This window comes from Nelumbo lutea, chromosome 2 (assembly GCF_056320005.1).
Source record: "Nelumbo lutea isolate HS-2025 chromosome 2, American lotus-T2T, whole genome shotgun sequence".
NCBI lineage: Eukaryota > Viridiplantae > Streptophyta > Magnoliopsida > Proteales > Nelumbonaceae > Nelumbo > Nelumbo lutea.
Window position 1 is genome coordinate 104,680,879 of NC_142685.1, and position 72,089 is coordinate 104,752,967.

The following is a 72,089-nucleotide window of genomic DNA, read 5'->3' on the forward strand; positions in this document are numbered from 1 at the left end:
TAGTTGGAATCGGAATTGGAAACAAAATCCTTTGGAATCGGAATAGGAATGGTGTATTCCCATAGTCTGTTTGGTTTTAGATAGGAATGAGAATGGGAATTGGAATCAACAGGAATGAGATTTCATTCCCAAGGGAGGGGCAGGGAATGTCATTCCAGCAGGAGTGGGAATGGGATTCCAATTCCACCCAACAAAATAGTTGGAATCGGAATAGTCCATTCTGATTTTGATTCCAAACCCCTATTCATGTGAACCAAACGAGGTCTAAGTAGTTATACAAAAGTAATATCATTCAGTTTTGCTCCAGTTAATCTTTGTTTTATTCAAGGAAACTAAGGGTCTATTTGGTTCGCAGTTGGAATCAGAATCGGAATCGGAATAGAAATCTTTGAGAATCAGAATCGGAATGGTCTATTCTCATAGTTTGTTTGGTTCAGATAGGAATAGAAATGAAATTTAGAATCAGCAAAAATGGGATTTCATTCCCAAGGGAAAGGGAAGGAATGACCATTCTACCAAGAATGAGAATGGGATTCCGGTTCCACCCAACCAAATAGTTGAAATCGGAATAGCCCATTCCGATTCCTATTGGAGACCCCTAGGGCCTAAGATTTTATTTGGTACTGAAGGGTATAAGGTAATTTTTTAACCTGAGTTAAAAAAGCAATGGCATCCGAAAAGACAAACTTAAAATCATGGATTCAGGAATTCTCATTCATCAGTTAAGTCCACATGACTGTTCCTTTCTCCGTATTTCATTCAACACACACCCATTATGTATGTCTTTCAATCTGTACATCGTTTTCAGGGCCTGATTTAACTACAAATACAAGAATTGTCAGTCTAGACAGGAGGTCTCTAGATTCAATTGAAAGTTAGAGGAGCTGAGGACTGAAGCTAGTCATTAGGGTGGTCATGGTCTGGGCTGGGCTTTGCACCTGTTATGAGGGCTACAGCCTGGGCGTGGGCCCAGCCTGGATTCTCTGCCTGAAACATAAGCCGAAGACCAGGCTATGTGTGTGGTGTGTGATGGACCTGAAGTATTGGGCGCAGGCCTGGCCCAAATATATATGGGTCTGATGTGGGTTCAGGCCCTTAGGCCGGGCTGAAAACGATGCTGTAGTCATGCGGCTTTGCATTTAATGAGAAGGAAGTGCTGTTGATTTGGAAATTTGATTGGCAGGAATCCTATCAAGCATATGAACTTTTGTTTTTTTTTTTTTTTTTCAATGTCCATGTCCTAATAGGTCGTTGGCTTTACCGCTTTACTATAAAACTAAGCTAAGAGAAAGGGTCCCCTACTCTGTATGACAGAGCCACTGGTTAATTAATGAATTTAAGTTGGCCTCTTTCTGGGTGGGCAAGTAAAAGGTAAAGAAATGGCTTAGGCTGCGTTTGGAAATAATGCAAATAAGTATGAATGCAGATATATAAAGTGTGATACGGTTCATATAAATTGTAAAGTTGAGTTAGTTTTGTACCGATAGATTTATCTTCTTACCAAACAGACTTTAATTGTAATGGATGCAAACACGAATTCCAATAAAACATGTCTTTTTTTATAAAAAGTCCACTTGAATGTAAATTTACTTCTTTTTTATTTATGTACTTTTACATCTTATTAGTTATTATCAATGTAAATATCCATTGGAAAATGTGTTTTCTATCATTTATCAATGAATAAATGTAATATTATCAAATACAAGCGAAAATAAACAGAGTGCAAATTTACCCTGAACTAGGATTTATACTCCATTTGCATTGTTTCCAAAAACAGTCTTAAAAATCATTAATTAATGAATGTAATTGGAATTTGGGATTTGAGCTTTGAGATTTGGAAATCTTAATCCACATTAAGTTGAAAGTTGCAGGCGTAGATTTGAAGACTGTGGCTTTGCTTTGTATACGCAAAGGGGTATTCTAGCAATTAATTTCGGTTTTTCTTTTTTCTTTTTAAAGGCCCTCACACCAATTCGGACTGATGGAGTGATAATGAGTGTGCCTTCATTGGCTACAAACTATGCATTTCTTGTTCATCTAATACATTGTTAGGCCTTTCAGGAAATAAAATATGGGCTAAATAGGCTCTATTTGGACTTTGGATAAGCTTTTGGATTTTGATTGGGCTATTGAAAACAAAAATGAGCCCAAGTAGTACTTTGAGCATTTGGTAAGTTGTTTTTGTAAATATAATCATCTAGGCTCCGTTTGGTAGTGCTTTTCCGATGATTTTGGGGTTTCGAGTTGGACTGTATACTGAAATTTCTGAACCTGTGCTTCATGGAAAGTCCCAAAAAAAAGCATCCCAAAAGAGTAAAGTTGATGTTAAGCCCCAAAGCGCAGAGCCTAAAAGTGGGATTTCGTGCTTCTGGTTTTGGGCTTTGAAAGCAGAAATCATGAAATCCTGAAAAAAAGGAAACTTTAATTCAAATTGAAAATATCTATGGAGTGAGATAGGTCACAATTTAATTAGTTCTATGATATTGTCTCCAGATTCAGATCAGAAAGCTGAGCTCATATTCTTTTATGACAAATCAAATTTATTTTATTTTGCCAAAGCAAATAGAAAACGAAAACCAACACAATTCAAGCCTAGTTCAGTCTCTTATATTAAATAAAGAATCTAACCTAAATGGTTCAAGAGTCATTAGGTGGATACAACATTGCAATTTGGGCCGCCAATGGATTCCAAAAAAACCAATACCCAATTTGACTCTTAATCCAATTATTCTGAATTTTGGATGTAAAATCTTGCATCCCATTAATAATTGTATCGAATATAGATATAATTCCATCCGATTTAATTAAAATATGAGTATGATAAAAATTATTATTTTATGTATATATATAGATATTATTTGTAATTATATAAAGTTTATAATTGATAAATTTAATATTTTATATTTAAAAATAATTAAATTTGTAACAAAATTTTTAAAAAATTTTGTTCATTTTAAACATAATATTGTTGCAGACTAAATCCAAATCCAATCTAAAATTCAACATAAAAATAGGATGCAGATGCAAATCTAGAGGTTTCATAATTGGATATAGATGTAGATGCAACTGAATTCAATCCAAATTGGACCCATTTACAGCCTTGCAGTACCATGTCATTAGCTAATTGAATAAAAATATAAAACCAATGTTTTAAAAACTGACCAAAAGGCAAAACCATTTTTGCCTCCACGTTGTGGGTCATCGGTTTGACCGGATGGGTTGAACGGTTAAGACCGTGTCACATCAATGCACATATGCATTAAGTATACATGCATACATACATACATATATGTGTGTGTGTGTGTATAAATATATGTATATTTATATTTGTATATTAAAATATTTTGTTAATTCAGTTTTTTACTTTTTTATTTATAAAAAATTAAAAATTATAATTTGAGGCTAAAAAAGGTTTTTTTTTTTTTTTTGCAAAAATAGCGAGGTAATGTGCCTACGGTCCCTTGACATAAATAGATCTCGACAAGTTACCCAAAAAAAAAAAAATCACCCCAATCGAACATTAGAGTGCAAAGTTATGACTTTTGAAAATTTGCATGTAATTAATGTATAACCCACAACCCGATCACCAGGTTGAATTGGCCGAATCAAACGGTTTTTGACCAAGTCAATGATTGTTAACCATTTGATGGTCTTGACTGAACTGGATCCGAAACCTTGACTGGGTGACGGTTCGAACGATTTGATCGACCAGTCAGTGATGAATTGGAAAGAAAATTTTGGCGCTCTCATTGAACCATCGTGCCTGGCATAGGTCTAGAGGTAACTGATCCACATTGTAGCTTCCTTGGTATCCCATCCTAGCTGAGATTATATGACAGGAATGCTCTCACATGGATAGCGTATAAGTTATGGAATAATTTATGTGGAACATTTCAAAACAGTTGAATCAGCTTCGGCCGATACATATTGTATCATAAGCTTTTTGATACGTCACTACAGAAAGTGTGTATAGGAGTTTTGAAGCTTGATGTTAACACACAAGTCATTGACTTACACGGCAAGGAAGAGCTTGATTTCCCCCAAGTAATCTGGAAGTCGTTGGACCGAATGGCTTATTGTTTTGTAGTGGATAAATTAATACTTCAGCTATTAACAAGAGTTGGGGCCATTACTTCCGTATAATAATAAAATCTCGGATATACAGCATGAAAATGTGAGTTAGAGACTGAGGGCGGCCACACCTTGTGCAAGAAAAATGTCAAAGCTTTTTCAAAGAAAAAATAAAAAAGGCAAAGCGCGCTTAGGACCGTGCCCAGTCTATACCTCCCAAGCCAAGACAAGAGATAATTGTGACAAACATCGGATGAAAAATTTATGATACCAGACAGCGATCAAAACATCTTATTTTATGAAAAATTTATGATACCAGACAGCGATCAAAACATCTTTATGAATTTTTTATGAAAACCATCTCATTGCTTATCTCTTTTAGGATATTTAATTGGCTGTAACCATTTTTTAAACCTTTTTAATAATTTATTCACTAAATTATAGAATCAGGACACCTAGGGATGCAAACGGATTGGATGAGATCCGAATTTGGGTATATTCGGATCTCATCCAACACCATTCATGTCAAATCCGATCGTATATTCCGATCTGATAGAACTTGATATGAATTTAAATCGTATTGATAAGTCAGATCTTTGGATCTGATCCCATCTGATTTGTTTCCTTTAAAAATTAATAAATTATTAAAAAAATAAAATATACTAGTTTAAATAAAGTAAAAACAAAAAATACAAGTATTTTTTAATTATTTTCATCATATATATGCATATTTTTATACAAAATAAATAATATAACAATTTTATAAAAGTATAATATAAAAAATATTTTTATAAATAAATAAGTAACATATATATTTATACATATACCGGATCTTCTCAAATCGGATAAGGGTGCTCTGGATCCAATACGATTTCTGATTAGATCCTATTATTCCATTCGATCCGATCCAAAAATCCAAACAGAAGCAATCCAAATTTGACTAAATAGGATCGGATCACGGATCAGATCATGATCCAATCCATTTAAACCCCTAAGGACACCTTACTCCTCCAAAATAAATAAAATAAATCTAAAAGCTTAAATATTGTAAACAATCAGCCATATATTCAGACTTTTATGTAGAGGATGGGGTGCTGGGCCTTACTGAATAAGTGAATATTTATTTTGGGGTGGGAGATCGATGAGGGGTTGAAAGCATGACAAAACAGAAGAGGATTCCTCACAGAGATTAGTTTTTTTTTTTTTTTTTTTTCTAAAAAGCCAACCCAATGTTGGTTTGAGCAATGTTTTCATGTTTGTCAGCAGAGATTTTAATTAGGTAAATTTCTCTTGTGTTATGAAAATTGACCTAAAATAACTCTGAATAAAAAAAAAAAAAAAAAAAGAAAACAAATATAAAAAACTCCACCCTGAAAGCCGGCATATAACGGTGGTGAAACAATCAAAATCATCCAAGGACCTGTCAGAGAAGTGTTTCTTTCAGTTTTATTCATACTTAATGTAAAACATCAAAATTTGAATCCACCCAGTTCTATTTTCCACCGACCACTGAACCGGCGCCAACTTTTTCATCAGTGTAAAATTAAATTTACACCTAAAACAAACACAGCCTAAGGAGTCAAGGTGGTCTCAATTTCCATATTGCAGTCATGCATCCATGCCCTTTGGCTTATTTGAGATTTCTCTTTTGGTGGATCAAAGGCTCAAAGTTTGACTTAAGGATTGGGAAACCATGATATTGGACACAAAAGCCTGCATACATGCAATCACCATATGGGTTAAACCACCTATTCTCAAAGCTATGATAACTTAGGACTTCCAGAAAATTTGGGCTAGGTTAAGCCTGGTTTGGGGCCTTTTAACTTTTATGTATAAAATATAATTAGTGAGGACCTATGCAACACACAGTCTTTATTTATAAGAAAAATTAAAGATGGAGTTCTATTACGTTTCCATTTAAATGGTGTCTATCTAAGTTTCATTCAAGTACTATTTTTTGGGGTTATGTCTAGTGTATCCAATCACAATCTAACTTGTGCTTTAGTGAGAGTGACCAATTTCCTATTCTCTATATAAATTTGTATTATTTTTTGTATCTTAAATCTATTTTTATTATTTTTTGAAAAAGAATATTTCAATAATGTTTATTATTTTTAGGTAAAATTATAAGAAAACATCCTCTTATAAGAATTCCATAAACCACCTTTGTGCTTTAACTCTAACAAAGGCCTCCCTTACAGTTTTGAGAAAAAGTGCAAATACCTCATTTCCCTTGGCTTTTCGGTAACAAAGACATTGAAGTTACCAAAATATCCTTATCATTGTTAATGCTTTATCAAATATAATTTAAAGTTTTAACTTTACCCTTCACTAATTTATTTTGTCAGACAACTTTCAAAGAATAATTCTCTTTACTCTTCTTAGACAAAGTAAGATAAAAAGGCCAAAGTGAAGTAAAATTAATGCATTACATCAACATTTTTTATTTGGAATTTTGACAAAAGGAAGGTATTTGTACCTTTTTTTTTCAAAACAATAGGAAAGGATTTTGTCAAGGACAAAACATTGGGGAGTTTCATAAGATGTTAGAAACCCAACGAGGTTTTTATAAATTTTCTTATTTTTAAATGGAATTTAGATTGATTTTGAAATAATTAAAGTACATTTAACATTAATACTTTCTATTAATTTTTGAAATTAGTAAAAATTGAATTTATAAAAGTATATTAAGTTTTATTAAATTTAAATTCCTTATAAAATTTAATTAGCTATATAATTTTTTATTTTTAAATGGAACTTAAGTTGGTTTTAAACTAATACAATTTAATTATAAAAATAATAATTGTTTGATAATTTTGTATTAGTTTTACATTAATTTTAAATTGATATTAGTTTTTAATTTATGTTATTCCTTTTATTAATTAAATTATTTTTATTATATTAATAAAAATATTTTATCAATAACAATAATTAATAATTATTTTTATTTTATTTAAGTAGCTTAATACTTTTTTTTTTGTTTTCAAATGGAACATAAATGGATTATAATTTTAATTGGAAGTAGATTATTTAGCACAATGATATATCATTGGATATCTCAATTTCAATATAATTAATCTTTACTAATAATTATAGTTTATTGCAAAAATATATAATATATATAAGATTATAGTTAAATTGAAATGGATATATATATAGATAAAGTTAATGTATTTTATGAAATTGAATAGAGTAATGGAGATGAGAGAATTAGTGGCATGGGTTATTGAAGGAGAGTTAAATGGCATAATTAATGAGAGATTATTAAAAGAGTTAATAGAAACAAGAGGAGAGAGAGAGAGAGAGAGAGAGAGAGAGAGAGAGAGAGAGAGAGCTAATGGTGTATTAATTAGGAGTGTTAAAAACCTTAAAGGTGATTTGGTCACTTGAGTTATTTTGTTCAATTTTTTAAATTAGAAAATTCAAAAAAAGTACAAAAAAAAATATAGATGTCTTTGAGAATAAACCAAAAAAAAGATAAGTGACTTTGAGAATAAACCACAAAAAAATTTCAATAATTATTGGAGATTAAACTACTCATATTTAAAATTTTAGATTTAGTTTATTACATTTTTGTTATAAATTTAATTTTAGTAATTATGTATTTTTGTTATAAATTAATATTTATTAGAGATTAAACTATTTATTGACTAATTTAATATATATTCAGTATTTATTATATTTTTATTAGTTCTTTATTATATTTTCATTATAAATTTATTTTCAATAATTGTGTACTTTTGCTATAAATTTTTAATAATTATTGGAGATTAAACTATTATAATTTATTAGAGATTAGACTTTTAATTTATCTGAAATTAGGAGTGTTCACGGGTTTGTTCGGTTTGGTTGTAGGTTGTCTGGCCAACCAAATCAACCTCTTCAGGTTGGGGGGTTGGTCACCCGAAATTGAATGACCATTAGTGAAAATTGGCCAACTCGGGTTATATTGGTTTGGGACAATTTTTAGTTTGGTCCATCGGTTCAAAATATTTAAACTTGAAAAATTATAATGGTATTATTAAAAATTAAATTTATGATATAAAATATTTTAGACTAAGAAACATGGGAAATTCCCTCTTTTGCATATGCTTTTTTATTTTTATTTTTTTATCAAAAGCCCACTTGAATGCAAATTTACTTATTTTTTAATGATGTACTTTTACATCTTATTATCAATGTAAATTTGCATTTGTCTGTAATATGTCAATGTACAAATGTAATGTTGCCAAACACAGGCAATAGTAAATCAGAGTGCAAATTTACCTTGAACCAAGATTTACACTCCATTTGCATTGTTTCCAAATGCAACCTAAGTGATTCTAATTTATAGGAGGTGCTGCATTTCAGAGCTGATATATTATCTGATATGTAAGAAAATATGTAAAGATCATCATCATCATCATCATCATCATCATCATCATCATCATCATCATCATCTATGCCTTGTCCCAACTATATAAAGGTGGTTACATGAATCCTGTTATGACCATTTCAAATCGATTGTTAATTTTGTATGCTTAAATCATTTTTATTACTTCTATTTAGAATCTTTTTGATTTATCACCATTTGATGATTCTTCTAATCCCTTCAACTTGTAATAGATTACTTTTTCTAACATATATGCCTACCTTGGATTAATTGAATTGGGTTAGAATTTGTTCTTTCACCTTTGTTCCGAATACCTTGCGTCCATAACATGATTTTGACCCAAGATGTGATACAAATAGGTGGGTTTGTGGTTTCAAATCAAGAATCTATTCTTGTACAACCACAATACAAAAATATACTCCAAATATCCGATATTTCTCTGTGCTTCTTCTATTTAATAATTCTTTTAAGCTTTTATTTTTTAAATAATCTGAGTAGTTTATGGAGGATAAGGGCAGTAAATCTTTTTTTTCTCTCTCTTTTAATTCAAAGGAAAACCTACAGTACGAAACTATCCACTTTGGGGAGAGTTTGGATCATTGCTTTCAAAACTGGACTAGACCGGATGGTTGGACCGAAAAATCGGAAACCAGTCCTTTCACCCCAAAACTGTTTTTTTGGCCAAAAACCATTGATTTGGTCAATGAACCGCTGACCCGACCAGTTGAACTGTCAATCCAAAACAACGTTTTTGACCATTTTTTTGTTTTTTAATTTTTTTGTCAGAGCGGATGATTCGTTTGGACTAGATGATTGAACCATTCAACCCAAGAATCAGACCCCAAAACAGTTCTTTGTCCGATCCAGTTTTAAAAACATTGGTTTGGATCCTTTATGTAAATGCTATTCAGAAGATGAGAAGGGAAATGATACAGTTCAGACCAATCATTCTAAGCAAATTTCCCTATTAGTTCTAATCAAAGGAATCAATGAGAAATAACAAGAATAGTAAATGCAAGCTAGACAGCCACAAGTGAAGATCCTTCTTGGAATAGAATCACAGAATTTGTCCTCTTTCTTTCTTTATTGGAAAGCCACAGTTTGTCCTCCTCCAGAACTTGGCCTAGGATCTCCCTCGGCACCCCCTTCAAATAGGAGTAGGCATGAGATCAAATAGGCAGTGGCACACACTGCCCGGCAGCACATTGCCGCGTAGTCATAGGCAGTGGCACACACAGTAGTCGCCGCACAGCAACACGCACCGCCCGGCAAGCGCACAGCATGCACTGCCGCACCGCACGACAGCAGCACTAGGCAGTAGCACGCACCGCACGATAGCAGCACTAGCAGCATGCACCTCACGGCAGCAGCACGCACCACACGACAGCAGCACTGTGAGACGCACACACCACCGGTAGCAGCAGTAGGGGGCCCACACAACATCTCATCAGGGGCCCACTTACCTTGCCACTCTAGCTAACTCGTCGCCAGTTGTATTATCCCTCATCCATTATCCTTACCTTATCTTATCTTTTTAAGAGTTCGATTTGCCACTAGAAATAGGAGTTATGTTATCATTAGGAGTAGGTAATTAGGAGTTTGAGTTTAAGTTGGATTACCCTATCCTAGCCGAATCCAACAAGAAGTTTCCCTTTGTAATCTCTTATTTAAGGAGATACGAATTGAAGTAAACCATTCAGTTTTCCAGTCAAGAAAAGAGTAAGGAGAGTCCAGGTGGTCTCTTGGACAAATCACATATTAGGAGAGCTCGGGTGGTCTCTTGGACAAATCACCCATTCGTTTTCCACAATAGGTTCTGCACACAAGGGAAGGCGCAAGGGAAAGTAGGACTTTCTCCCCGTGGACTGACCCGTGACGAAATCCTACGCGCGGGCCCATAACACTGTTGTGGCCAATGGGCTTCATGGGCACCTTACTCTATCCCACCTTCACTGGCTAAAATTGTATTTGTTTTAATCATGGTTTTTGAACAGTCCTTGACTCAGATGGTCGAACTCCAGACAATTGATTTCATTTTACCTTTAACCCGTTCTTCGGTAAAAAATCATTGGGGTTATTTGTTCAAATCAGATGATCAAACTGCTGACCTAAAAACCGGTGGTCAAAGCAATTTTGGTTCCAAGTCGGTTTTTAAAATATTGTATTTGATATAATTCTATGAAATGTTTTAGATTGATCAATAGAAATTGATAAATTATCCAATTCACATAACTAAAAACGATTGGTAATCACAAATTCCTATTTTTATTTGAAATGTCAAATTTGACGTTTCAACTTTCCTCACATGCATTTTTTCGGTTGAAATGACTCCTTTCACATAACGATTCATATTTCTCACTAATTTATATTGTATTTTATGTAAAAACAGCAATGATACCCAACACAGCCTAACTTATTCGCATTTATACAAACTGCCCCTCTCTCTCCCCATTGTGAATCACAATTCACATTTAGCGTTTATGGTTAGGGGTATCAATGAATTGAGTTTGAATTGGACCCATCGAATCAAAATCAATTTGAATGGATCGGACCTAATCCATATTTGTGATGGATATATGTTGGACTGGGTCAGATTGAACCAATATCCGTCCCATTTACAGTCATGATGAGTGCTCTGTATAAAAGCCAGAGCCCAATGCAACGTAGAATCACCCAATTGAGACTCTCACTGGATCGTTGCTATTTCTAAAACATGAAATTGCGAACTCCAATAACGGTGGGACAGAAGGTCTTATGGACTCCAGGTAGGGTGTCCACTTTATTCTGTCCTTTCACCAAGATGGAGGGTCCAAGGTTTTTATCCTCTCACTCTCATTAACTTGGCCAGGTCAAAATATATTTTGGTAAAGGTCAACCTGTAACCTGTCATTAAGAAAAAGAAAAAAACATTAACATTGACTTAGTCAACAATTTAGAACAGTTGAATGATCAACCTGTCTCACCCATTTAATGGGTTACTGGTTTTCTGTTTTTTCTTTGACTTTTCGTTTTATTGTTATGATTATGATGTTCCTTGTTGATTCATTGACTTGAATGATTAAACCATTGACCCAAGGGGACAAAGTAGGAAAAAAATTAAAGAAAAAGGGTTTGAGCACAACCTATTTTTGACAAAGGGGTATAAATTCTAATTAATATTTTAAAAGATAAAAGTAATGTATTTATATGAAAAATATATAGGATGTGTCCAAATGACAAGTTTGGTATGTTCGAGGAGATCAAGGAGAAAGGATGATGAAAATTTAAGGAATTGGCAATTCCCCTTCAACTCTAGTGGTTGGTTAAACATTAGGACCGCTTTGGGGGACTCAAAATGTTGTAAGTTTTAGGGTGAATGACGGTTCAGCCCAGGGTCGGAATTCTTAGGCCCAAAGTACAGTTGGGGTAGGTGTCAGTTCGGAATCGATGTCAATTCACGGGTGGGCATTAGTGTATAGTGGGGGTATTTGACATTTTGACTGTTTATAGATCTGTAGTGAGATTCAGAAATCTGCAATGAGCCTCTCTCCTTGGTGTAACTTTCAATCTTTCAGAGATGTAGTTCTTTCTACCCAGCTCACATGGAGTGCATGTGTATCAGATGTATGTCTCCTCCTTTTTAAGAGGAAATCTGACTATCCGAGCTTCTTCTTTTTAAATTAAGTGTCTGTTTGGGAGGGCTTTTCATGGAATTCAGATTTGATCTTCGCAAAATTGTCTTTACATCGTTCTTACAGTCTTTTACAACCATGTATTGGAAACATCTTTGTACTTGTACATTTTTATTCATGAGAAGATATTTCCAATGCATGACTGCAAAGAACTGCGAGGAGCAAATCCAAACTCTTTTTTATGGTGCTTTAATTTTGTCTTTTTAAGACACGGGATGGGGGCGTACCTGGAAAATTTATAAGCAATGTTTGGTGAAAAATCTAAAATGCACAGACCATTTTCCAGCCACTTAATTATATGAATCTTCGAAGCAACTCTGCTGAAACAACTCAACCAAAATTTAAGAGGGGGCTTCACCTTTGATTGAGCCGCTTTGAATAAGTTTTGATAGAACGTATATTCTGGCTTTTCAGGATTTTTACCAAACATGAGATTAAATATTTTAGAAAAGCATCCCGTTGACCTTTAACATTTAACATTGTTGATGGAAATTCAACTTATGAAAAGCATACCCTAACTTCTTTGCACCAAACATAATTTTGGAGCTTTGGAAATTTGTTAAAGCTGAAAAGCAGCCACTTTGGCGCCTGCTTGGTAAGGCAGCTAACCTGGTTCCCAGCTGCTTTGAAGCATTCTGAATAAAATCATTTAAAGATAAAGCTTTGAAAATCAGACCTGAAAAGGAATCGTTTTGGGAACTAATTCCTAGGTTGAACGGTCCGACTGTTCTCTTAGAATGGATGTCCTATTCTGATTTAAAAGATAATTAAAATAAAAGACCAAAAATCATTATTCTGGTCAATAGGTCAACAGTTGGACCATCTGGTTCAGTGGATTGCTAACTAAATCAATAAATTTTTACCCAATAGTAATTTTGAAATGGAACTAATTACCTGACCGATTCCTGGGTCAATCAGTCTGTCTGTCCAGTCTGATCCGATTTTCAAAACCGCTAGAAGGGATAGCCACACTTTAGTGACTGGTGACTTTTTTTTTGACAACCGATAACTGATTAGGTTTTCCCCATTGTTCACCAAACATAGCTTATACTTTAGGCTGACCATATACCACCCACAGCTTATAGGCTGTTGATATGAGACCCACTTCAGAAATCCAGAAGCTGCTGTGGGGACCACCCAAACGGGCCCTCAGAGCCCTGACAAACGGGTATTAAGCTATATTGTGTCGTCTATAGAATGCGTTGCTTCACGTGCACGGGAAGGCCTATGCATATATGAAATCCATTGCATGTGAATCTTTCTCTCATCACGAGCCATAAGCTTTAGCTCAAGATTCCACCTACGCAAGATATCCATCAATAACAGAGAATTGAGGAGAAATTAAAGAAATTGAATTCCTTAGTACAACTCATCTCTCAACTTTATGTTTCTTTCTTTTTTTTTTTTTTCGTCGAACCAAACACAGCCTAAGATAAAACAGTTTCTGCATCGCCATCAGCCCCAAAAAGAACATTTGATGAATGTGCTTAATCTTTTTCCATTTGTCCTTGGATTATTTGACTCTGGCTGCTGCTGCCTCTAACTTTAGCGGCCAAACAGCCCCTTGCTCGTGATGAGGCAGATCTTGAAGCAAGAAAAAGAACAAATTACATACAACCTGTTCAACGTCGTCTTCTACCAGACCCACAAATGTCGGTAGCAAAATCCTGAGTGTACAGAAAGAATGATATTGGGCCCATCTTGACAATTACAAATCCAAACATCTGATAAGAGACCCATACCCCTGCTGCCTACTGAACTCTTCTTCTTCTTGAGTTCTTCCCCCACAGGAAAGCATTTTGGTGTCATTTAGGCTGCGTTTGGTTCTAACATAAATTTCATTTGTACTGGTGTATAAGAGTGTAGAAGGGCTGAACGTAAATGGAGGTAGGAGGATGGTTGTCTGTGTAGAAAAGATATGATGCAAGATGATGTGATCCACACTTTATATAGGAAAGAATTGAAGTAGGATGAAGGTGATACAAATTTGATTTTAATTTTTAAGATGTAAACTTTGTACTATTAATAAGTACAAAAGTGACAAAAGTACAAATTTTATATCAAGTAAAAAAAAAAACAAATCATAATTATAAATAAATTAAAACAAAATTGAACCAAATACAAATTTTACACTCGATCAAGAATTACACTGCAACTAAGTCTTGCTGATAAGTGAAAAGGGTTACACAAAAAAGGAATCTTTTTTACGTAGCAAATTGGTTTGGGTCACCAAAAATCAAAATCACTTCATATATTCCTTTTTCCTATTCCCCATCAATGTGATAAATTTGAGCCCCTCAAACCATCTTCATGTGTCAAGAATAAATCTTTCTTTTCGACACAAATTTAGTATTAAGATATTGAAACCTTCATTGGCCATTATTAGCTATGAAATAATAAAAAGTGGGCCACAGGTTGATGTATACCGAGAGATTGTACACTTGACCAATTTCAAAGGGTCTCCTACATAATGAACTTGGTCAAGCCTCTCCTATAAGTAGGCCCATAATGTAGATGAGGATTGGGGGTGTCAATGAACTGGTTTTGGGTTGGACCCAAAATAAATTTGGATGGATTGGATAGACCAATAAAATATATTGAATTGGACCAATCCAGATTTAGTTTAATGGTTTAAAGTATTTATTAGATTGGATTGGGCCTGGTCCATCTGTAATGGACTTATATTAGATTGTATCGGGTTGAATCAACACCCAGTTCGTTAATAGAAGATAAGAATACATGTGTCAATGGATCAGGTTTGAATTGGAACTAATCTAAATTCAAATCAATTTGAACAGATTGGATTATCAGGAGGTTGAATTGGACCAATCCAAAATGTTCCAAAGTATTCATTGGATTGGATTGGACCTAGACCTTCAGTAATGGACTCGTATTGGACGAGAGCGGATTAAACAAAATCTGGTCCAATTGACACCCCTACATGAGGGGAATAGCCTAATTTTCTCTCTAAATTTATTTGATTAATTTAAATAAAGTGTTAATCATGATTTTTGAACCACCATTGACCTAGATGGTTGGACCCTTCGGCCCGAAATCGTTCAGGCAATTGGTTCAATTTCACCCCTGACTTGGTCCTTGGCCAAAAACCGTCAGCACCCGGCTGACTTGGGCAGTTGAGCCATCGACCCGTTTAACCCAAACAACACTTTTGGCTGTTTTTTCATTTTAATTTGCAGTGATTTGCCCATCCAGACCAGGTGGTTGAACTACTGACCAGAAAACCGTTAGACAAAGAGGTTCTTGTTCCAGGTTGGTATTTAAAACATTGGTGTTGATGGTCGTATTCATGGTGGGAAAGATCTTTCAAACACAGCACAGGTACAGCCTAAAAATGATGTAGGATCTCTACCCACATCTACCTATAACACACTACCCCCATGCATTAAAGACATCTCCCATGTATAATACTATGTAAGAAGATGAGATATTCTCCATATATGTTTATGATATTATGTGGGTAAAAGGAGATTTGGACTCCCTAAAAACAGTCCAACCACAAAGCATGCCGTAGTAACACACACTTACCATATACATAAGCATTGTTTTCAATTCTTACTCGTAGCAAATAAATTAAATTAATATAATTATATAAATTTTATGTTTTTGAAAGAAAGAAAAAGGTTTATAAGCAGGGTTGAAAATGTTAGGATTCATGCATTTAGCCGCGTTATACATTATTCATTCCATTCCAATTGCAATTTGTCATTGGATAAGACAAGTAGATCTATTTGAGAGAGAGAGAGAGAATTTGCCAAATTTAGTTTCTTTTTCTTTTTGATAGGACTGGAAATTGGGTTTGGGGCCATCACAAGTATAACTACTATTGTTGGATTCCACATAATTTGAAAAATGATAATAATAATAATAATAATAATAATAATAATAATAATAATAATAATAATAATAATTGAATGGGATGGGTTGAGATGAGTTAAACAGGTTTGAGATGGAACGGGTTTGTGATCAAGAGTAATTAAACCAGTTTGAAAATGAAAAGAGCAATTTTCATGAATACCCTACCCATTGCCATTCGCTATGAACGCCATTAATGATGAATCCAAGTATCATAGACCAAATGCCATAGGACCCTCCCCGGCCAATCTATCTACCGGGCTGATACTGATAATGGGTCAGTTGTGGTCGAGTCAGGGAATACCCAGGCCCGACCCAAAAAAGAAATAAATGTGAAAAACCAATGAAGTGTTGGGATTTGTATGGTCCTTTGTTGGACTCCGGATCTTCTGTCCACATCTACCTACAATATACTATCTCTCTATGCATTGAGAACATCTTTCCATACATAATACTTTTTAGGAGGATGATATGTGCTCCATGTATGGTTGCGATGATATGTGGGTAGACTTAGCAAGAGATTTGGACTCCCATTGTTAGGCCTTCATTTTTTTCTTTTTCAATGCTTTGTGACATCGTGTACAACATGCATTTAGTCAATAATAATCAATCGATAAAAAATTGATGCAAAATAGATTACGACTCAATTGTAATCTGAGAACATGATGCAACATCAATCCTATATAACTAGGTCACTTTTATCCAGTTTTTTCAAGTCTATTTGATCCATTAATAGTCTTATGTAAGATTTATTTCTAGAGAAATCATTGTTAACTACTAGTATGTATGTGGATTATTCTAAATGATGATAATGATAGTAATAATGTATAAAAAATTTCTATAAATATATATTTTTTATCTTTTGTCTTTTATTATTAATAGATTGCAAAATCCAAATTTGATTACATAAACATCTCATCCAAATATCTGATAATTGGATTGAGTTGTGAAGTTTCAAGTATGATTGACATGCCTACCTATTTGGCTAGATTCTTATTTTTGTAAGATTTAAATAGAGGTAATTGAATGTGAAAAGTAGTAGTTCAATTTACAATTTAAACATCATAATTAAATACGGGTTAAATTCAAAAATGAGTATTTTAGTCAAAAAAAAGCTCCACAATCATATTCATATGTTTAATAGTACTGTAAAAATAGAATTATAGATGTGTTCAATTTTTCTGTAATTTTTATATTTCTGTGCAAAAATAAATCTTATATGTCATACTTACTTTTTGTTTATATGATAATTATATAATATTATACATGTGCCTGAATTCTTTTTGCAAAATTTATGTATTTTTTATTTTTGTATTTATATATTTTATTAATTTTTATTATTTATTTATGACATTAAATGTTAACACATTTGACCCAAAAGCTTAACTATGATCTTTGCCAAACAATAAAAATAATTTCATTTTTAGTCAATTTTAAATTATGCATTTTGTTTTTAATATCAATTAAAATAATTATTATTTATTACACTTTTTTTAATTTGACTAAGAAAAATCATAGACATGTCTATTTTTTCTACATTGTTGTAATTTTCAGTTTATTTTTATTTTAAAAATTTTATACAGAACTATGACTTCATAGGTTGATCAATTTGATTCAGATGGTTGAATTGTTTAGTCACCACTTGGATAAAGAATTGTTTTGTTTTTAATCAATTTTAAAATATATGGGTTTATATTGTTAAAAATATTGACATAGATCTAACTAGTATCATTTATTAGTGAAAAATAACTTAAATATAAGATTAATAAGAGAAAAATGGGAGTTAATACCTTAAGTATAAAATTTAATGAGAATGATTAAATGAGGTGGAAAGTAATAATTGAAATTATATTTTCAACCCTTACAATTAAAGATGAACTAAATAGAGAAATATGAGAATTTTAGTAGCCATCAAAGCTAGCATTAAACAAAGAAATAAATTGTGAATTTAGTTGGCTATTTGAGATTCAATTTCATTTTCAACCCTTTTCTTAAACAAAGAAATAGAGGGTAATTTTAGCCCAATAAAATTTTCACTCTCCATCCGCACTTTTATATATAGTATAGACATAAATCGTGAATTTAGTTGGCCGATAGAGATTTAACCTATCTTTGATAGACTAGAATATGTTCATATTTAAAACACACAATATACCCCTATCAAAATTTTGAAAATTAATATATGAGATTTTTTTAATTTTAAAACTGGTGAGTGACCCTATACTGAGCATGGAAAAATTTGTATGAAGTTTTACTAACTTTAATGAATATTAATTGTTAGTAATTAATAAATGAGTAATTGTTATATATCATTTATGTTTTATTCTAATACAGATTAGAGTATTATTTAGTAATTTACCATTTGTTTAATCATTTTATGAATTGTTTAATTAATTTTTAAATTCATTTGAATTGGCATTTGTCATTAATATTTAATAATGATGAATATTTTTTTGAAATATTATTTATCACGAATCTGTATTAATTTGAACCTTTATAATTTTATTAAAATTTTAATCCATTTTATCAAATATTTTTTATTAATTATTTAACCATTTTGGTGTTTAATTAGGCATCCTTTAATAATATAATCATTTTGAAAATTTTAAACACATATTTTTTAATTTATTCTCATTTTATTCCATTTTTCACTTTAACTTTTTAATCAATGCATGCTTGATTTATTAAATTTTCTATTAATTAGTGAAAAAAACAATAATATACCCCTATTGATAATTTTGGAAATCAATATGTGGGATTTTATTATTTTTAAAATATGACCTTTTCTCTGTTGATTAAGGGTGATCCCCCATTTATCAAAAATTGAGATGTGCGCAATTCAAAGAAATCCAGTGAGCATCTGTGCAATTCTAGATCTTTGAGAGTGAGCAGTAGTGTCCAATCTTACAGGAGCTGTTCATTAGAAGCCTTAACACATTAGTGGGTCAGACGCTTAAGTGATTTCCTTGCACATGGTTAGGAAAATCCTTCCATTTTAGGCCGGAAAATCTAAACCTTGCGTTAATGAATTCAAGAAACAGGCACTATATATCCTACGGTTTAGAAGAACTGCTTAGCATGAGTTTTTGTTGTTGTTGTTTTTTTTATTATTATTATTTGAATCCCTAAGACAATTCCTTTTCAACAACAAAAAAAAAGATTATATCTCAACAAGAATTAAAGATCAAGGTTCAAAATTTCGCAACGTATTAGGGTGTATCAATAGTAAATCATATCGGCCCCACCCTGATATGCTAAATGCGAAATATTTTGTGTTTTTAATATTTTTCAAGTGTATGCCTTGCTGAGACTGTCCGTGTGTAAATTTTTGAAAAAAAAAATAATGTTGTATTTGGCGTTCCTTATTTTAAGGATTTATCTCATTTTTTCAGTTAAAATGCCCTTATGAACAATGACTGACTGATGCAACTTATCCATGGGCGTCCATTCCTCCCACTAGTCGTAAGGGACATAAGTAGTAATAAAGCCCAATCGAGCCCCCAACCCTAGTCCATGCGGGATTCAATCCCAAGCCTTCGCTACAACCAGCACAAGGCCTTACCCACCAACCAGTTGGCACCTCTCTCAATAGGTGTAGGTTTAAACTTATAAAACCAATGAACCTCACATGCACCTCGCTCTACCCCACCCTTTATAATGGCATTTATCAACTTAGGCCCTATTTGAAAGGAGTTAATGAGTTGCTTTTAAACTTTTAAAGAAATCATTTAAGGCTATTAATAAGTATGCATGTGTTTTGCATGTGCCAATTTTTTATGATGATGATGATGATATTAAATAATATATTTTCAATTTTTTTTACAATTTTAACTTTTTTATATTTATATATTTATAAAAATTATTCTTATTTGTCACACTTATTTTTATTTAATATAATGAATTTACGATATTAGAGACAGATCCAAATGTTTTCTACAAATATTATTTTGTACCTTTTATACTTTTGCATGTTTTATTTTTTAATTTTTATTATTATTTAATTATAGCATCTAGGGTTGGCACATTGACCCAAATTGTTTAATTATTGACTTGCCACTAAGCAATCCATTTTTGGGTTGGTTTTTAATTTGTATTTTATTTCTATCATTAATAAAACGAATTATTATTTATCATACTTATTTTTCTTTAATATGGTTAATTAATATAGGATTTAATTAAAGAACGGGGCACCCCATAAGTGCCCCACAGCCTATCAGAACCATGTATTGGGAACATCTCCCAATGACAAGTAAAGGAGATGTTCCTCATGCATGCTAAGATGTTCATGTGGGGCAATTTGATCTCGAAAGAATGGGAATTAATGCTCTGAACATAAGACTTTACAGGAGATTTTTTTTCAGCAACAAGAAAGAATTAAATGAAGAGAAATGTGGTAACTCAATGTCAAAAATAATAATATAGATATGCTTGATTTGATAGAAAACAATAGAAAAACAGGAAGTTGGGAGAGAATTTTCACAAAATTCATAAATAACTTAACCACAACTTTTTGTTTTTTTTTGTTATTTTCTTTCAAAACCTAACACAATGTAAAACAACAACAACAACAACAATAACAAAGAATCAGCTTAGTGGTGGTTTAGGGATGTAAGTGAGTCGGGTTAAATGGTGGATCCCCACTGATCCAATTTATGGTTGGTTTTGAGTTGAGGTTAACCCATGCTTAACCAAACTTGTTGACATTGAAGAATTTGAAATCTTTGTATGCATACGTTTGATTGAGTACAAAGTGTGTTCTATATAAGACGGGTTGGGTTGGATTCGACAAAGCCAGTGCACAGGACTTTGGTGAGCTATAATTATTCACCTGGTGATCCAAATTTCAAACGGTCATGGGTATCAAGAAATCCAGATCATGTGGTGAAATATCTGAAAAGCTAAAAATCTTGGCCCATGAAGACAAGTTTTGTAAATGGGTCCAAGATACCGTAAGTTTCCACTAGTCCCATGTTTCTGGTATCCAATGGGTCCCATCTAGCCAACAATCAACATGTGTGGAAGATTACAACCATATGATTTTCTTGTATTTAATTGGACAGTGTAAACTTTCTTGAAGTTAGAAAAGATGCTCTGCATCCTAGGTCGGAAACTAGATGTCAGAGACCATCTATTGTGTTGATTTTTAGCAAAGCCACTTTAGCATGAAATGAAGAGGGCCAACCTCAAATCTAACCTTGATCTAACCTAGGGTTGTCAATGGGTGGGTTTTATCCATTTGATCGAACTGAACCGATTATCAGCTCGGTCGGGTTTGGCAGATCTGAACTGATTTTTTTTAATAATATATAAATGATTTTTATTTTTTATAATGTTTATTATATTTTATGTATTAAATGATAAATCATATAGATAGTATATAAGATAATTTTAGTTAAAACCACTTGATTTAATATTATGTAAATAATTTATTATTTTATTGTCATTTTAATTAATGTTATATTATCAAAAATAATGTTTTAAGTTATTATTTGTATAAATAATTATAGCTGTCAATATAATCTAGGAATGGCAATAGGGGTTTGGGGAGGGGACCATACTCCCCATCTCGATCCTTGATGTTGATGGATTTCTGTTGGGGATCCTAATCTCCAAAATTTTTAAATTAAAAGTTTTTAGAAAATAGATTTGTTTAAAGTAAAAGATTTTTTTTAAATATAAAAATGTTTTAAATATATTTTGATATATAATACAAATAATATTATAAATGTATATATTTAACATATACAGTTGTGGTCGACAAAGGGTGGGGAATTAACTCCCCACCCTCGTTCTCATCCCTGGTCTAGTTTCACTATCAATCCTTATCCTCGCACCCATCCCGGCCAAGACAATCTCCATTCCTAATCTGGAGGGATCGGGGAAACCGGCTACCCAATGGGAATAAGGAAAATTGCCATCCCTAGCATAATCTGGTCTATTGGGTCAGACCTGAATATCCTAATTATTTAATTAGGATGGTTCTAGGTCTATGATTTTTTCTTTATTTATAATCAGATTGGGACTGAAACACCTTGTCCCGACTCAAACCCGACCCATTGGTAGCCCTATCTATACCTATATTTCAGGGATTTGGATCATTAAAAGCCCAGGTTTTGAATTGAATCTACCAACATGGATTTGAGATTGATATGGATCCATCATACATGTATCTTGCTTTAGAATTGAACCCGAATGCATAAAGGATCAAGTATGAATCCATGCCATTAATAGATCTGATGATTATCATACCCACAAATTCGAAATGAAATCCATTTCCCACTTGGATGAAAGAAGTTGCATTTTGTAATAATGGATTGTATAAGAGCATAGACCTCCATAGATCTGGTTTAAACCACCCCAAGTCAAAACAGAGTCATTCAATTCAAAGATCAACTCGGGACACCAAACAATAAATCAGAGTAGAAAAAAATATCCCTAAATCAAAGGGGAGCGCTGCTGACAATAGGGCACAACCTCTCTTCCTTTTAGGCTTTAGATTTATTGTAGGAACTACAATGGCTTAATCCCTCTCTAGAGAGTACATAGTACAGTCCCTTTAGGGGGTTAAACCATTTTTCAAGCTTCCCCAATCAATTCCTCCTCAGACCTTCAGGCTGACCAATCTCCACTCCCCAATCCTTTTTTAATATTAACCCAAAGTACTATGACACCCCTTATAGTTTGTAACCTATTTACTTAATTTATCTTTAACTAACAATTGTTTGTTTTGGCATCTAAAAATAGTAACATGATCACCTAAACCAAGAGAAAAATATTCAAGGGTATAGGCCTTATCTATGGTTGTTTATTTCAAAAATACCCCTAATACTTTTCTGTAAAAAAAATAAAATAAAATTGACCAAATAGAACTGAATAGAGTAATTCCTTATGTCTTATTAGGGGCACAATTGGCAGTTTCATTTATATTCACTTTTGATTAAATTTATTTGAATAAATGTTAGAGACAAAATCAATTAAGTAAATCATTACAAATTATAGGATAGGTTTTAATAAATCTATAAAATTATGGGGGTGCTTTAGTAAAATGACCCTTAAAATTTTAAACACTATTAAAAACATATACTTTTATAGATTTATGACATTTATAATACCAACCACCTTGCACCGTCACCACATTCATGCTTTAAAAAATTAAAAGTTTATTATTTATTTATTTAAATATTTAAAATTTAAATCTGTTCATCTTGGCCGAATTGTTTTTTTGGATAAATAGGTTGAACTTGAACCGTTGAGGAGATCCAAAAGGAAGTTTCCTAAAAAACCAGCTAACAAAGTCCGGTTTTGCGGTGGGATGGATTGAATAAGACCCAGAGCCAACGTGGAGAAGGGCCAGAGAGGGGCCAGGGGCTTGATTCTTGAATTCTCTCTCTCTCGCTCCCACTTTATATACGTCATGAATGCATTCCGGGTTTCTTCAACTCATTCTAGTCTTCTCCATTCATTCTCCGAATTTCGTTACCAGTTTGAGAGACCAGGTGGTTGGTCTTGGTTTTATCGATTTTTTTGGTTATTGTTTTATAGGAGATACTGTATTGATTTTTAGCTCTACAATATCATAAAACCCAAGCATCCCAACCAGCTTGAAGTGGGATTTAATTCTCTCTCCCTGGTAAGTAGGTACTTCCTTTGCTTTTCTGATTTTTTTTTCTTTGGTTTTGAGAAATCTAGGAACTCTATGTTTGCATTTGTTTGACGTTATTCTCTGTTTCGAAAGTTCGCTGTTTATTTTCTTTCCTTGGCCTTTTTTTTTGTAGGACTGCATTTTCTTGGCCTGTATTATATATGGACATCTGGGTTCCGATTTTCCTTTTGGTTTTCAGTTAATTAGGTTGTTTCGGTTTTTTTGTTTTATGTTCATTTGATGGGATTTAGTCCTTCAATGGATGCTCTTTTCTATTTCTCTATTTGTTTATGTATCCTTCCCTCCCATACAACTTGCGACAGATCCAGGTGAAAAAATGGTATTTCTGTTTCTGATCTTCTGCTATTTCTCTTATGCTTCTGGTTCAGGTTGAAGCTTGAATTAGAGAGCTAGATTTTCCATGGTGAGATTATTTTTTGTTTTTATTTTTATTTTTGAATTTTCTGTGGTTACCTTCTTTTGGCATTTACGAATATGTGACAAAGTAGATGAAAACTGCGACTTTGGAACAAATATGATACCTGGCCATGGTTTTCTTTTCGTAGAAAACTGATCTTTGAGTTTGTTGTAATGGGGTATGCAAGTAGTGGGTATTGATTATCTGAGTTTTGGTAATCAGGGTGAAGCTCAGGAGATCTTCACAGACGACGTTAAACAACATTTTGCCGTTGGTCTTGATTCAGAAGCCAGAGGCTACCAGACATCTACCATCGTAGGAGAAAAGATTGTAAGCAACAAATCTGAGTTGCAAATTAGATCTTCTTTCTGCACATCTTCTCTGTCTTTTGTTCTCGATGAAAAATCCATGCCAGTCATGTTAAAAGTGCCCGTGATTTGTTCAGTTTGTGATTGGGGGAACTGCTGATGTATCAACTTCTTCGTTTGACGTCCGGGTTTTCGACAAATCAACCGGGAGATGGTGAGTTCTTGGTCCTGGCATAAATGCTGTTGAGTTTTGACCTGAGTTGGGATTACAGATTTATGCTAAAATTTGCAGGAGTGTTCCAACAGTATTAGGCACAAAACCCATTCCATCCAAGAGTCACTCAGCGGTTCTTCTAAATAATGAGAGAATATTGATTCTTAAGAGGGACTCCACCCCAGAAAACTGTGCCTGGTTTCTTGAGGTTGGTGTCCTAAGTTTGTCACAGATCCATCCATCTAAAAATTTCAGATATCTAGTTGGTATCCTGCTGCTTTCATTTAAATGTAAGGTCATCTAATCTTTGTGACCCACCAGCCTTAAGTGTTAATCTTTGTTGTATTGCTGGTAGGTGGACACCTCATATGTTAGAGAGCAGAAAAGGATCTTGAGCACTGAGGTGGTTGCTTGGAGTAAAGGGGTTAGAGGTGATGCTCCCAAGCCAATAGTAATCAGTGGTCCCTCTGGAGTTGGGAAGGGCACATTGATAAACAAGCTGATGAAGGATTTCCCATCCATGTTTGGGTTCTCTGTGAGCCACACAACCCGAGCTCCAAGGGACAAAGAAAAGGATGGAGTCCATTATCATTTCACTGAGAGAAGCATCATGGAAAAGGACATACGTGATGGAAAATTCCTAGAATCTGCATCTGTTCATGGGAATCTTTATGGAACAAGTATTGAAGCTGTTGAGGTTGTAGCAGATGCAGGAAAGGTAAAAAAAAAAAAAAGAATATTTTGTTTCTTTAAAAACTCATCATGTATATTATTTCCTGTTGTAGGAGAATATAGAAGTCATGGGCTTATGGCTTTGGTATTCATAGTTTGGAATATTTTATATGCCTTAGATATGCTATAACTGAAACCTAACAATCAACATGAGTCTTAATTTGGAATTTTAGGATAGTGTGGACTTGGATCATAACCTAGAGCCAACTTTGTATTGGAATGGCCCACTTCCGCTTAGATTAACACTTAGCTTTAAGGCCAACCTGCATCATTAAGCGCACACACAGGATGAACACACACGAACAGAACTCTCAGCTCTCCTCTATGTACCATGATATGCTAAGATTAAAATGGTATATATCTATATTTGATATCTTTATATAGTTGGGATAAGGCATAGATGATGATCTATGTTTGATATGTCTTCGGTTCTATTGTAGAGGTGCATACTCGACATAGATGTTCAAGGTGCCAGGTCTGTAAGGGCAAGTTCTCTTGATGCAATTTTCATCTTTATATGTCCACCCTCATTTGAGGAGCTTGAGAAGCGGCTCCGTGCACGGTGAGTCAGAAGCTGGAAGCCCAAGAGATTAAGTTTTTTACTAATCTCTTAGCTAGTCTAATTAAATTCTTGTTTTTTTATAGGGGAACTGAAACGGAAGAGCAGGTCCAAAAACGACTCAAAAATGCAAGAGCAGAGCTTGAACAAGGAAGATCTTCAGGACTTTTTGATCATATCTTGGTAAACGATGACCTCGAAAGGTGCTACAAGAATATTAAGGTGTCTGTTGCTTCTTTCGTAAATTTATGAACCCATCAATTTAGGCTTCAACTTCAATATGGTCAAGCTGACCAGTTGGGGGAGTCCTTTTGGCTTCCAAGCACTTTGGTCTGATAACTAAAGGTAATCTTTGATGTAGAAAATATTGGGCCTTGATGTGAGCATGGAGGCCACTCATCAATCATGTAAGTACCCTTGGCTGCTTAGGAGGTCACATGAGATTATTGTTTCCTTGTTTACCTGTTTGCTCACTCCACATGCTTCCTCTAAACAATTAATTACTGAGGCACTGAAAATTTTATCCAGCTCCAAAGACTGTAGGTGTCCCCTTGGGCCAATCAATATCAGAAATGGATCAGAAGGTCCTGATACAATGCGAAGCATCTGAACTAGGAAAAGCATCAAAAAATTGGTAAGCATATATACTATGCCACCGATAGACTGACTCTGATGTGCATTCAAACTCTCATTCTGTCTATTTGTGTTTGAACAGGTTTGTGCTTGATGTGTCTTCCCTCAAAGGAGGGGCCCCAGGCCGGACAAGAGGGCTGAACATGTATGCCATCAACCCATTTGTGGATGCACAATATGGGATTAAAACAGCTTCATGATACTTAGCAAATTGACCTCTTGAACTAATTAACACTAACAGTGGAGTGCCAGTTTTGGACTTTAACATAAAAATGGGGAATTGGAGATATTGCTTCATTACCATAGTCCAATAAAATTTAAAAGTTCCAATATTAATATGCTCTTGTGCTGATTGATGATGATGATGATGAATGGATCTGGATTCCCCACATTCCTTTTTACCCATCACTAACAGAATTCATGCTCCGAGATTGAGAATTTTGTTTCGCAAATATGGTTGGTGAGGCTGATGGAGCTGCATACTTGTTAATCTTGTATCAAGTGGGTGTTTTAATAATAACAAAAAAAAAAAAAATTGAGTTGACCTAAAGCAAAGGTTTGATCTTGAACGAGCAATTAATAAAGAAAAAGAAATGAAAAGTTAGACTGTGACTGAGCCCACTGCAGATTAATCAGCTCCACCTAATAAACTAGAACTTCATTCCCACGGAAGGGAGTTTCTCGGTTTCTGCCTTTGTGGGGTGAGGGGTTAAACTAAGAGGACGCCATAAATTAATGAAACAACGACATCAGGGTATGGACAGGTTCAATGTCGGTGGTCAGTAGTTGGCTAGGAGCTTTGTTTGGCACCATCAACCATGTGATGTACCATACTACCATTTAAGAGAGTTTCCTTGAACCTGCAAAATCAGGTCAAGAGTCAAAAAGGCAGTGGGGGTTTCTGCAATAGCTCCCAGATCTAGGGCAGTAGGGCCATACGATACCTCCTTCAACCACCTCATCCGCCGCATAGTACTACACCAGCAATGTAGGTATAGCAGCAGCGCCCTCGGAACAGACACTAGGAGTCATACAAAGACGATCATTTCCTTGTAGTGGTGGAGCCGGCTATACGAGTATCCTATCCCTATAGCTAGAGCCGTTTATCTTGGCTGAGGTTAGACCCAGTCGTCCAATTTCGATCGCCAATTGCGTGCATGATATAAGAGAAGATTCATGCAGCTTTGTATTTTCCTCCCACTTGTTAATTTTCTATTCCTTTCTGGGAATAATGCTTCCTGGTAATCAGTGTGAAGTTGGAAATTGTGCTACAAATACAGGAACTACAAGTTGAATTGATCCTCAGCCCTTTCAGAACTAGTGGGTTCAGATATAGAGGGAACCTGAACCTGAACGAGAGGCATCAGCCATCAGGCAAGTGGGATACTGAGAAATCCTTTTCAGCTTCAGTGGATCCCTCCCTGCTTTCTCTGAAGACCAGAACATGGGCCACAGGCCTGGACACCAGTCTCTCAGCGTTTAAACCACCTTCACCTTTCACTTTCACTTTCCGTACCAAGGTACCAAGTACCAACCAATCAAATTCCCATTCCAGGAGAGAGATTTTACAGTTTCATCTATATATCCCTTTCACGACCACCAACAAAAGCATGACAACGAGGTACCAGAGGTGCTGGGTCGCTCGTCTTTCGAGTTGATTGACAAGCATCACAGGATCAATCGAACCATATTTGGCAGGTACCCAATGCCAATAGAACTCTGACGACGCACCATTGCTGTTTCATACAAAAACCGCATCAGAAGGAAGAAGACAGACCCACAACAGCTATTCTGCTATAGTTTGTGTACATATTTCTGTACATACATATACAAACCCGCACATGTACGAAAAGGACAAGCCTGCAACTGTTCAGCATTTATTTGGAGAGATGTAATGCGATAGAAAAGCACTACCCAATAAAGAAAAACAAAAAAGATTAGGGAGAAGGTTTCTCTCTTAAAGAAAGATGCCTTTACAAACCTGCATGATGTTTGATCGTCTGAAATCTCCAGATCACATGGCAAATAGAAAACAAGGAAAAATAAAAAAGAGAGGTCTTAGTTTGTTTTCATCCTTCACATTTACTTCTACTGCGTAACTTTCTTTGTACATGAGATTAGAGGGGGAAAACGCAAGTATGCCGGCAGAGAAGTCACAGAGACCACCACCACCTACATCGTCACTGCCTTCCCCCCCCAGACAAAAGCAAAAATGCAAGCCAAGAATGAATTGCCTGAGAAACACCATCCCTCCCTGGTTAGATGGGGGCCTCAAACCTCCAGCGTTGCTTTCTATTAGCTCTTCCCTGAAACATGACAGGTACACAATAATGCATGGCAGAGCACCAGTAGACCGAGTTACAGAGATGTAGACTGAGTTACAGAGATGGCATCAATAGGACCAACTAAGCAACACTGGAGACCCTTCAACCCAATGCATGGGGCTCTTACTGGATGGTGAGGGCCCTATTTGGGGCCCGATTCACTGGGATGTTTCCCCTCGGATGCCCTGAGCAGTCTCCTTCCTCACCTCTCTCCTCTGACATGGAATGAAATTTTGACAAAGGGAAGGCTTGGTTATGTTGGTAGCAGCTGTTGCCATTGGAATACGTCTGTGGTTGCTGCATAGGATCCTGAGCTGAGGGCCCATTTTCTTGCTGATTATTGGAGGAATCTGCATTTGCGGTAGAGTTGGAAGGCAAGGGTTCAGAGCCTGAGGAGCTTGCTGATTGTGAAGAGGCAGCTGCACAGGAACCTGTGCCCTTCTCAGTTGTGGCATTAGCAGAATTTTCATTAAGCTTCTTTGTGTTAAGAAAACGGCCTCCGCAACCCCTTGCCCTTCTCATAGCATGTTGATGCCGAGATTCATGAAGATAAGGCTGTAGAAAATGTCAATACAACCCACAAATCACATAACGGAAGTTGCATCCAGGATACTAATATTGTAAAATCACACACAACTGAACTCAATAGCACTTCATCCCAATGCTCAACACTAACATCTCAGTATTTCTTTTCTTGATCAATAAACAAACATCTCAAAATTTACTCATGCTACAAGTTGCAAATAATAAATAAGGTATCTTCTCGAGGGAAACTAGTTTTTGTTCTATAAAACCATCATCATTGCAAAATGCCTGAGTTGTTTGAGTTGGTTCGTTGGGTTCTAGATACACTTTTGGTACATTTAGGAGAAGGTAGAAGATCAGAAATTCAATTTTTTCAGACCCAAATAGGGCGATAGTTAGACCAATTGGACCATGGACCAGAAGTTTTATGGTTTTCTAATCTTGGTTATAATATTTGTTTTCTCCAGAACTAGAACACTGTTATTAAACCGGGTGGGTTTCAGCAACTTGACTGGCTTTCAACAAACTGCCTGGTTTTCACCCAGTCAAGGTTATTCTTGCTCAAACCTGGGTCACATCCATGAAGACGAGCAGAGAGACCATCATCAAGTCACAACTCAATTCTAAGTATCACAAGCTAGGTAAACTATATGATCATAATATGTTAAATAAACTATATAAACATCAGCATCATCGAAGTCTTGTCCCAACTATATTGGTTTGGTTACATGAATCCTGTTTTGCCATTCCTTTTATCTATATAAACATAAAAACCAACAAAGGTCACTAGGTTAAGTAAACTAGTTGTCTATTAATGCAACTATAGCTTATAAACATAGCAAACCATACATGAGAACTACTATTATTGAGATATTAGAAATGTGCTGACCCACAATTGCACAGCTATTAATTATTGTTTTATTGCTGTCAATGTTATTGGCGGACAGGGTACTTTTGTAATGTTATTAGCAATGAAGGGTGCACACCAGTCGAGAATGGGGTGGTTAGTTGTTAAGAGCACAAGGTCATCCATAAAGCTCTGCTGCCTATACTCCTCAACAGATGGAGTGACTGAGGAAGAATAGGCGAATACTTGGAGTCTCAAGGAGTATTTCTTTAGCAGCCATATTGCCATTCGATTTTTGGGGGGATGTGGTTCATATAACTATCCATTTGATAAACTGTAAGCCAACTTGGCTGGTTGCTTACAAATCTCCTTTCAGCCCTATTCCACTAAGCGCGTTTGTTTGTACATGTCATAAGAACAAAGTCTGAACCAAGAGCTATTGAGTGTGTTTTCCTTTGCTACACTGATGTTTTAAAAAGCATTCAAGGCATGCCTACAGGCAGAAGCCAAGAAAATGCTTTGAGGCATACATTTCCACCTTAGAGGCATAGGAGGCATATGCCTCTATTATGCTTTATACAAGAGGTTTATGTGTACCTCCAGTCAAGACACTAGGATAATGCCTGGAGGCGCAGCCTAAAGGATTATGCCTCCTCTATTGTGCTTTATACGCCTCTTGTATTTGCATTTAAGCCACTTTTTATAATAGATCAAGGTGGGGCAACCATTTTATCATGTTCCCAATTATACATTAACATAATGCATAGGATGAAAATCTTCCAAGTTTGTTTATTATATAGTATAATCTAAATGCCCATGTACAGACCCCCAAAACTAATCATACTGCACTATCTATTTACTGACCACATAAGACCAAAACAGAAAAATATAAAACATCTAAACAACACACTTAAACCTCTTTGTGCTCAGAAGGCTTATGCCTCTTCTGCTAACTAGGCATCATGCCTCCACATTTTAAAAAATTGTGTTATGCACATCAACAGGGGCACTTTTGCTTGGAATAAGACCAAAACAGAAAAATATAAAACATCTAAACAACACACTTAAACCTCTTTGTGCTCAGAAGGCTTATGCCTCTTCTGCTAACTAGGCATCATGCCTCCACATTTTAAAAAATTGTGTTATGCACATCAACAGGAGCACTTTTGCTTGGATGTCACCTTTCTTTGAGACAACCATTCTTTCCTGGCAATTCTAGTAAGGAGAATGTTTTAGATAATGGCATTGTTTAATGTTTTACCAAAAAAACAAATAAATGAAGGCTTTTTTGTCACCAAAAAGGTGGTTGGGGAAAGGAACTTGGGACCGAAAGATGGGTGCCCAGAGCAAATAGAGAGAGAACCAAAGGATGAAGTGTGAGGCACATGAGGCGTACACCTCTAGCACACCTCATGGACCTGAGGCATAAGACTCAAATGCATCTCCACTTCCGACATCTGTCTTATGAAAATTTGGGGGCACCTCACATCCTTGAGGCATATGCCTTATGGCATTTACGGGGCACCTTACCTAGAGGCATGACTCCAGGCATATGCCTCCCACACCTTTTAAAACTGAACCTTACTATAATGTAACAAACTCACCAAAAGAAATTTTTTGACCAACATGTCCAAGAAGAAAGCCTTAACTAATGCTTTTTTGGTTGCTTGGTCCCAGAATTTTAAAAAGGTGTTGGAGGCATAGCCCTGGAGGCATGCCTCCAGGTGAGGCACCCCCAAACAACTGATGCATATACCAAAGGTTCAAAGTACACCTTGTGTATCAACTGAGGTGTATCAATACTTCAAACGGTACTCCTTTTATTTTTATTTTTAGTTTTTTTCAACTTTCAGCTTTAAGCATATATTATTTAAAAAAATGGGTTCCCAAAAACACCTGTAAACAGGTATATCAGTGACCAAAAGATACAATACAATACGCCTAATACAGAGCTTATCGTATTGATACTTTGAACCTTGAAGATACCAAAGGCATTGATGCCTCTGAGGCATATGCCTTTTGTATGCGGCATGAGGCATACGTATCATGCAAAAAGGCAAAAAGGCAAAAACGAAAGGAAAGAAAAAAGAAAAAAGAAAAAAGAAAGGGAAGGGAAAGAAAATGAAAAAGAAGGAAAAAAGAGAACAGACACAGAAATCAAAAGAGATTCACTCCTGGTCATATCTTAGGCAAAGCAAATCAAATCAGCAGCTTAGAAGCTTAGGTTCACCTTTAGAGAGGTTGCATCTCGTGCCTTTCCTTGGGTTGCCTATAACTCTTATTTGCTGGATTAATAAAATCTTACTCATTTATCAAAACAAAAAAAAAAAACGGAAGCAAATGGATTGGCAGATGTCCTGGCCAAAAAAGAAGAAGATAGACTTACTTGATTCTGGGTAAACTGTAAACCGTTGTATTATGGGTCATTAAATTGCTGAAACCATAAAAATCCTGTACCTTAATCAATAATTGATGAATTAAAAAAGTTTATTTGCTTATCAAAAAAACAAAAAAAAAAAACAAAGAGAACAGACAGAAAAGTAAAGCCTGGAGTAATTTCATCTAGTATTATGCATCTTCATTCTTCTTGATATAAAACAACATTCACAAAAAGAAGAGAAAAAAGAAAGATGAGATCCCCTCCTTGAACTATGCCTCACACCTCCAGGTAGTGGAATGCCTTGTGTCATGCTTCCATGTTTTAAAATATTGCTTGCTCCTTATATATGTATTTTTAGTTGTTATACCCTCTATTATTTATTGTTTTAAACTTATCTTGATGTAAAATAATTTTAAAAGGATAGTCTGGAATCATTTCTTTTTTTCGTTTTCTTTTTTTTTTTTTTGCATTTTTTATTTGGACAAGCCAAAATGGTTGAACCAAATAGTCAAACAGTTCAACTTGCGACCCAGGCAACATATCCAGTCCAAGTCTAACAACATAGACCTCAACCAAAAGAAGAGAGAAATGATGTTTACTATTAACTCTTACAGGTGAAATAATGACATCTTGGTCTCGATAATATCTAAATTTGCATAGATAGGTTACTTTGGATTTATGAAAATTTGTAAAAGTCATGTGGTGCTCAGTTCATAAAGCTGATATCTGATGGAAAGAAGTTTATTCCTCCTCCCCCCCCAAAAAAAAAATAAAACAAAAGATATATATAAATGGGGATGTCAGCCTATTTCTAAAATGCAGGGGAAGTTTCAGCCCATTTCAGAAGTATAGGGAAAGTTTAAGTAATATTCCCTTCATATACCTTTCATTACCTTTTCAAAAAAAAATTGCAACTGCATCATTATTCTCAAAGGGTGGCCAACCCTATCTTCAATTGATAAATCTTAGAAGAGTGATTGATTTAGAAAATAATATTTGAATTATAACATCAAGAATTAGTATTCCTGATTAAATTCTTACTTCTTTTCTTGATACATTCCATTCTTGTTGGACATCATATCATATCTCACTATATTCTTGAATCTCTTTGAATCCTTCTTAATTTCTTGAAATACTTGCTTGCTGAAATCCCGAAACTTATTTGCTACCTTTCCCTTGATTATTTTCAATTGAAATCCCGAAACTTATTAATTGAAAAAATGTAATTTACATTAGGAAGTGTTGAGCACCCCAAGCATCTCTAACGCGTCAGCTATCAATCCCATTTATATAAAGTTCCCCAAAACACAACCCCGTTGACCCCTTGTTTGGCTAGAGCATCAACCAACAGTTTACATCCCTTTGTGTCCACAGAAATTGAACTCTCGAGTCTCATGCCAACTTAGGGCCTTTCTCGCTAGTCTCAAACTTCCCCATTAGTTAAGATGCAAATGACCTCAGGGACAACGAACTTACCTTAGGAAAGTCCAAGTCTTCTCCAAACCCAAAACTTAATCCTAAAAATCCCATCTCTCTCCCACGCACCATTACTAATGCTTTCTTAAATATGCATTTTAAGTTATAGATTTGATATTGCTTTAATTTCTGTAATGGATAAATAAGACTATTGAATATTAACTATTATGGCAACAAAAGTTGCTCATCTTTATTGGCATCCATGTTCTAATAACATCATACACGATCATCTTAAGTCCTCATCCCACATACAATATAGGTTATGTGATTGCAAATAATATCACACTATTGATACAGCATTTTTTTATCAGTACTATTGCTACAGCATTCACCCTTTGTCACCCCATACTTGGCAGCACAATTAATTAATAAGGACATGAGGTTGGGGAAAGGAAAGAAAGATACTAGTTCTCATCATATGTTATTCATCAACAGCGTAGTTGCAATTTCTATCCAAATCTTATTGTTTATGTCATATCCGAGCTTGTTGCTGAATTACTTTTAATGCCCCCAAATCATATCTATGAAAGTTACCAGTGCTTATAAGAATTCACAAAATCAGCTTTATATCATTCGATTTTTTTGGATATATTTGCTCCTAGGAGCCACACAATGGGGGAGTAGCCCATCCCCTAAACCCATAATCCCCCCCCCCCAACCCAGGTGCAGGCAGGATCCAGTCCCAAGTCTCTGCTACAACCAGCAGGAGACCTTTTTTTTTATAGATAATGATAATGAAAATTTTATTAAATAAAGAACTAAGTATTCATCATACAATTCCCCACAAAGAGGCACGAGCTGCAGCCTCCAAACTACATCATAAAGCTTACAATTGAGCCCAAAAGAGCTGATTCCTATGTACTCCTTGTTTAGCTAGAGGGTCTGCCAGCCCATTTGCCAATCTTCTTTCCCATTGAACTGTGACTGAAATATTTGAAATCAGCCACTTAAATCTTCTCAAAGCCCCCCTGTACAGCCAGGCTGCCATCTCTGGTTCTTTTAGCCATCCAATAACCACTTTGGAATCACCTTCAATCATTAAATGCTCCACTGCCAACTCTCTTGCATATTCTGCTCCTTGTAACACAGCTTGGAGTTCTGCATTTACAGAGTCTCCCCACCCTACAGGACCAGAAAATAGAGCTACAATCTGACCCTCATCATTTCTAAAGACTCCACCTATTCCAAATGGCCCCGGGTTGCCCAAACTACTTCCATCAAAATTTAGTTTAATGACACCTGCATCAGGAGGCTTCCAATCCACCACCGGCTTGCTTCTGATTGTGGAACTTTTAGCTAGTTGTTCCCAATTTCTCCTTATGTCATTGAAAGTATAGGTGGAAAACAGATCCAAGGATTTTACCCAACTTATGGCCCTACATAAGATACTTTCTAACACACATATTTGATCCCTCTCCTTGTCATTAAAGATTCTAGCATTTCGTTCCTCCCACACAATCCACACCAAAGCAGCTCTAACACACCTCCACAAAACTCTTCCTCTTCTCTTTGGCCACCTGAAAGTTGTAGGATCAAAAAGATTGCAAATCTGCACCGGTTCTGTCCACCTGCACCCAAAAAGATGAAAAAGCTTTTCCCAAAGGCCTACAACAAAAGGGCAAGTGATTAGTATATAGTAGCAACTTTCCACATTAGTTTTGCATAGGATGCACCAGTTAGGAGAGATATAAAGACTAGGTCTTCTTTTTCGCAAAACATCCAAAGTGTTGCTTTTCCCGAGGGAGACTTCCCAACAAAGGGCTCCAACTTTAGGAGGGACAGGTTTGGACCAAACTTCCCTGCTATGAAAAGGTTGAGGCAATGGAGAGGAGCACAAGAAAGCAAAGGAGGCACAAGAAAAGGAACCCAAAGGTAAAGGCTTCCAAATACGGGAGTCTACAGAAGGAGGGTCCAAGCAAACAGAATCAATAGTTTTAAGGAGCAAAGCAGCCTGGTCAAGCTCAGAATCTCTCAAATCTCTTCTAAAACCCATATTCCAGTTTACGCCAGAAGAAAATGATGAGGATACAAACCTTTGAATTGGCTCGTTTTTAAAACACGAGATGGAATACAAAGAGGGAAAGAGGTCCTTGAGGGCACAGTCACCAAGCCAAACATCCTCCCAAAACAAAACCCTATCTCCAGTACAACATCATACCTGATCAGGTTCAGGAAAACAAGAAAAATACTGTGAATAGCCTTCCATGGGGATTTCATCATAGCACGCCGAGATACACCAGCATCCCATCCATTGTCTACAACACCATGCACACTCCTTACCACTTTATGCCAAAGTCTCTCCCTTTCTAGAGGCCACCTCCATAATCATTTACCTAGTAATGCTGTATTTTTCTTCCTTAGATTGCCTAATCCCAATCCCCCCTACTCCTTCCTCCTACACACTATTTCTCACCTAACCACATGATCCTTCCTCCCTTCCCCCAACTCCCACAAGAAATCCCTCGTGACTTTCTCTACCTTCAAAATCACCTTTTGTGGCATTCTAAAGGCAGACAAAAGGTAAGATGGCAAGTTCGCAAGAGTAGCTCTAATTAAAGTGATCCGACCCCCAAGGGAAATGTAGTTTCTCTTCCAAACCAGCCAGCTTCTTTGTGCATTTTTCTACGGTCGAATTCCAAAATCTTCCTCCTCTTGGATTATCTCATAGAGGCATACCTAAGTACTTCAAGGGCCAGCTAGATGTAAGTCAACCTAAAGACTCTGCTACCTCACTCCATTCCTCCATCTCCAAATTTACCTCCACTACACAACTCTTTTCAAAATTGACACGCGTTCAAACAACTTTATACTCCTTTCAAGTTTCTAGCCTGAGGGATCTCCATACTCACAAAAAATGATTGTGTCAACTGCAAATTGCAGGTGTGACACCACAATACCCTCTCTTCCTACCCTCCATCCTCTAAACATATCCAACCCATCAGCTCTTGAAATGAGCCTACTAAACACATCGGCTACCAAGGTGAAAAGGAAAGGAGAGAGAGGATCCCCTTGTCTCAACCCTCTAGAGGATGGAAAGAAGTCTCTAACCACTTCGTTAACTAAAATTGAAAAATGGCAAGTTCTTAAACAAGCCTCAATCCAGCCACACCATTTCTCTCCAAACCCAAAGTTCCTCAGGGCTTCCAACAGAAAAGACCAATCGACCATGTCATACGCTTTCTCCAAGTCCAGTTTACATACAAAACCTTTCCTACCCCTTCTCTTGAAGTCCGCCACACATTCATTTACTATCAAAATTTGATCTATGATCTGCCTACCTTGAAGAAAGGCCCCTTGTGATTGGCTTATTAAAGTTGGCAGGGCTGATTTTAACCTTAACGACAACACTTAGGCCAAAATTTTATAAATGCTAGTCACTAGACTGATGGGTCTAAAGTCTTTCGATTGAACAACCTCTCCCTTTTTAGGGATCAAAGCCAAGAAGGTGGAGTTGATCCCTGGACTTATAAAGTGAGTCTCCGCAAACTCCTCAAATACTGCCAACATATCTTACTTGATGATATCCCAACAATCCTGAAAGAAAGACATAGTGAAACCGTCAAGTCCAGGAGCTTTAGATCTATCCATTGAAAACACGACTCCCTTTATTTCATCCAATTCAAACTGATTTGCCACCTCTGAGTCCTATCTAAGCCACTCTAACCCATCAACTCTAAGCCTCACATCCCCTGTCTTTTGTAAACTGCCTTGAAATGATTCGTGAAAAACATTAGCAATCTCCTCTTGATCATCTACTACTTCACCATTGATCTCTAACTTTTCCACGAAGTTTTTTCTCCTTCCATTAGTGATTGCATGGAAAGATTTAGTAATACCATCCCCTTCCTTACCAACCAACAGGAGACCTTACCAACCAACCAATCAGCAGTTGGCACGTTAGCTTTATATCATTCTTGATTAGGCAAATGTTCCTATTGGTTCCATAAGACCATTCTCCATTTGTCCTTCCACCACCACCCCCAAAAATAATAAAAATGTACAAAAAATAGTCAAATGCTTCTTTATAGTCATGTTACTTAAACATGACTTATTATCTTTCCACTTTGTTAGAATGCTCGAGTCAGGGGTATTTTGGTCATTCTGGTTTATCTTCTTGAAAGTGAAAGGTCTATTGTATCTGAGTTTAGGTTTTGTGTCCCATCTTCTATGAGGGACAAAATAGTCTTTCTTGTAACTCTAAGTTTTTTGAATAAATTCAAGTGGGTCGGCTAGGAGGGGTGATTTTACATTCTCTCTTCTAGTTTGGCCGAATACTCTTCTTCTTCTTTCTCTTTTCTTTATTCTTTCTTCTTCTCTACTTTGACCTAGAATCAACTAGGGTTTACTAACATGGTATCGGAGCAATAAGGTCTCGTGTTCTCTCTTCTTGCTGCTGTCCTCTTCCTGGGTTCGCCACCAGCTTCACAGTAGTTTTCATCCTTCAGCCGACCTGATTGAAGATTCGATAAAGGGCTGAAAAAGGAGTTGTCGTTTTGAAGGCCTGAAGGTGAGAATGCCTCTGGCCGGTACTGTGGTGGTCGTTGAAGTGGTACACTAGACCCTCTATTCAACGTCCGAAGAGGGCTGAACGTAGACAGGTATGAACACTGCTGTCGTGTGCTCAAATAATGGACTGTGAAAGCTATTTTGTGCTTCAAAAGTTAGTTGTTGTGGAGCTTGGTGAGACTGATATGCATATCAATCATGTTCTTTTTTTTCTTGCTCATATGTGTGCTGAAAGAAGAGTCAGAGACTACTGAAGTCCACGACAGCAGTGACGTGGTGGTGGTTGTGTCGTGGTGGCTGACATATCTATGATTCTAAATGCTTAAAAGTGAACTCCTAGACCTTGCGTGTAATCAGTTCTGCAGTATGAAGAACAAGTGTTCGATGAAATGACTGAGTGATTTCAGCTTTGGCGTGTTGATGGTAAATGGCCCTGCAGTGTGCAATCAAGGTGTTTGATGTGTTGACTGAATGATTTCAGCCTTAGTGTGTAGTGTGTAATGTGCAATTGAAGAAGTTGGAGTTGGTGGTATCATAAGTGAGATAAGTCTTGTGAGGTGTGTGAGGTTGTGGTGTATATTTGAAGGTGAAATAATTAAGATGACTTCATTTGCAGATGGGAATGACAACAAAACAGAAATCATGCCTTCTCCAGATTATCTAAGTATTCAAATGACATCCATCAAGTTGAATGGTGAGAATTATGTACCATGGGCAAAATCCGTGGAGTTGTTCTTGAAGGCCAAGAGGAAAGTAAAACATGTGAGAGAGGAGAAACCTCCCTCTGATTCCCCCAGGTTCAGTGACTGGGAACAAGAAGATGCACAAATAATGACGTGGCTTTGGAACAGCATGGAACCAAAGATTAGTGTGAAATTCATGTTCCTAGATACAGCCAAAGAAATCTGGGATCATGCTAAGAAGTTGTACTCTGGACAAGACAACACAACTAGGGTATATCAGTTGTACCAAGAATACTTCAATTTGAAGCAAGGGAGTCAAAGCTTAGAAGAGTACTATGCAAGTTTGAGGAACATCTGCAATGAGCTCAATGTGTATCACCCTCTAACATCAGATGTCCAGATCCAACAACAGCAACGTGAACAGATTGATGTGACTAGGTTTCTTGTGGGCTTGAAGGTTATGCATGAGCTTGTCAAAGAACAGATATTGGGGGATCCGCTCTCCCTTCACTTGAAAAAGTTTTTGCTCGTCTTAAGAGGACATCCATTGAGCCAGTAGAACATTCTTCCTTCTCTGATAGATCTGGTTTGGTAGTGAGTAAAGGGAGTGGTCGTGGAAGTAGAAGTGGTGGTGGCAGCAGTGGACCTCCAAGCAACCGTGGTGGATACATGTTTAACCGGGCTAGTGATCGAGCTGGAGGCCGAGAGTCAAGGGGAGGCCGTGGAAAAGGAAGGAGTAATGCTCAGAGAAAGTGTGGCTTAGAGGGGCACATAGTTAATTTCTACTATGATTTGTGCGGTCCACCCAACACTTGGGCTCACCATGCTACGTCTAAGAGTAGTAGCACAATTACTGAAAGCCAGCGAACTGACCCAACCCCCTCCACATCTGCTTGTGCTTCTGGGCAGGAAATGGTGAGTGTAGCACGTGCAGTATATGAGCAGTTCCTTCAAACATCTCAGCAGAACACCGCTACACTTGCCCATTTAGGTATGGCTTGCTTAGCTTCCAAAGCCTCACCCTGGATCATTGACTCCGGAGCCTCGAACCATATGTCTGGGACTCTTGATGTATTTTCTTTCCTTTCTCACTCCTCCACATCTCAAACAGTTACACTTGCTAATGGTTCTACACCTCCAATCTGTGGTGTTGGTGATGTTGATCTCTCCTTGTCTTTAGCATCTGTTTTATATGTTCCTAAGTTCCCTTTTAACCTTATATTTGTTAGCAAATTAACCAAGTCCCTTAATTGTTCTGTAACCTTCTATCCTTCTTCTTGTGTGTTTTAGGATCTCAAGACAGGGAGAAAGATTAGTGGAGGGCATGAAGCAGGTGGTTTGTACTATCTTGATGGTGGTGGCCCCCTAGTGGCTTTTCAGTCATCTCTTACTCCTCTCCAATGGCACTACAGACTTGGTCATCCCTCTCTCAAGGCTTTGAAGCCGATGGTTCCTTCCTTGAGTCATCTTTCATCATTAGATTGTGAGTCATGTCAGTTGGGAAAACATCATCGAGTCTCATTTAGTCGAAGAATTGATAGTTGTATCTCAAGTCCTTTTGCTTTAGTTCATTCTGATGTATGGGGTCCAGTTAAAGTGGTGTCATACAATGGGTATAAGTATTTTGTAATCTTTGTTGATGAATTTTCAATGATGACATGGATCTATCTTATGAAAGACCGTAGTGAATTGTTCTCTATTTTTCAAAAATTTCGTATTGAAATACGCACTCAGTTTGGTGTTCATATGAAAATACTTCGCTCTGATAATGCCAAAGAATACAACTCCTCACCATTTCAGCAAATACCTAGAACATCATGCGATAATTCATCAAACTTCTTGTGCCTACACCCCGCAACAAAACGGTGTAGCTGAACGGAAAAGTAGACATCTTCTTGAAACTGCTCGGTCCTTGATGATCAATATGAATGTCCCAAAGCATTTTTGGAGTAATGCTGTTCTTACATCCTGCTTTCTGATAAATCGGATGCCCATGTCAATCCTTGGAAGTCAATCCCCTTTCTCTGTGTTGTTTCCCACTTTGTCTCCATTTCCTCTCACCCCAAGAGTCTTTGGCTATGTTTATTTTGTTCAACACTTGGGACCTGGAGTAGACAAGCTAGATGCTCGAGCTACGAAGTGTATCTTTCTTGGCTACTCGAGGACTCAAAAAGGGTATAAGTGTTATAACCCAAAATCTCATAAATCGTTTGTGTGCTCTGATGTCACCTTCTTTGAATCAGTTCCTTTTTTCTCAAATGTTGGGGTCTCTTCTTCTCCCTCTGTGGTTCCTGTTCCTGTACCGGTTGTGGACACTCTTCCCGTAGCTCCCATTCCTACTACAGATGCACATCATATGTCTGTTACTACAAAGAGGCCATCAATTACTCAAGTGTATACCCACAGAAGTGCTTCAGCCCCTCCTCCACTTCAGCACCTGTCGACAGATCCTGCTACTGCTCCTTCTCCCTCAGATCTTGATCTCCCTATTGCTCTGCGGAAAGGTAAACGTACTTGTACTTCTCATCCCATTTCAAACTATGTTTCCACTGCTCACCTTTCTACTTCTCATTGCAAGTTTATATCATTACTCTCACTTGTTCCCATTCCCAAGACTGTACAGGACCCTTACCTCCCTAGGGTGGCGGCAAGCCATGGAAGAAGAACTCTCTACTCTACAACATAATTACACGTGGGAACTCACCACTCTTCCTCCTGGTAAGCACACTGTTGGGTGTAAATGGGTCTATACAGTGAAGTATCTTCCTAATGGCAATGTGGAACAATTGAAGGCAAGGCAAGGTTAGTGGCCAAGGGCTATTCTCAATTATATGGGGTGGACTATATGGAGACATTCTCTCCTGTGGCTAAAATTGGTTCAGTTCGGGTGTTGATTTCATTAGATGCTATGTATGATTGGCCTCTCGTACAACTTGACATAAAAAATGCCTTCCTACATGGTGATCTTGTTAAGGAGGTGTATATGGAGCAACCACCAAGGTTTGTTGCTCGGGGGGAGGCTGGTACGGTGTGTAGGCTCAAAAAGGCAATCTATTGACTGAAACAATCTCCACGTGCATGGTTTGGCAGGTTCAGTGAAGTGGTGAAGGCCTTTGGGATGAAACAGTGTCAGGTTGATCATTCTGTGTCCAGCTATAACTCAAGTGACAACAATGGAATTGACAGGCTGAAAATTTCTTACAGGACCACTTCAATATGAAAGATCTGGGGAAACTGAAGTATTTCCTAGGAATAGAGGTTGCGAGGTCAAAACAGATGATCAACCTATGTCAGAGAAAATATATTCTTGATCTACTTGAAGAAACAAGATTGTTAGGTGCTAAACCAACAGAGACTCCTATGGAACTCAATGCCAAGTTGAGTGTAGATGCAGGTGAAGAATTTAATGATCCTGGAAGATACAGAAGGTTGGTGGGAAAGTTGAACTACCTGACCATTACCCGACCAGATATATCATTTGTTGTGTGTGGTGAGTCGGTTTATGCAACATCCCTGGGTTCCTCATTGGGAAGTTGTTCTGAGAATTGTTAGGTACCTAAAGGGTGCTCCAGGTCGTGGTTTGTTATACCAAAATGGAAGAACTCTTGAGATAGTAGGGTACACAAATGCTAACTGGACTGGCTCTATATCAGACAGGAGATAACCACAGGGTATTGTACCTTATTGAGTGGCAATCTTGTAACTTGGAAGAGCAAGAAGCAAACAATGGTGGCAAGAAGTAGTGCAGAAGCATAATACAGGGATATGGCCCATACCATGTGAACTAGTATGGCTGAAGAACTTACTACAGGAGATGGGATTCTCAATTGACAAACCCATGAAACTATACTGTGATAACCAAGTTGCTATTCACATCTCATCCAATCACGTCTTCCATGAAAGAACTAAACATATTGAGGTGGATTGTCACTTTGTGAGAGAGAAAGTGATAAGTGGGGTAATAATTACATTTCATGTGAGCTCAGGAAATCAGTGGGCAGATCTCTTCACAAAGGGATTGCCTCGAGGAAGAATAGATTACATTTGTAACAAGCTGGGACTATATGATATATACTCTCCAGCTTGAGGGGGAATGTTAGAATGCTCAAGTCATGGGTATTTTGGTCATTCTGGTCTATCTTCTTGAAAGTGAAAGGTCTATTGTATCCGAGTTTAAGTTGTGTCCCATCTTCTATGAGGGACAAAATAGTCTTTCTTGTAACTCTAAGTTTTTTGAATAAATTCAAGTGGGTCGACTAGGAGAGGGGTGATTTTACATTCTCTCTTCTAGTCTGACCGAATACTCTTCTTCTTTCTCTTTTCTTTCTTCTTTCTTCTTCTCTACTTTGACCTAGAATCAACTAGGGTTTACTAACACACTTCTGGGTACCACCATGCTTAATCTTATCTCTGTAAGGCCAAATCATGTTATGACACTACAATCTCTATAAAACATATCCACCGTTAAGCCTCAAAAGACCGAATGGATAATTTAAGTAGTACTTCTAGAAAGTGTTCTCCTTGTTATGAAATATTCTTGGAAAATCAAAAAAGACAGAATGTATTAGGGCTCACATTCCATTTCTATGGAAGTCCATGGTATCTTGTACATTTCTAACTATAAAGGTGTTGGAGTTCAAAGAGATCAAAGAAATGGTTCTAAATACACCAAAAAAATGATTCCCTAATTATCCTATCTTACAAAAAACATAAAAGTGAGCATAAGCACCAATTATCTCTCTTCAGAAAGTTAGGTGCATTAGCCAATTAGAAAGTCACCTCCCAACCAAAGATGCCAATTTTAGGGGTCAAAATCATAAATGCTTTTAGAAACAAAATATGATCCACTAAATATTCCTTTAGCTTCTTGAGAAAAGTATCCAAAAATGGTCAATATAAGAAAAATCCCCATACGCAATCAGACATATTGAATGAAGTACAGTTTTATTATCCTCCTTCACCACCTTATTACCAAAAAATAAATCCCTTCCAAAGTAAAGTTTCACCCAAGCAAATCAACCATGTGAATGTGCCTGCACCATGGTGACAACACGATTTCCCAAAAACCTTGCCACTTCTGATGTTGTTCCACAATCCCCAAGTTAATTTGTTATGGAAGGATTTCTTCAAACAAATACCATCAGAATCTACATCTCATACACTTTTCACTTCAACCCCTGATACAAATATGAATCTAAGGCTTTCAAGAAAGTCAAGCATACACTAATATTCCTTTGCAAAAATGGCATCATAAATTAGTAGCAAAAAAAAAAAAGATTCCTATATGTTAGATACCAAACTACATTGCCTTCCCTGGTTTCATAATATTCATCAACTGTGTCGTATCTTGAATACATAATTCCTTTTCATCTCTGGTCAAATGAGTTGTTTTTGTCTTTTCAAAAGTGGCAAAGCTAAGTCATCTCCAATTCCCCATGCTGCAGTGATTCAGGTCACAGGTACCAAGCCAGAAATGATTTCGTGGCTTATAAAACATCATTCAAATGGAATGGTGTACAAGGCGTGGATCGCTTCATTGGAGCTCAATATTGGAGGGAAGGGAGAGGAGAATATGATGACCATGGGATGGCAGATGCTACATGGCATGGAAGGAAAGATGATACAGAAGGACAGAGATACTTTTTAAATCTGGAAGACAAAGAGTTGAGCAGGCCAAAAGACAAGTTAAGTTCTCCATGATTAATGAAACATCTGGGCATCAGGGGTTTTTTCAAAGCAACTCATTTTTGCCATATGCTCAGGCAATTGCACGTGTAACGAGGCAGCCAGTTACACAGAGAGAAATTCAATTTAATATAAATAGGGGGTTATTCAAAGCGACATGACGAATGAATCAGTTCAAACATTCCCGAGGCAGGGTAAAATAAAAATATTAGGGTGTAAAGAGATGTCACGTGGTAAGTGATAACTTAATGAACCACATGATAACACTTACTGGGCATGGGATAGACCATAAGTTGGGTCTATCATCTTACACTTTGATACAGGTCAAAAAATTGCTTTGTGATGTTGGGGTTAACAAAGTAGCGACTAAGCAACAAGTCTGTGAATCAAGATGAGAAGGGGCATGTCTGGTGCATAACAAAGTACATTTACAGGGATAGAGGAGAGAAAGCGGAATCCAAATATTGTGGAAGGGAGATGTGAATGGGGATCAGGTGATGAGTGACCTAGGTCTGAGGTATCACAGAGAAAGAGTTCTTTAGGGCCTTCTGGAATAGGGGGAGTAATAAGGGATGAAGCAGGAAATTTGTTGGCTATGTACTCTAGTCTGATTGGGGTAGGAGACTCTTGAGGGCTGAGATCCTAGGAGCTATTGAAGGGATACAAAGGGCCAAAGAGCTGAATATTAAAAAGTTGATCATAGAAGGTGATTCTGGAATTGTGGTGAATTGGCTAACAGAGGACGGTTCTATGCTCTGGAAATACAGCAATGAAAAGAGGAAGTTCAAGTGGCTCACCAAGGACATGGAAATACATTATACATGGATAAAGAGAACTGCAAATGCATTGGCAGATGGTCTAGCTAAGCAAGGGGTAAACAGGAATACTATGTTCTGGGCTGTTTTGTAAGTGTAATTGTATTTGATTCATGGTCATATTGTACCTTGGGAAGTTGGGAGTTAAGACTATTTAGCTCCCTTCTTTGTAACTCTGATTATCTCAATCTTTATTAGTAAAAGTTCATTGTTATTAATCAAAAAAAAAAAGAAAGAGTTTTTTGTTGACTTGGGAGTAAATTCGGAGTTTGAAAAGCAGTTGCAGGAAGGACTTATGGCCCAAGGGGATGGAAGTGTGTTAAGAAGTGGAACTCAAGAAGAATTGGTAAGGTGGGGTAGCAGAAAGGAGGAAGAGAGGGTGGGGGATTGTGCAGAGGGGAGAAGTGCAACAGAAGGACCTAATGAGGATAGGATGGAAGAGGAAGGGAGAATTAAGGGTGGGAAGGAGACAAGGAGTGCATGGCTGAAGAGGGGATCTTAAGTGGGGGGAATATCGAGGACTCAGAGACGGAGGGATGGTGTTGGAGAGGAGGGACATTCAAGGGAGGTTTTGAGAACTCTTGCTCAAATTTCTGTAGCGAAAGAGGAAATATAGAACTCAGCCATTTGACAAGGTGATTGAGGCTAATTCTGATGAAGAAATCGATTCATGTAAGGGTGATCTTATTCTTAATGAAACTCGTGAACATGAAATTGAAAAATCAATTGGTTTGGAGAAAGTGGTGAACAAAGTGTAAGTAAAATTTTGGGCTCATGCTTTATAGGGGATGGGAGGGGGGAAGATTTGCAAGGTCTTGTAAACCTTCAGAGGGGGAGAATGACAAATTGGATACAATAAAAATTGATTCTAATGCAAGGAATGAAAATGATCAAGATAGGTTGGGGTCTTCTAGAGTTGCAGGGGATATTTTTAAAAAGGGTGTTAAGGTGGTTGCAGAGGAACCTGGTAATATACATCATTTCTATCCCTGCATGTCGGTGACCGATATAATGCAGAACACATGAAGGGGTCTGACACCAAGAATTGAAAGAAAGAGGTCAAACCCTTAGCTTGAAACCAGGTGGAAAGAATGAAGGGTTGGGAAGATGGAAGAAAGAATGAGAGTTTTGCATGCGAGCATGGTAAGCAGAGTTGTGGGAAAGGAGATGGAAGCAGTGTTTTAAAAGTGCAAGGCGCAAAAAAGGCGCAGGGGTCAATTTGCACCTGAGGCGCAAGGCGCAAGGTGAGATGTGTGCCTTTTTAAAGCAAGGCACAAAAATTAAAAAAAATGCTAAAAAACAAAAAAAAAGTCAGAAAATTCAAAAAAATGCCAAAAAAATCAAAAAAATATTAAACATAATATTAATAAAAAATATAAACTAAAATTTTAAAATAATGTTTTGAAAAACCTATTATCTAAAATTAAAATACATAAACATAAGATGTAAAGCATATTCAAATAAGAATTTAAAAATAAAATCAAACATATAAAACATTTTCAAGCATGTAAAACCTCTAATCTCTTTTTTCACTCCATTGCAGTACTTCACATAGCTAATGTAATAAAACATATTATGTTCCTGATTCTATGAGCCGGCTTTGTGCCACGCCCCTCAAGGCAAGCCCAAACAAGTCCACGTTAGGTCTTAAATTCTTAGTTTTCACACAAAAAATAATGATTTTATGGTTTTAACTGCTTTTTAAGAAGACATATTAGGATAATGAATGAACAACATTACCAACTGGAGGTTCTTGGAGCTTCAGTGCACCCCCAGCCCAACTGTTATGTTCAAAAAAAAGCAAAAAAGTGCCAAATTTTCAAAAGGCGCACGCCTAGTGCTGCGCCTAGGACCTAGGTGAGGCGCATTTCAGGTGCCTGTGCGCCTTAAATCACTGGATGGAAGTGGAGAAATTAGAAGCGTGGGCAGTGATGGAATGGAGGAGGGAGAAGGTAATGGGTGTAAGAGAGTTGAATGCAGAACTTCTGTTATTCATGTTTCACAGTAGGCAATATGCAGAGTGCATGCTGGAATCAGAAAAATTGAAGAGAAGAGACTTTAACTTGAGGTTGGATTGATGGTTCCCGGCAGCAAGAGAGATAGTTGCAGATAGAAGATGTGCAGTGTGGATCAGAATGGTAGGCATCCCATTGCAGCTTGGAGCATTCTAACCTTTGAGGAGATTGGCAAGTGCTGCGGCTGATTTCTGAAGTTCAATGACAAATACAGAAGTTGGGAAAACCTTGATATGGCATGAATATTATTTGAAGTCTTGGACGGCTCAGCCATCCCAACTAAGCTGAATCTTGTTTTTGCATGGGTGTGGTACGAGTACATAGTAGTAGTTGAAGAAGCTGACGGGACTGTTGTGAAGGTGGAGGAAGAGGTTGTGAATGAAGAAAGGTCGAAGACGAAGTGTTTGGCGAGGTAGAAGCTGAGACAATGGGGCCTGGAGAACCATCTCGTTTCAGCACAGAAGAGGAGACAGAGGGGGTGGGAAGATGAACTGGAAAGGAGATAATGAGGTGGGTGTCTCTTCATGGAAAGGTGATGACATGGCCAAAGAGGGTAAGAGGGAGTTATGTGAGGAAAGACAGAGAGAGGGTGAAAATGTTGAATTGGTGGAAGTCCAAGGGTCAAGCAAGTGGGAGGGAAGGAGGAAGAAAAGATACAGACATCAGGAGGTAAATTTTAGTTTAAAAATAGCAGCTGGTACCACTACCTTGGGCATTTTTGAAGATAAAAGTCTGAAGCTTAAAGGGGGTGGGGCTCTATACGGCCACAAATAATCAAAGGAAGGAAGGAGAAGCAAAGAATGACTGGGTCTGGGTTGTTTCGAAGTATGAAAATTGAAGGGAAGTTGTGGTTACAGAAGGAGGGGAGATGGGTCTCTCCACCTATCTGTCATCGCTTGGATGAGCTTCAGTGATCAGGAAGTAAGTTTTCTGGAGAAGATGCACAATTAGGACGGAAATGAAGCAAGGTTAAAAACCAAAGGCACCAGAAGCAGATCTCACCACACAAAGGTTTTTCTTCAAATGAGGATCAACCATCACGAGGTTAGCCAAAGTCAAGAAATATGACTTTGGGGAAAAAGAATATTCTAAAAGATATTCAGTGAGTGCAAGTCCGGGGATACCTGGTTTGACGACAGAGTATTGCCAAACAAAACACAAGAGCAAAAACTTTGGAAATTATCACACAACTAAATGGTAAGGTATGCTCGGATTCTCATGGCTTTAGATCTTCTCTATCTTCTTCAAGGGTGGGGGTGGCTCTGTTAGGGAAGAAGCTTTGGGGGGTCGGTGGTATGATGGCGTGGATGGAGGAAGGAGTTTGAAGAGGAAAAGAGCAGAAGACAATCAACAGAGGCTTTACAATAGAAAGAAAAGAATGGTGGTTCAAGGAGACTTGGGGGAAAGGGTTGAAAGGAAAGAATCGAGCATGAGGAGGGTGGAAAGGAAAAGAGGGAGGGGGTGAGGAGATAATGGGGCCTGAAGCTTTTTTTTTTTTTTTGAAAGAGTAATAAAAGAAATTTTATTAAAACAAAAAAAAAATGCAAGGAAGAGGTGACAAGCAGGCACCTCGACAATACGAAACAAATAAAAACCATCAAAAACAAACTTGAAACTACTACGAATCTGAAAAACAAGTATATTCCACTAGATCTCCTCCGAATCTTGATTGCTACTCTGTGCAAACAGTGGGTCACCAGACCCAATCCGAGACAAGATGTCCAACTGAAGCCACCACACCTTAGCAGATTTGAAACACCACCCCTAGCAGGTCATCTTTTTTGGACAAAAGGTTTCTGATCAGGTTCTCACCAAAGATCTCCTGTTTCTCTTCCTCAGTCTTCTCTAGTTCAGCTTAACAACCTCAACCTTCTCCCCTGTACCCAAATCCTTCGAAACTAAGAAATTGACTCTTAACATATCCTCACCTAACACCTCCTCCTCACCCCCCCCCCTTTTTCATCCCACTCTCTTTCTTTGCCTAGTGGAGCCTGAAGTTATAGAGCTTACAAGGGAAGAAAACACTAAGAAGGGAAAGGTGGGTATTGATCAATTGGTGGACAGACAAGTGGCAATTGGGAAGTCTCTTAGCCTATTCTTTCTAGGGGGGAAGGGGTGGTGAGGAAGGCAGGCAATTGGACAATTTGAAAGAAGTAGAAGGGAAGAATATAACAAAAAGAAAGTTGGAGAAGGGGGTGAGATATGGAAGCAAGGAGAAGGGAGGAGGGAGGAAGCATTTGTTGAGGAAGTGTGGAAGGAGGTTAGGGGAGAATTAATAGGGAAGGGGGAGCCTGAAGTTTGAAGAAAAGAAAGATGAAGGATGTCAATTTGGCTACAAGTGTTCTTAGTAGCAATTAGCGAATAGGCAAAGCCTGACAAATAAGCAAGAAGATTGCTGAGGTCAACACTGGGAAGTTAGGGCTCAAATTTGTATTTTGGATAACTTATATTGATTGGTCTATGGGTGAATTGTATTGCTTTAGTTGGTTTGGAGGCATTGGCTTAACACTTGGCTAGTTTGTATCTCTTTTTTCCTTTCCATGAAATTTTCTTTTGCTGTTAAAAGAGTTTAGTACTCGTATGGGTGGGTCTCTTCAAGGGCGTAATGATTATGATTTGTTTAAGGGCTGACCAGATTTTATGTCCAGTGGTTGGTTGGGGTGTTTAGGTTTGGGTGTTTCAGTTGGGACAAGATGTAACCTAAGGATGAGGGAGGCTGTTTTTTCCGGTTCTGTTTGATTTTTCTATTGGATGGGTCATTTCTTATCACCATTTTTGTACTCTTTTTTCTTCTTTCTTAATAATATTTTCTTTTTACTTATCTTCTAAACCATTGGAAGTGCTTTGATTTTCAACCTGTAAGAGATTTATCTTCAAACTACCCTCTTTGAAGTCTAATCTTCAATGGTGATCAAAGTTATTCTACATCATCTTCCAACTTCACAGTATGGACACTTTCCCCATTACATCAATATTAGAAAATGGAAGCTTTATCCATCATTACAAACATATAAAAGCATAAATAAATGTAAAAATAAATCATTCTATAAGAATAGATAGAATTTACATTAACAACCAATGAAACCCAAAGAAGAAAATAAATCCATAAGTGTAGCACAAAAACGTGGACAATCAAGTTCATGACCACAGAATGAAAATTTTCTTCACCAATCAAGTATTATGCTACCTCAAAATACATTCTAGTATTACTCCCAGGTTCCAGCACATAAATACCATACCACAAATAAATAAAATATTAGACTCACAAAAAAGAGGGTCAAAACCCTCTAGGATTCAGGTATGTAAACCAAGAAAACAAAGTCCAAGAGTCCAAGAAGAAACTTGAAAGTAGCTGATCAAAACAAAAAAGAAGAAACTTGAAAATAAAGAGAAAAGGGTGTTGTTGAACCAATCACCCTCCACCCCCATAAGGTGAGATATTTTAAGTTAACAAGGCTTATATACACAATTACAATATTACTCCTATGGGCAAAGAAATAAATTAAATGATACTACTTTACAAGAGCATAATGATAGTATAGGATCTGTTTACCAAAAAAAATAGTATAGGATTTAAATATATACACCTATATCCAGTAACTCTTTTCACAGCAAATAGATTCCTCACACCATCCTTATCAGTCTCATGGCAAATGATAGGTAACATTAAACCAAGTATCTTTCTTATGGAGGAAAGGTTATCCTGGTGAAAAGTGTGTTATCCTCCCTCCCAAATTGTCTGCTGTCCTTGTACCCAATCCCAGCAGAAATGGCTGCTATCATTGAAAAGAAGATGAGGGATTTCCTCTGGAGAGGCTGGAAGGTGCAGAAATACCACTTGGTGAACTGGAACAAGGTATGTCAGCCCAAAGCTGTAGGGGGTCTGGGGGTTAGAAGGGCAAAAAGTATCAATACTGCTCTGCTGGGGAAGTGGTTTTGGAGATTTGGGGAAAGACAAGGAGGGCTGTGGAAAAGGGTGGTGCAGGGCCCAGTATAGTGTTAGAAATATGGGATGGGATCCAGGAACTTCAACTTATTCCTATGGATGCTCGGTTTGGAAAGGTATTGAGAAATCTTACCATTGTTTTGCAAAAGGTGTGAAATCCAAAGTAGGAAATGAGGAGAAAGTCAAATTCCGGAAAGATGTTTGGTATGGGGAGAGACCTTTGAACAAGAGGTTCCCTGTCTTGTTTAAAGTTGCAGCAAACAAGGAAGCTAAGGTTGCTGAAAGTTCGCAAATCCAAGATGATAATGTGGTTTGGATCCCACAATTCAGAAGGAATCTAAATGATTGGGAAGTGGGGGAGTGGATGGAACTTCTGTAACTCCTTTACAGTACTCAAGTGGGGACAACAAGGGCTGATGGTAGAATCTGGAGGAGGGAGAAGACTGGAAAGTTTACAGTCAAATCTTTTTATAAGGCAGTGGACAGTTTTTTTTTTTTTATCAATAACATCATTTTCATTAAATTAAGAGAAGAGAGGGAATAAGTATACAAAGGAGGAGATAAAATAACTTAGCTCCCCAAAAGCAGAAAACACAGGGAATGAAGAGAGGGAACAAGGCAGTGGACAGTTCAGAAGGACTTTCAGTTCCAACTCACATCATTTGGAGTAAAAATGTGTCTTAAAGATTGCCTTTTTTGTATGGACGGCTTACCTCAACAGAATACTTACAAGGGATAACCTCTCTGAGAAAGGTGCTCTGCTGGACTCAAATAGCTGTCCCCTATGCGAAGGACATCTGGAAACAGTGAATCATCTATTAATCCACTGCAAATTTTCTTCAGAGATCTAGAACAGAATCTCACAATTATTTGAAGTGAAAAGTTGCTGCCCAGGTTCAGTACAGGATTTTGTAAAAGGTTGGAGAGTGGAGGGCTTGAGTAAAAGAGGAAGATTAGTTTGGAATTTAACCCCAGCAGTGGTTTTTTGGTGTCTGTGGCAAGAAAGAAACAGTCGGGTTTTCAAAAATAAACAAGTTCTGCTGACTCCATTTTTCAGAAAATTGTGGGAAAGATGTTTTCTTGGTTCTCTGGTAACAGGCTGGTTAGGGGTATAGGTTTTGAGTCCTTTATTGTACATGATAATCTTTTTGTAAAGCAGGGTGGGGTTCAAGTCAAGAGGGAACAGTTTTCTGGTCTCCTTAGGAACTTTATCTTGCTGTATATTTTGTTCATATTTAATATTGATACTTTACTTTTCTCTCAAAACAAAACAAAAAAAAAACAGTAAACCGTAATACTCAATGACATCTATCATGTATCGTCTTGGATATATGGAAAGGTCAATAATATTTGGCCAAACAATCAAGAAAGTACTAAATAACCAAGTTCTATATTGATGAGTCATCCTGAAGTGAGCCAAACAATCAGCTAAGTACCTAGACTCTGACAACTACAAAGATCTTTCCTCTGAATAACTGTACAAAATAACCAAGTTCTATAATGATGATATCATCCTGAAGTGACATTAGTTCCCTTTGCTAACAAAAAGTGTAAACAATCAATGATCCATAAATGTGGACAAGGAATATAAGTGATATCAGTATCTTGACCCAAAAGATCAAGGTACCAATATATACATACCTTCCTAACTTTTATCAGCTTCTTTTCCAGCTCAGCCTTAGCACGTGACTGTCTTCGCCTCAGAATTCCATGATACTGCTTTGCATTCACATACACAGGCTCTTCTGTCATTTCAAGAGGCAAAGGCATTCTAGTGTGGTGCATCCCAAGTAAATGAGGATGTGCCTGAAACAATTTTTTACATGAATCGTTAGACAGCAATACCCATGTTTATAAACAAATCTGGTGCAAACTTTCCTAATATTGCCTTGTGAATAAAATATCCCATTGATAAATACTTCTACCCACTATAACAGCACTGCAATTTATTCACATAATATAGCAAAACACAAAAGAATGTCAATGAAAGTGCACGAAAAAAGATGGATGACCAAAGAGAATGATCTAAGAACTAGAGAAGAACTTAACATTATATTCCACTACTACTACTACTACTAAATTTTGTATTCCATTTTTGTCTTAAATAAAAATAATTTCCATTTTAACAATTATTTTTATTTAATATGATGATTATATAACATAAGAAATGTTCTGAAATATCTTTGACAAAACTCTGTACTTTTTTATCTTTTCTGTTCTATCTTTTTTAAATATTTATTTTTTTATGAATAATAATAAACTTATTAATTCAGAAGTTGATTTAGAGTTGTGAATTCAAACAACATCGGAGGAAGAGGCGCGAGCTGCAGCCCCTTCTTGAATCTTACAAGTAAACTAGGAAAAAAATACAGGAATGACAGCTGAGCCCAAAACAATTCTTACCTATTTACCCCTTGCTTGGCTAACACATCTGACAAAGTATTTGCTGATCTCCCCACCCACCGTACAATAACCAACATATTCCTTGTCAACCAACTGAATTTCTTCATTTCATTCTTTTGTGTTCTATCTTTTCTAAATATTTATTATTCAATCATGACATCATGAATTTCTTTGATAAATTTGATCATTGACCCACAATTTAAATAAGAAAATAGCTTTGCTTTCGAATCAGTTTTAAATTATATATTTCACCTACATTATATACATAATTTTTACTTATCACACTTAATTTTTGTTTGACATAATTAATATATAATTTTTTATATATTCTTTTGATTACTTGTACTTTTTTATTATTTTTAAATATTTATTATTTAACTATTATATCATCGATTAATCCAATTGACCCAAACCACTAACCCACAACCCAAAAAGAAAAATAGTTTGATTTCTAGGTTGACATTAAATTTTGTGTTCCATTTTCATCATTTATAAAAATACTTCTTACATTTCATACATCTTTTTGTTCAGTATGATGAATATACAATATTAATGATATGCTCATTATTTTTATTATTTTGTATTGTATATTTTATTTATTTTTATTTTTATTAATTATAGCATTATTTATTAACGAACTTGACCCCAAATGGTTGAATTGCTTACCCACCACTAAGAGGGAAGAAAATGATTTTGTTTTCAAATTATTTTTCAAAATGTTTATTTTTATATTATTAAAATTAATATTATGGATTTAATTAGTAGAATTTAATGATAAGAAAAATATATCTTAAATATAGGATTTAATAAGAGAATATACCTTAGATATGAGATTTAATGAGAGATAATAGGAAAATAGTTTAACTTCCAATTGGTTTTAAATTTTACATTTCATTTTCACCACTAATAAAAACATTTCTTATTTATAATCAATGTTTTAAACTTGTTGTTGACCTGCCCGATTGAACCATTCGAACCATCACTCGGCCTTGATTCTAGGTTTTGTTTTGTTGAAACTCTCCCTTTTGGTTAAAAACCGTCTAACTTGGGCAGTTCAACCATTGACTTGTTCGGCCCAGTAACCAAGTTGCATGTTGCGCACTTAATTACGTGCAAACTTTTGGAAGCCATAACTTTGCACTCGACTAGGATTATCTTTTTTTTTCTATTTTGACTAACTTTTCAAGATCTATACGTCCCAAGGGCACTATGTGCCTTGCCTTGCTATTTTCGTGAAATAAAAAACCTTTTTTGGTCCCAAATTGCAATTTTTAATATTTTTTATAAATAAAAAATTTAAAACAGAATTAAGAACATAAATAAATGTAACATAATACATATATTATATGTAATATATGTAAAACATAACTATGATGTATGTAAAACATAATTATACCATTTATTGATAAAATATGTATTTTTACACACACACACACATAGTGTTGATGCAAAGCAGTTTGGCTCGTTTGACATTGATAGTCCAATTGGTGACTCGTGACCCAAAGGCAAAAGTGGGTCGGTTTTTAAAACATTGCTTATCATACTTATCATTGTTTAATGGAAAAATCTATGATACGGGAAAGATATGATAGGGAAAGAGTTTTGACCAATCAAAACCCACCCATGAATTTTGATAAATGACACTTGATTCACTACCACGTTTATGATTCCAATTTATTGGTGAATTATTTTTCCGATATCATATCTTTCCATATCATAGTCGAACCCTTGTTTAATATGTCAAATATATGATGTTAAAAACGTTCTCATTTTCTAAATTTCTTTTTTTTTTCATTTTATATATTTTTTAGTTTTATTATTTAATTATGGCAACATGATTGGCCCATTTGACCCAAATGGTTTAATTTCTCACCACCACCTAGATGAAAACACTATTTTTCAGGTAGATTTTAAAGGTATAAGTTTTTATGTTATTGAAATTGTTAATTTATTATGTATGTATTTAATTATAGAACTTAATGATGAGAAGAAACAAAGAAGCCTTAAATATATGATTCAATGAAGGTGAATGCAAATTAATGCCTTAAATGTTGGATTTAATGAGAGATAATTGAATGCATTGAATATCTTAAAATGAACTCTTTTCAACTCATTTAATATCAATAACTAATTACCCTATTTGCCCTCATTTTTTATCATTAAATTTAAATATAGAGGGGTAAGTTTTGTCATCACAAAATTCCAGAAATATTATTGAGGGTATTCGTACCTTTTAAAATAGTATAGATTTTCCAGTTTGTTGGTGTCATATGAATATGTTTAATTGTTAGAGAGCTATGATACCTAGACACCTGCACATGCCTAGCATACCAATGTCGGACAAATACATACCTGATAATAATACCAGATAATAAATGAACACTTGTAGAATATATTTTATAATTTATACCATTAATGCTTTAAAATATATTCAATTATATGTCTTAGCAAATTATAATATAAAAAATTATGAGGTGCTAGAAGCTCAACTAAATTTGCCAAGGTATAGAATTGCACATACCTAGCCAAATGATGCAGAATGAAATAGTTACTTTAGTTCTCAGTTTGGGTTAAAGTAGGAGACAAAGTGTAGTTTTGTTTATCTGAGGCAGATTCAGTACAAGTATAAATACACATTTTAGGAAGATCTTAAATAGTTAGGTTTGGGTTAGCCGGTTAGCTTTACTAAATTATTGGAGTGTTTTTGAAATCAAAAAAGAAAAGTGTTATGAGTTTTGATTTCTGAATTTTCTTATTTTGGTTCTCTCTATATTTGTTCTTGTCATTACTACAGTGGCATGAACAGAACCTAAACTTCAAGAATACTTATTTCAGGTTTGGTTTGCTTCCACATCTTATTATTAGAAGTTCCTACATTTCCAGTTAAATTACCAACGGTGTCCCATTTTTCATCATTACCTCTCCATATTTTAACATATTTTGTTGTATATAAACTGATCCATACTCAACTTCCTTTCTGATCAAATATAAAAGTCTTCAGATTTTTTTTTCCCAAAGGAGTTTTTCTCTTGTTTCATCACATAGTTAACATTCATAGCAAAGAACTTTCAGAAAGTGCCATTTCCCATAAAACAAATATAATCATGGAGTGGCATCTTCAACATAACTCATGGAAAGGGTTTGACAGAATAAACTGGGGATTATAAATTTGAACAACAGAATCTCATTTAGAATATTATTCTTGCATACCATAGCCTGATTTCCATAAGCAGCCATTATTCCCCCATAATATGGATCAGAATATGGATATGGTGCACAAGCCTGTAACAAGTGAAAATAACATTTAGAATCGTTTCATTACTCCTTTATAAGAAATAGCATGCAAAATATGGAATCCATAACATCATGGATTCAAAAATATGAACTCTGAACAACTGCAGCAAGCCAGCAGCTACATAAATTATGAGAGGTAACCAACAAGTCCTAGTTGGGTGTGCTAAAACAAGATATCTTACAATTGAGTGACCAATGAGTTCAAGCTGGGTATGTGGTACAGCACTTTCACCCATTGTTGGAGGTACTGTAGATGTCGGATGCTGCATGCACTGATTTTCTTGTCCATGGTTTCCATCAGAGCCTGAATGAAGTCATGTTAGTACATTATAATGGATCTTATCCATTATGGTGGATAACATAAGTCCTAATAGCTACTATACAAGAAATTATCACAGATATCTCATTAGACAGAATGAATAGCAGATTTGAAGAAGTACCTGAATTTGTTGACCCACCATTCTGTGTTTCTTTACCAACATTAGTTCCCTTTTCCAGGCCACCATTTGCTTGTGTTTGGCCAGCTTTGTTCCCCCCACCACCACTTGGGGGCTCCACTGAAGCAGATTTTGATGCACTCTCACCTAAAACAGCAGGAGGCACAACAGTATACCCAATTGGACGCCACCAAGGTTGAGTGCCAACTGTTGATGAGGGAATGGTTTGTGCATCAGGATCTTTTTGGTTTCCATTGTCAGATTTTGAGTGCATGCTTCCCAACTTTGTTTAGAAAACCTTGAATTCCCTACCCAACAACAAATGAATAATGAATTTAGTCGGTTGATATAGAAAAGAGTAAGCAGAACCAAATGAAACACCTAAACAGAAACAAATTGTATTTGAACCAGTAAGTGATCAACCGATAAAACCAGCAATAATTCATGCAAGATACACAAAGAGAAACACGCGCAGAAAGGTGAGAAAAGCGAAAAAGATATAACGTTGAGGGGAAGCCGTTCCAAGTAAACCGTGAACTTCTCTCCCGCAAAATCGAAATACCTATTTTTCTCAATTAACAGAACAACTAGGAGATGAACATACTAGCAATCTAGTAGTACACAAAATAGGACTTAAAACTAAAACGAAACCTGCAAGGAACCCGAAGCAACGAAAACTCAAACAGGGGTTTAGAAAAACAACGATCAAAAAATAAAAAATACGTGACAGCGAACAAGAATCTATAGAACATGTGAACACTCTAATACCCTAAAAGTTCACAACTTTATTAAACATCAAAGCCTAAAATTTACTCAAAGTCAACACTGAATTCTAAAATTTGCGGGAAATCATCAAAGCCCTAACTCAAAAGGAAAAAAATCACGAAGTATAAGAAAACAAAGTAGCAGAATCTCCATGCAGAATATCATCTCTTGACTCTTCCATGCTGATCAAACTCAGATTTACCAATCAGATAAAACTAAAAGTCCAAAACTACACAAATTAAAAAATTTAAAATAAAAACAACAAAAGAAAATACGAAGAAAAAAAGTAACCTGACGAACCAATCATCGACCAAAAGTCCTCCTAGAGCAACGCACCAAACAACCAAACCATTAAAATCAAATTCAAAGCCCCCATCCACACATACAAACACGAAAAAAGAGAAAAAGAAAGGAGAGAATATCCATCGAAACCCTACCCTTCAAAGCCCCGCAAATCGTCGAAACCAAGTAGTAGACAAGCTAAAACCCACAAATCAAAACTGCGAAACTGGATGAGCAGCGAAGATTTACCAATTGAGAACAGTAGTCAAGAAACCCTATAATTCTCTTCTGTTACAGAATTCCAAGCCATCTATGTAAATCCATTTCTCTGCGATTCTCAACGAGAAACTGAAACTGTATCCCGATGGAAGAAGGAAAAAATAATAATAATTCGAGAAATGGATTAAAATAAAGAAATATATAATGTTTATTTTTTACAGTCGCGCTCACGCTAGCGTCGTCTCTCTCTCTCTCTCTCTCTCAGTCTCTCTTCCCTCTCTCTCTGTTAAATTAATTAATTATTTCCCAGAAACTACAAACAAACAAACCCCTTGAAACATTTTAAAAGAGGTTTAATAGAAATTTAGAAAAAGACAGATAAGCCCTATTTTTTATAAAAATAATATATTTACGTCAACATCCCCTCGCTTTCCAAGTATGACGAATTTGTCCCTAGGAAACTGAGCAGAAGATTCCCATAAATACTTAACATGTTTGTATAAAGGGAGAAAGGCCGCGTTTGGTAAAATTTTAATGCAACATTTTGGGGATTTAGCAAAAATTGCAATCCCATAACATAATAGAGTTCAGATCTGCGCCCCACAATGTCCCACATGACATCCCTGCCATGTATGGGAAACATTTCCTGATGATGATATCATCGAGTCCGGTACTATTACTGGGAGATGTTCCTAATACACGGCGGAGATGAGCTGTGAGACGTTGTAGGGCACCCCCTTGTGGGGCTAGATGTGAACTCCCCATAATATGCCCCACGGCAGACTTCGTTCCTCCCTCTCATCTTTTGCAGCTTCGCTATGGGTTTTCTTTTGCAACGAGAGCCAAAATCTCTTGTTCTCTTCAATTCTCTGCTGCATTTGATGCTTTTGGGATCAAAAACAAATCTCCCAGCACATATTAGCGGTTCATCTTTGCATTAGCATAGTTTTGCATTAATACAAATAAATTTCCATTGCAATCAAATGCAGCTCTAGGCTCAATTTAGAAGAGTGTAAATATAAATATTTGTAGTTTAAATGCTTGATTTAGAGATGTTATATACAAGGTTTTGTAGTTAATATATTTATATTTGTACACTACTCAAAACTGAGTAAAAATAAACCAATCAAGGGCTAGCTCGTTAGGTTCAGTTTGGAAGGAGTACAAATTGCAAATATGTACAGCGTAAATACATACAGAATAATACAAAATATAAGGTTTTGCACTCTACATGTTTGCATTTGTACTCCTTCCAAACTTAGCCTTAGTGTGTTAGCTGGTTTGTTTCAATGTTGACATGGAATCAAATCCCGCAACCAGCACTTTGGGTAAAAAGGGGTTAGGGGGAAGTTATTAATGGTGCGTAGCACCGAATACAAAAAAAAAAGTACACATACAAATATGTATAGTTACAGTTCAAATGTACGATTTAGATATAGCATATACAAGGTTTTGCACTTAACATATTTGCATTTGCACACTACTCAAAGCTGAATGCAAATACAAGTTTTAAAAAATACCATGTATAAAGTTTTGCACTGTACATATTTATTTGCACTCTTCCCAAATGGAGCCTTAGGCAGTGTTTGGTTGCAATGCAAATAAATTTGCTATGATGCAAAACCATAGCAGTGCAAATGATTTGAGTGTAAATCCTAACCTATTTTTGTTTCAAATTTTAGCTTATTTTGTTTGATTACAATACAAATAAAGTAAATTAAGACATGAAACATAATAAAGTAAAAGCCAAAACAAAATTAAAGAAGAATATGCATTTTTTACATTTGCATTCCCATACAATTTATACTAGTGCAAATAAATTTGCACTACAACCAAACACAGCCTAGTGAGTAAATTATTGGAGGTTGCTATGTTAACTCAATAACTCTTTGATGACTGAAGCTGAATTTGGGTTTTATCATTATACCTTAAAATATTAAAAAATAAATCATTACCAAAAGCCACCTGAGGGCTGGGGCAATGCAACTATATTTCCTCTCAACCTTTTGTTTTTCTTTTATATTCTTTCAAACCTAACACAACCTAAGGGACCATGCATTTTTTCTTCCCACTCTAGCTCATTCAAAACCTTTGTAGCATAAATGAAATGGTAAATTGCTGAAACTTTCTTGGAGTTTTGGACTATTGCTAAAACCTCCCCTGAAGTATGATAATTACAATCACCTCTTCCGAACTTTCTAATACAGTTGCAAGTAGACCCCCTTTGTTAGAATTCTCTAAAAAAAGACGTGAAAATATACAAAATACCCATGTAGTTACTATTGAAGCTAATTTCTACAAAAAAAAATAATAATATAAAACTTTATGAAACTGGAAAAAAGAAAATTTAAAGTTTCAACTTAACCTTTGAGTAATTTATATGAAGGGCAAATTTGGAAAATAAATCAATTTCAGAAAAGAGATTGGAAGGGTTTGGGGTAGCCATTCATATTTACAAAAAACTTAGAAAATAATCATTTTGGTTGAAGTAATTGTATGCATGTTTTAGACATTTTCATGCCTCTTTTTAGAGGGTTCTAACAAAAGGGATCAATTTACAATTATGTCAGAAGCTTCAGAGGAGGTGATTGTAATTATCAAATTTCAAAGGAGATTTCAGCAACAATCAGAAACTTGAGAGGACGTTTCATCAATTTACCCTAAAAGAAAGAAGCATTTCTTATTCATCTATTGATTTTTAACCAATTGAAGATTTTAATTGAAAAGGGCTTAAATGATTAAAAAAATAGGGCATAGAAAGAAATGACACATCTCCTTTGGCTTAAAATACATAAACTAATCTTTTTTAAGCCAAAATACATAAGTTAATGAAGCAAGGATCACCATCTAATTTATTATAAACATGTGGAAGTTTTATACACATCGAAGTTAGTTGCAACTAAATATTTGTGAGAATTTAATAATACATGTCCTTGAACTACAACCATAGAATTAGAAGCTTTAGAATGAAAGAATACTCCTCAATATCCATTATCATTTATGGGTGTTGTTAGTTCAAGTCTGAAGTGTAGTTGAGACAATTTTGGAGTTTAGCTCACCAAAAAACTGTTAGGACAATTGTTTACAAGAATGTGATCGGCAGACCATGAATGTCTAATCCATATACTAAGTCTGTGTTTGGTTTGAATGAAAAAAAGTAGGAAAAGGAAGGGAAATGTAGGGAAACTGTTAGGTTCTGTTTGTTTGCAATATAAATGCCAAACTGAGGTATTTATGTATTGCAGTGCGCGTTTGCAAGTGTTTGTTTGACATGCAAAAAAGTAATGATTATTATATCAAAAATATATTTTCTGACATTTTTTGTACTCTAAAAAGAGAGCATTAGTGTACTTATTTATTTTTTGGACAATTTTATATTCTTTTGAGAATCAACTTTTTAATCAAAGTTAAGGCATTGGAGCATGAGGTAGTTGGAGCATTTAATTATGGGACCCACACTAAGCACCAATTACAAACAAACAAGATGAGTCATGAGTGCAAAAAATGGTTTAAAATCTGAACCGTATTTACATTCATGAACCAAAAAGAAGATAAATATATAACGTAGATATTTGCGTTTGCATTGCAACCAGACGCAGCCTTATAAACATTGTATAAATTTCCCTATGTTTCCTTTCTTTTCCCTACCTTTTCCAAAGATTCAATCTCTGTTTTTAGTGACACCTCTACAGGAAAAGATTGAATGCTAGTAGATTATGGTTTTGTAACATTTGATTCAGTTACAACTTAAGCCAAATATCAGATGTGGCCCTCTACAGAGTGGACTGGTGAAGTAGGATTTTGGTTTTTTGTCACATCTAGTTGGGGCATGGCTTTTATGAATTGAGAATATTACAATTTTGATTGTAGAGTTTATTTATCAGTCCAATGGTTTTCAATCAATGGATAGCCTCATGTTTGAACCCCAAATATCGAAAGTTAGGGGGTATTATCAATGTGAATGGTTTCGTTTTACCCAAACAAAAACCACCACCACATCGAAAGTTAGGTGGTGTTTGCCAATATCAATGGTTTTTCGTTGTGTAGCTTTAAGTCTTTTACATTATCCACATTGATTAAAATTCCAATCCAATGGTGCTTCCTTGTGATCTATAACATTATGTAATTTTTCTTGGAATGGACCCAGAAATAGGGGTTATATTGGAGGGTGTATGAGATGGAGAATGCTATTCAAGCACATTTAGTGCATGTAACAAGTCAGAAATCCAAGTACATGCACCTACTGCATTGCCCAAAATAGTGAGTCAATTTGATGGATTGAAACTCCAATTGCTCTTTTCTCATTTTTCACATGCGCATTGGATGCATATATCTCATATTGAAGTTCATTTGAAAAGCAATACAAATTTGCACACTTAGGGGGTATTCTACAGCATAAATGCTTTTGTTTTTGAAATCACCACATTAGAAAAATGTTTTTGAACTGTTTGTTTTGAAAGCCAGAAAAACAGCACATGTTTGCTTTTGCAAGTAACTGTTCACAATTAAAATATGTGATCAGCATTATCCCTTTGGCTCTCCTTTGGGTGTTTTAGAAAGAAAGATGCAAGCATATTCATGAAGCTAAAGGTCTCCCTACCCTTTTATTAAGAAAATTACTAAATGGTTTGTGGAGATAAGTTCTATACAAAAAGCTCTTATTGAGAAAGATAAGGATTCACTTGCTATTTATGTTTTTGAATATCCTAATAAAATCCCCTTTAGTTCAAAAAATTAGATGAGTTGTAGAACACCCTCCATGGGGACGGAGAGAGCACTCCCCACCCCACAGGGAGTTCGGCTTCGGTTAGGGCAAAAGCCCGTTCGATCAACCTTTACCGCCTTGTATTAAGAATATCTCTATACTCATGTACGGGTTTGCTCTTACTACGGGGACCTGATCCTTGCCCCGTGAGATCCCCACTAAAATATATGTATATGTTTATATATGTATATATGTACACATATGTTTATATATTAGTATTTTAAAAACATGTTTAAATCTTTTCTAATAGGATTGTAAACTTTAATTATTTTATTTTTATTTTCTTAAATAAAATAAAAAAAATGGCTGACATTATAAAAAATCAGAGAGAATGGGGATCCTCGTGGGGATGGGGATAACCTTGTCCTCATTAGCGGGGATGGGAACAGGGAGAGGGATGGGGAGAGACTCCCCATTTCCGCCCTGCCCCGTTGCCATTCCTAAAAATCATCCAATTAAGCAAATGGTTCCATTTTACCCCTAAACCATTCCTTTGCAAAAAACTGCTGACTTGGCCAGCGACCTGCTGATCTAAGCAATTGAATTGTGGGCCCATTCAACCCAAACAATGATTTTTGGTCATTTTTATTTTTTATTTTTTAAATTACAATGAATTATCCATTTGGACCAAATGATGGAACCCTTTATTTAAAAACAGATGGCCAAAGTGATTCCGGTTCCAGGTCAATTTTAAAAAACATTGTGTGTAACTGTCCAATATATTATGCATTTAAACTGAATATAGATAGTGCAAGTGTGTAGCCAATAAAAATTCAGACCTTGTGGGAGGAGGTATATTGAGAACTTTGGAATTTTTTTGGGTGAAAATATGAAAACTTTTGATGGCAGTCAAATTACTATGGTCATGTATCCACATTGCTAGCTGAATTAGTGGCCCTCTATGTTGGTTTGCATCTTTGTTTCAGTAGGGGTATTAGAAAAGGTTGAAGTTGAGAATGACAGCTCCTTGATTGTTGAAGTTATGATGGGTGTTGTTCATCATCCTTGGAATAAAATTTATTTCTTAAGGAAAAATAGTACATATTCTAACCAACATGCAAGTTCATTTGTACTCTGTAGAAGGCAATGGGTGTGCTGACTTCTTAGAAAAATTGGGCGTGTAAGAGGAAATATTTATTGTCATTGGGAATTCCTTCCCTACTAAATTGATGAATTTGATTAAAAAATATCATTGTCTTTCAATTAGTTAATAGAATAATGTTTAGTGTTTTAGGGGTGAGTTTGTAAGGGAGAGGCATTTGTATCATGGGCTTGGGAAAGTAGGGGTGTCAAATGGATCGGATTTGCTCCAATATGAATCCATTACTGATGGACTAGGTTCAATTCAATCCGATGAATACTTTGGACCATTTTGAACTGGTTCAATTTAATGTCTGGACTGTTCAATATTTTCGAATTGATTTTAATTTAGATTGGTTCCAAACTAAATTTGGTTCATTGCATCTGTATTCTTATCTTCTATCAATGGACTTGGTATTGGTTCAATCCGACCCAATCCAATATAAATCCATTACAAATGGACTAGGTCCAATCCAATAAATACTTTGGACCATTAAGTTTGGACTAGTCCAGTTTAATATGTCCAATCTGTCCAAATTGATTTTGTTTTGGATGAGGTCCAATCCAAAACCAGTCCATTGACACACCTAGGGGCAAGACGGGCTACATCCTACCCTACAATCTTTTGTAGTGTAAGGTGGCCACTCCTTCACCCGGAGTAAAGTTTAGGGATAAAAAATGGTTTTCTTCTAAACAGAAACAAATTTTGTAGTGTAGAAATTATATGATTTATGGGATATTATATTAAATAATCAGATGAAAACATGCTTTTGAAACAAAAAATTCAAAAACATATTTTTGGTTTCAATTTTGGAGAAAACACACACATATACACCAATAACATGTTTTTTTGTATTTTTGTTTTCAGAAATAATCCTTTTTCAAACAAATCATTTTAATTTTTTTTTTCGGAACCAAAAACAAGAAAAAAAAAGGGTGTAGAACATCCCTTAACCAAAGTGATTTTCACTATCAGGTTTGCGCCCTACTAATTGGCACAAAAAAGAGATATTTAGGCCATGTTTGGTAGTGTTTATGTTAAAAATAAGTGCTTAAAAACAAGTGCTTATTCCAATAAGCACTTATTTGCATTTGGCACCCAACTTTTTCAAGTGCACTTATTTTGTATTGGGCATTTGGTAGTATTTTTTTCCAATAAGCACTTAAATAAGCATTTATGACTATTTTGTCCTTCATTTTTCTTTTAAATTTTCAAAATATACCCTTATGAAAGTAATTTTATTAAATTACTTTTATAAAAGTAAAAGTACTTTTATGAAAGCACTTTTACGAAAGCATTTTTATAAAAATAATCTTATGAAAAATACTTTTACACTTTTATAAAAGTACTTTCGTAAAGTACTTTTGTAAAAGCACTTTTATGAAAGCACTTTAATAAAATTATAAAGTCATTTTTACAAAAAATATTTTTATAAAAGGACTTTTACAGAAGTACTTTTATAAAATTCAAGTAGGGATAATTTTATAAGTGGTATTTTAAAATTCAACTAGGGATAATTTTGAAAGAAAAAAATGAATAAGTGCTTATTGTATAAACACTTAAAAAAGTTGAAATTTTGGCTTAAAAAATAAGTCCTAATTTTTAAAATAAACACTTATTTTAGACTTATTTTCTAAATACCATAAGTACTTAATGGTGTGATCCCGACCCAAATAAGTGCTTGTTTAAGCACTCCCTAATTTGTTTCCCTCTTTGCTAATTTAATGGGCTACAAAAACAGGGGATGGTCCCTACTCCCTACTACCAACACAAGAACAATCACTATGGGTGGCTCTTGCACAACTAGGCTGCGTTTGATCTGTTCCTTTATCAAACCAAAAATAGCATTAGCGTACATAAAAAAAAAATGTGGATTTAATATAGACATGGTTCGATGTATCAATTAGATATCATACCAAATACAAAGAATCTGGGATTTTTGTTAGCTTCAAACAGAAATGGTAGTGAAAAGAAGAGCATACCTAACCTAACTGAACCATGGAAGTATGAAATCGATTGGTTCAACCACTCGATATTGAAAAGTTCAGTTTGAACTTTGAACCATGATATAAAACCAAATAAAGCTTTTTTTTTTTTTTTTTTCTAATTTTAGAATAAGAATATTGTTTTTCTAAGTTTTCATGGTAGGTTGAGAAAAGAAAAGGCTAATTTATAGAAAAATATCTCAAGTCTAGGGCTACAAGACCCACATGCGGTTGAGTTCTGCCGCAACAACTTGCCACTTGTCACATATTAACAATGCCTACTCTAAATAGGGCTATTGATTTCAGCACAACATGGCATCCATTTAATAGAGTTACCACACTACACCAAAAACAAACATAAAATTTGTGCATTCCATTTGGAGCTTTATGGTTTGCCCCACCTGGTAAAATTTTATTAACATTCTAATTTTATTTACCCAAATCCCCAATCATGATAGATTCTCCTATCTATCATCGTTCCTAATTCTATAAATCAATAAAAATTTATAGGAAGAATTTATGATACCAGAAAGATATGATATCGGAAAAGCTTTGATCAATCAAAATACTCCATACTAATTTATATCTTTCTCTGAGCCCTAGAAGTAGCATTTTGTTCTTTGATACTTTGTTTATTGACCTTTAAACTGTCAAGTGGTGTACACATAATTTTCACTAGAAATGCAATATCTTTTGGTTCATTTTCATTTATTGGGTGACATATTTACCCAACGATGTGAATTGTTCTTTTTTGGTTGAAATGGTTGTATATGTGAACATAGGCAAAAAGTCTAGCTTTTAGCTATAAGACCCAACAAAAAGTCATATACTTTGCAATATGGGCCACATTTGAAGAACTGGACATAATATTAATGGATACTACCTTCTTGCATTTATTCTTATTTTTTAACTAAACTTATTGGATTTAATGCATACCAACTTCAAAGGGAAAGGTAAGGAAACCTATACAAGGTTTGTAAAGGTTTTCCTTCATTTTCTTATTTTTTCCTTCAAACCAAATACATCTTAGAAAGCCTGTTATTTGATCATACTTGACTCATAAATTGAACTGCTAAGTCATTTGATCATACTAACTGATTAAATGATGTGTTGTCCTCTCAATATCAAACTTGTTATTGAAAGATAAAGGGATTATGTTGCATTTAGCATTCCTTATTTTAAGGACTTATCTCTTTTTTACAGTTAAAAACTCAGTTTTCATAGGAGCATTTTAACTGCAGAAAAGGAGATAAATCCTTAAAATAAGAAATGCCAAATGCAGCCTTAGATTGTAGCCACCTATTCGGAGAGCCAACAACCACTCTAGTGGTTCTTTAATATAAGTTGGTAGTTAGAGAATTATTTAAATACTATCAAACTGCCAAGTCATTTGTTCTTACTAATTGATCAAATAGTAAGTCTTGTCCTCACAATATCAAGCTAGTTATTGAAAGATAAAACTCATAAAAGGAACTAGATTGCAGCCACCAACTCCAAGAGCCAACAACCACTCTAGTGGTTCTTTTGATTAGGGGCGTCAATTGGACTGGATTTGGTTCTCAATCCGATTCAGTCCAATGTAAGTCCATTACAAATGGACCAGGTCCAATCCAATCTAATGAATGTTTTAGATCATTTTGAATCGGTCTAATTTAATGTTTGGACCATTCAATCTGTTCGAATTTGTTTTAATTTAGATTGGTTTCAACCCAAATCCGGTCTATTGACACCTATATTCTTAATCCAACCCAATCCAATTTAAATTTATTATGGATGGATCAGGTACAATCCAATTTAATAAATATTTTGGATTGGATTGGTCCAATCCAATATGTCATGTTGGTCCATCCAATCCGTCTAAATTGATTTTGGACTAGATGGGGTCTGGTCCAAAACTGGTTCATTGACACCCTTACTTTTGATATGAACTGGTCCTTAGAGAAATATTTAGCCACTATCAAAGATAAAGAACCATTTAGACACTATCAAAACCATTCAACCTAAAATCTTAAGCTGTTTAAGTGAGGTCTGTGAAAAGGTTTTTTATCTCTAACATGCCCCTTCATGTGAAAAGCTATTGGGCTTGAAACGTGGACAAAAACATGCCACCCATGCCTTGTACTGAAATGGGGGAGGGGGTGATGAGGATCAAATACTAGACCAATATTTGGTCATACACACTTTGATACCATATCAAAGAATTATTCAACCTAAAATCTTAAGCTGTTAGGTGAGGGTCCTGATAATGATTTTATCTCTAGCATGCCCCTCATGCAAAAGGCTATTGGGCTTGAAACATGGACAAACACCTGCCATCCATGCTGTGTATTGATAATTAAATATAATGGGAGGGAGTGATGGGGATCAAATACTAGACCACTATTAGTCAAACAGACTTTGATACCATATCAAAGAACCATTCAACCTAAAAGCTTAAGTTATTAGACAAGAGCCCTGAAAATTTTTTTACTCTCCAACAGACATAGGTTGATTAACATGTTCCCTTCCAATGCAGCTGGGTTGGCTTTTGGATTTACATACAGATTTCTACATGTAATATTTGATTAAAAGATTTCATGAACGATGTCTTCATTTATTTATTTATTTTAATGTTTGAGAAAAACAGGACTGAATGATGTCTTCATATTTGAGACTTCATAAGTAGGGCTGTCAATAGACCAGATATTCATCCAACCTGACCCAGTCCAATATGAATCCCTTACAGATGAATCAAGTCCAATCCAGTCCCATACTTTGGATCATTCTGAACTGGTTTAATTCAATGTCTAGATTGTCTAATTTGTTCATCAAATTGGTTTTAATTTAGATTGGGTCCAACCTAAACCTAGTCCAATATAAATCCATTTCAGATGTATCAGGTCCAATCCAATCTGATAAATTCTTTGGACCATTAAACTGGACTGGTCCAATTCAATATATCTTGTTGGTCTATCCAACCCATTAAAATTGATTTTAATTTGGATAGGATCCAATCCAAACTCAATCCATTAGCACCCCTGTAGGACCCATCGGATGGCTGGGCCAATTCGACAAGTAGACTGTTTTACTGGTTTTTGTATAGGCCTATATATGGTAGGGTACTAGGGGGTCTGCTAATTAGGTCATCTAGCAAGCTTTCACATGACTTCCTCTTCCTACCCTATTTTCTTGGAGAATTTGGCCCTAAACACATTTCCATGTGTGCAAAATAAGCCCACTTTTACAATTTAAGTTTTATATTAAGTTATTAAAATTTGTGATAAATTAATATTAATTGCAAAAACTTTCATAAAAAAATAGTTGTAAAAACCACCAATATAAAGTGGGGCATATAACTCATATCAAATATATGATGGGTGTTGGACAATTTTGAGAAGCCACAGTTAGGGATACAATTTGGGCTGGTCCAAGTGGAGCATTTATTAACATTTGAAGGGACCTTACTCAATGATGCAGTTAAAATTCTTTAAGCTAGATAGGGCCTATATGGGAGGGAACTGCTCTGAAGAAGCCATTGCTTATGAGCCATCTGTAAAGCCAAAAGCCGTTGTGTAAAAACCCTCCTCCCAAATGAACACTTAGGGTCTGTTTGGAATGGCTTTCAGGACATAGCTCCTGGAGTTCCAAGTTGAGCCCCACATGGGAACGGTAGAACCAGAAGTTGTATTCGGTAAATTACTGTGAATAATTTCCTTGGAATACTGGTGATCAAGCATCTCAACTACTGCAATTTAGTAGGTGTTTGGCATTAGTGTTGGGAATATTGCACCATTTTCTTGTAAAAATGATGTTGGGCATGTGGAGTTTTATGAGAAAGCAGTGTTTATTTTTTGTTTGGAACTGGTGCTGCCACATAGGTTGTTTGTTGAGAAAACAACATTGGTTTTATTTGGTGCTAGAACTAGTAGCAACGTTTTCAACATGATATATATTATCCAATGTCCAAAATGATGTCACATTGATGCCACATCATTACAGTATCAGAAGTAATGCACCATTTTCTCAGAAAATATTGAATTTGGCGTTGCTCCGGACCATGCTTTCCTAATTTTCAAGGCGTGATCTGGAGTAATGTTTTTCTAAAACAACAATACCAAACAAGAGGGTGTTGTTTAAAACACCACTTTTTCTGATGTGATACTATTTTCTCCGGCAATGATGCCAAACACCGCCTCAATTAACACAATGCACCCCTCAAAAGATATAAGCCCTCCTTAAACTGGTTCTTAATCATGTTGTATATGTTTGGTTCCGTTTATGTTTATTGAATAAACATTTATTGGCAGTGCCACATAGGCGTCCCATCAGCAAATGTCTCATTAATTGCATTTGTGACATATCAAAGTTTGTATATTCGCCCCTCTCGTTTTAGGAAGCTCCAAAATGAAACTTCCTGAAACTAGTAGCCATTTATTGACATTTTAATGATGTGGTGCCTAATGATGCCTATTTATCATAATTGTCTTCATTAAATATGTTTTTTGATTTTAGAATCATACAAATACAAAACAGAAATGAAATCAAACACCATCTGTCTTTCCACATACACACGTACGGATAGCAAAAATGAGAAAAGAAAATCGTTCACACGATGTTTTGGTTGGAATTCATTTTCACTCCCTTTACGTGGAGGACACGAGCGTCCTTCCAAGCAGCTGGGTACGTATACGACTGACATTCAAGCCTTCTAATGTATTTATCTGTGGGGCATATGGACTGAGTTATTAGGACACTTGCATCCGTCAGCGAAATTAAACTCATTTGGTGTGATCAACTTCGTGGCCGGTGGGTTCACGCGACTAGAATTCCTTCTAAACATGGATACAAGATGGACACAAAATTAAAGAAATCTAAAACTGCAACGCCGTGGTGCATCACCCACCTTCAACCTGTTAGAAGGACAAAAGTCTACATCACTACATGCATAGAGAAATAAGGCATTTGGGTCGTTGACAACTTGACAATGATGGCTACAAAGGCCGTTAAGGTTACGTTTGGATATATATATATTTTTTATGGATTTTCATAATTGTATATGAGGCTAAGGATCAAAATTTTTATCATCCTCGATAGATCACCGATGTATTGTTTTTAAGGCTTTTTGAAAATTTGGATTTAAAAATTTAAATAATAAAACCCTTCTGAAATTAAAAAGAATTTCCA

The 72,089-nt window shown here is 35.8% G+C and overlaps 2 protein-coding genes across 7 annotated transcripts; one reads left to right on the forward strand and one right to left on the reverse strand.

Annotated features, from left to right (window-relative positions):
* Positions 1-23,194: 23,194 nt before the first annotated feature.
* On the forward strand, positions 23,195-26,829 carry LOC148872491 (guanylate kinase 2-like). Of its 4 annotated transcripts, none has more exons than XM_088968963.1 (12): positions 23,421-23,617; positions 23,763-23,836; positions 24,019-24,053; positions 24,270-24,377; positions 24,493-24,569; positions 24,648-24,777; positions 24,925-25,287; positions 25,742-25,863; positions 25,947-26,082; positions 26,222-26,267; positions 26,389-26,494; positions 26,576-26,829. In XM_088968963.1, exons 3-12 carry the CDS (start codon positions 24,051-24,053, stop codon positions 26,691-26,693), a joined length of 1,209 nt encoding a protein of 402 aa, XP_088825089.1. In that variant the 5' UTR covers positions 23,421-23,617; positions 23,763-23,836; positions 24,019-24,050; the 3' UTR covers positions 26,694-26,829. The 4 variants fall into 4 exon arrangements, with proteins under 4 accessions (XP_088825088.1, XP_088825087.1, XP_088825089.1 ...); XM_088968964.1 differs by having other exon boundaries at positions 23,425-23,625; XM_088968962.1 differs by lacking the exon at positions 23,763-23,836 and having other exon boundaries at positions 23,195-23,625.
* A 1,601-nt stretch (positions 26,830-28,430) lies between these two features.
* Positions 28,431-59,461, reverse strand: LOC148872492 (nuclear transcription factor Y subunit A-1-like). Of its 3 annotated transcripts, none has more exons than XM_088968965.1 (6): positions 59,126-59,461; positions 57,833-58,137; positions 57,575-57,696; positions 57,309-57,380; positions 53,337-53,501; positions 28,431-29,372 (listed from the first exon to the last, which is right to left on the reverse strand). In XM_088968965.1, exons 2-6 carry the CDS (start codon positions 58,101-58,103, stop codon positions 28,941-28,943), a joined length of 1,062 nt encoding a protein of 353 aa, XP_088825091.1. In that variant the 5' UTR covers positions 58,104-58,137; positions 59,126-59,461; the 3' UTR covers positions 28,431-28,940. The 3 variants fall into 3 exon arrangements, with proteins under 3 accessions (XP_088825091.1, XP_088825092.1, XP_088825093.1); XM_088968966.1 differs by having other exon boundaries at positions 59,032-59,420; XM_088968967.1 differs by lacking the exon at positions 59,126-59,461 and adding an exon at positions 58,886-58,932.
* Positions 59,462-72,089: the final 12,628 nt, after the last annotated feature.

What these genes read in the sequence shown, in the direction of transcription:
- LOC148872491 (XM_088968962.1), top strand. An exon ending in ACTGTGCCTGGTTTCTTGAG is followed by an intron (nt 24,778 to 24,924) that starts GTTGGTGTCCTA and finishes TATTGCTGGTAG; the next exon opens with GTGGACACCTCATATGTTAG. An exon ending in GGTGCTACAAGAATATTAAG is followed by an intron (nt 26,083 to 26,221) that starts GTGTCTGTTGCT and finishes TCTTTGATGTAG; the next exon opens with AAAATATTGGGCCTTGATGT.
- LOC148872492 (XM_088968965.1), bottom strand. Translation starts at nt 58,103, where the DNA reads ATGCACTCAAAATCTGACAATGGAAACCAAAAAGATCCTGATGCACAA. An exon ending in CTTATGGAAATCAGGCTATG is followed by an intron (nt 53,502 to 57,308) that starts GTATGCAAGAAT and finishes AAATTGTTTCAG; the next exon opens with GCACATCCTCATTTACTTGG. An exon ending in AGCTGATAAAAGTTAGGAAG is followed by an intron (nt 29,373 to 53,336) that starts GTATGTATATAT and finishes CATTTTCTACAG; the next exon opens with CCTTATCTTCATGAATCTCG.